The sequence below is a fragment of the Lissotriton helveticus genome, chromosome 1_1 (assembly GCF_964261635.1).
Source record: "Lissotriton helveticus chromosome 1_1, aLisHel1.1, whole genome shotgun sequence".
Taxonomy (NCBI): Eukaryota; Metazoa; Chordata; class Amphibia; order Caudata; family Salamandridae; genus Lissotriton; species Lissotriton helveticus.
This window is the reverse complement of record NC_136057.1, coordinates 1,332,870,445-1,332,942,533: the sequence shown is the minus strand read 5'-3', so window position 1 is coordinate 1,332,942,533 and position 72,089 is coordinate 1,332,870,445. Positions and strand designations below refer to the sequence as shown.

The 72,089-nt window shown below is 45.3% G+C and overlaps 1 protein-coding gene across 1 annotated transcript; it reads left to right on the top strand.

Moving 5' to 3' along the window:
* The first annotated feature begins 34,562 nt into the window (after positions 1–34,562).
* Positions 34,563–35,534, top strand: LOC144763983 (olfactory receptor 10A7-like). The gene has a single exon (XM_078650099.1). It carries the CDS (start codon positions 34,563–34,565, stop codon positions 35,532–35,534), a length of 972 nt encoding a protein of 323 aa, XP_078506225.1.
* Positions 35,535–72,089: the final 36,555 nt, after the last annotated feature.

The following is a 72,089-nucleotide window of genomic DNA, read 5'->3' as shown; positions in this document are numbered from 1 at the left end:
TCCTAGGGGTTGCGGTTGTAGATTGTAACACCATCCGCATACATGGAGACAACAAGAGCCTGGGCCGCAAACCCAAAAAACCCTTTGAATGTGGTGATGCCGAAGCCTGGCAGCGAGGGGTTCCATGGTGATGGCAAAAAGCATGGGGTAGAGGGGACACCCCTGCCTAGTACCTCTCATAATGGAAATTGGCTCGGTAATCTGTCTGTTTATTCTTATACGGGCAGTAGGGAAAGTGTATAAGAGCTATATTTTCCGCCTAAAGTCCAGGCTGAAGCCCAAGTGTGGGAGCAGGTAAAAAAAGAAAGGCCATTCGAGGGTGTCAAACGCTTTAGTGGCATCTAGAAGTACCACTACGGCGGGGAGGGATTAATTTGGTGGAGGACAGAAAAAATGGTCCGAAGGTTATGTGACGCGGTGCGCCCAGGAATGAAACCGGATTGTTCCGGACGTGCAATAAGGGGCTTAAGTGGGAGAAGACGTGTGGCTAGCAATTTAGCGTAGATTTTATAATCAGTATTTATGAGAGACAAGGGGCGATTGGAGTCACAATGTTCTGGGGATTTATCAGGCTTTAAGAGAAGGGTGAGCAGGGCTTCACGGAGAGATGGGGGAAAGCACCCTCGTTATAGTGAGTCGTTATACATGGCGGCAAAGTCCGGGACCAGGAGGGGCGCGAATTGTTTATAAAAGGCCAGGGAGAGGCCATCAGAGCAAGGAGCTTTATCCCCCTGGGAGCCCCGAACAAATGGTAACATTAAAGGTATCAAATTCAAGACAACAGGAGAACTTTGCTGTTTGCATCGGTCAAATGTTTGCAGGTTCTTTAGGCACAGATTTGAAATTATTCTTAAGGTACTCATGTGCTGATATGTACATGTATGATTATTGAATATAATTTTTCAAAATCTTATACTAATATATTGTTTTTAACACCTATTTTATTCCACATGTCCCACATTGGACTGCATTTCAAATCTGTTTTGCATATGGACAATGTATATGTTTTTTACATAACATGCTATGAATCAAAATAAAGTTGATTGATTGATTGATTGAAACTATGCTGTCCTTCATCTGCAACAAAAAAATCAACTTCTTGGAGAAATTACTGATTTCTTTTCACAAAAAGAGCACCAAGCAAGAGGTGCTCCTCATATTCATATGTTGTTGTGGGTGAAAGATGCACTTAAATTTGGAACAGACACAGATGAGTCTACATCAGCAAGTACTGCTTCCAATCACATAGATATGTGCTATCAGCAGAAATATTTAATTATTTCTGTAGCTCCCCGTTAAACTTTCATGTTTTTCACAGTCTAAGGGCCATTTCTGTCTTCCCAGTACTATTTAAAAAAACATAAAAAGTATCAATCTGTTATAAAAAGCTTCTTAAAAATGAACAGTACTTTTTACAAACATTTCAAAAGTACCTCACAAAATCCTCCCAGGACAGGTGGCACACGTTCTGGCTGCCCCTGTCTTTCAACCTATACTCCTCTGGGGTGAATTCATACTTATTGACAAGGGTCTCCTTCATGGTGGGATACCTTAAATTATTCCCCTTCTCTAGGGCCTGTAGGGCATCCCTTCCTCCATCAGAAATATGACTCCAAAGATCAGCTACCCAATCCTCCTCAGAAATCCTCGGTACCCCCTCCTTACCCTCAAGCACCAAGTATCTGAGTATATGGACTATTTCTTCTGCACTGGACATAGCAGTTTTGCTCTCACCATTTTGCGAGTCTCCTACAGTTATTTGGCTTTCAAGTCCACCTTCTTGACAGTCACTTCATGAGCCAACAAGATCCTTTTCTCCTCCAAGGCTCTCTTAGCCTCAGCGTTTCGCTCCTCTGCAGCCACCTGGGCCGGATGCTGACTTAAGACCCTCCTAGGCTGTCTGTCCTTGAGCTCCTCAGGGGACTGGGTTGGGGAGAAGACACTACGCCCTGCATCAAATCCACTAGGGAACTCTATCTATGCCGTGATCACATCTCTCTTCTGAAATCTCTGCCCAGCCATTTTCTACTCCTTTCCCTCATTCTCAGAGCCAGACCGCTTAGGGGGCCTGATTCTAAGGTCAACTGCAATTAGGGTTCACTCTTCTCAAATGTGCTGTGGTAATCCTTTCAAAACTCTGTCTGTCCTGTGGTGCAGATAGCATTCTGCAGATGTCCTTTTAGGCAGTAGGGCAAACTAGTAGGTCCAGGTGAGTAAATGGGTGTGTGAATGGTCTTATGGGTGTGTGAGTGAGTGTGGTAGTCACTGGTTATATGAATGATGGATACATAAGCACTTTTGTGGGAGTGTAACTGGGACTGTAAGTGCTTGCCTCACTGTATATGCGTGTGAAAATTACACAATATTAAAATGACATACTGTAAGAAAGCACCCACATCTAATTTCAAACATTCATTTATACTGGCATAATAAAATTAATGTTCACAGAGTATAGTCATTCTTCTGTCTCCTTTCCTTTTTTTTAAAAATATTTTTATTCAAAAAAAATGTACAACGTTTATTCCCCTAACTCCTCCCCCCTCCCGCCCCCGCACAGGACATGAAAAATGCAAAAAACAAATACAATCAAATTTTGTTTTTTCCACAACATTTCTATATCTCAGGTTACAAGAACTCTGCCTGGCAAATTATACTGGGTTAGCTAGAGCATCAATCAAAACAGCTGGAAAGAGAAAAAAACCAAAAAAAAAACCAAGTAGGGCGAACAACTAAACATAACCCCATGGATACAGCTTGATTAGTATTCCTGATTTTCATTACACACCCGACTTGAGGCCCTATGGAAATTCTATGTTTCCTGACACCCTATTCTTCCAATCTGTTATTGGTTTCCAGATCTGCAGACCGAGGGATCTGCCCTTCTTCCCTTTTCTGGCGCATAACGCTTTTTCCATGTTGTATATATGTAAAAGCCTGGCCAACCATTGCTGCATAGTGGGGGGGGTGCTTATCTCGCCATGCTGAAGCTATGCATAGACGAAATACTGCCATGGCTACAAACAAAAAGTTCTCAAACTGTGATTGCTCTCCAGTCCCGTCCAGTCCCATTAATATTACTTCGGATGTCATCGTTAACTTACAATTCAGCGATCGATCTAAAAACCCTTTGATTTCTTTTATCAGAGGGACCAGGTTGGGGCATTCCCCGAACATGTGGACTATGTCTCCCTCCTGGCTATCACATCTTGGGCATGTTATCCCTTGTGTGCCCCCCCACTGTGCAATTCTGGCTGGGGTGTAGTATAGCTTGTACAAGGTCTTGTAGTGCTGGGATTGCAATGAAGAAGAGCGGAGAACCTCCTGTCCCATCTGCAATGACTTCTCAAAGATGTGGAGAAGCGTGGCTCAGTGGTTAGAGGCGGCAGACCCAGAAGCTGAGATCGGCCGTGGACCAGGGTTCGATTCCCCGCCTCGGCGGGACTCGGGCTCAAAAATTCCACGGACTCGACAATTCTCGCTCCGGTGCCTACTCGACTCACGGGGTCACACTCTGCGACTCTGGGCAATAGCTTGCTTAATCTCCACTACGGCCCCTCGCGGCGGGATGCCTGGCTTTCACCTTGTGGATACCCTGCCGGGGTATCTCACAGGGGAATACCAGGACGGGTTCCCTAAGCAAGCGCCTTGATGCCTTCGGGTGATACGTGCGCTATATAAGTCGCAATACAAAGATCCCCTCAGTAATCCCTAGCGCATCAATCCATTTTGCTTCAAATTTACCTAGGTCATCTCCCCTGTGTGCTATAAGTTCAGCATAGAACCTTTTTATCGTGCAGCCGTGTCCCCCTTCTATTACTTGTAATATTGTATTGTCTCCAAATCCTAGAGGTCCTACTCTCTTTCCAGCCAATAAGCTTCTTATCTGTAAATATTTAAAAAACGTCCTTGTACTGAGCCCAAATTTTCTCTGTATCTCTGAGAATTGGCGCACTCCTAGCGGGCCTATCAAATCCCCCATTCTTTTCACTCCTAACCGTCCCCATTCCTTGAAAACAGTATCAGAAAAGATCTCTGGGGGTAATGTGGGGTCGTTCCCTAACCTAGTATATGCATGGTATCTACCCAGTCCAAAGCTCTTTTTAAACGCCTTCCACACCTTATAAGCTGCCTCCAGGGTCTTGAATCTGGTCCTCTTAAAGTAGCTCGGTTCAGTGTATCTCAGGAATACATTCTGTGCCTCCTCACCTAAAATCAAACCGTATATCTCTAACGAGCCGGTATAGAATTCTCCTTCCATCTCGGCAGCACCAATGAGGCCCGTTATTTGCTGCAGCACTGCTGCCCAGTAATAAAGTCGCAGATCCGGTAGTGCCCACCCCCCCCTCTCTCTTGGTAATGCCATAAATTTTAGTGCCCTTCTTGTTTTACCCTGTGACCAAATAAACCGGTTTATTATGAGCTCTATTCTACTAAACAAATGTGGGTTCAAAAATAGAGGTATAGTTCTAAATATATATAGAAATTTCGGGAGGAGATTCATTTTGATATAGTTTACCCTGCCAACTATGGACATATGCAGGTTATGTATCCTATCCAAATCCTTCTTCGCTTTCGCGATGATAGGGGAAGTATTTAAGTCCACTAAATTGCCCAGGTCAGCAGTGATAGTTATTCCTAAGTAAACCCCCTCAGCCACCACCCGTGAATCTGTGCATGTTGCGTATGTGTTCTTTATAATTTGTGTCTTAGTTTTATTTAGTGCGTACCCCGCGACCTGCCCAAATTGCTCCGCCTCCTGTTCTATTTTACTGATGGCCTCTGCTGGTGAGGGTGTGATAATCGCGATATCATCTGCGTATGCTAGTACCTTAATCAGTCCCATCTTAGTATCTAGCGGCCTAATTCCATCATTTAGCTCCAGTTTCTTAATTAGTGGGTCTATGTAAAGTGCAAAGAGCAAGGGTGAGCATGGGCACCCCTGTCGTGTGCCCCGTGTAATTCTAAATGGGGTAGTGCGGCTTGCATTCACCCTTACACACGCCGTTGGTCCTACATACAATGATTGTATCGATTTTATAAATCCTTCTCCAATTCTCCCTTTCCTTAGCACTGCCCACAGAAATTCCCATGCCACGCGGTCGAAGGCCTTTTCGGCATCTAGTAACATAGCTGCCATAGGTTTCTCCTCCGTCCCTTTTACATCAAATAGCGTGATCATTTTTCTAACATGGAGTGTAGTTCCTCTATGTGGAATAAAGCCATGCTGATTAATGCTTACTAATTGCTCTGTTACCCTAGCAAGTCTGTTCGCTAATGTTTTAGAGAAGATTTTTAGGTCAGCATTAATCAGTGTAATCGGGCGGTATGATCCGGGCTCTGCGGGGGGTTTCCCTTTTTTAAGGATTACAACAATATCTGCCCCTGCCCAGCTGGCTGGTATATAATGCCCCAACTGTGCCTCTCTAAGTGTCTTAACTAGCTCTGAGATAATTGATGCAAAAAACACTTTGTAGAATTCCCCGGGTATCAAATCCAGCCCGGCAGCCTTGCCGGAAGGCAAACTGAGCATAGCCTCCTTAATTTCTTCTGCCTCTAAGCAGGTCTCGAGAGAGTCCCTATCTATCTCCTGTAGGGTTTTAATTGGTAGGTCTTGCAGGTACCTCTGAATATCGGCAGGATCCCTGTCCTGGTCCTCCTCATAAAGCTTGCAATAGAACTCCCTAAAGACCTCGAGGATACCTTCCCTATCTGAAACCATATTACCCCCGCTGTCTCTTATCTCTTTAATTTCCCCTTTTGCCATCCTCTGTCTCGTGCGTGTTGCAAGTGTCCGCCCTACCCTTTCACTATATTCATAGCATTGCTCTCTCTTAGCATTGTAAATCTTAGCTGATTTTATTGCTATACTCTCTTCTGCTTCTGCTTTAGCCATCATGGTCTCCATTAGATATTGTTCCAGCTCCCGCCCCTCAGTAATAGCCTGTTCAAGTCTCTGCTCTGCTTTCAACAGGTCTCTATTTACCCGATCTACCTTGGCTTTCTCCTTTTTCTGATTGGCTAGACTAAAGCTCAGTGTTTCACCTCGCACCCCGGCTTTAAAGGTATCCCAATCATTTCCTGGATTAGTACTCCCTCTATTGATATCCCAGAAGCTCTTTATCCAAACGTGCATGTGTGTAATGTAGTCTATATCCGTCAGGAGTTCTCTTTCAAATGTCCATGATTTAACCTGTCTTTTAAGCCCACTGCCCGTTATTGTCAATAATAGAGGGTTGTGATCAGACAGAATACGGGGTAGCCTCACTATAGTGAGGATATTTGAGGGTAACCTGGAGGTGAAGAAGTAATCCAGACGGACGCACTTCCTATGGGGGGCCGAGTAGTAAGTGAAGCCGTCCTCGCCCGCTTTAAGCTCTTCCCAGACATCTATAAAGGCGTTGTTACTGGCCATACTTCGGTTTGCTCTACACACCCTCTTTTTCCTTCCTTGGTATAGGCCTCTATTATTCAGTCCCAAACCTGATGCCCCGTCGATGTTGAAGTCTCCTGCGAGGATCACTCTTGGTGCCCAGGTAGCCAGTTCTATATCTAGGAACTCGAATACTTCAGGGTCATCCTCCGTTGACCCATAGACGGACCCTAAAGTAATCCAGTCTTCTCCAATCATACACTCAATCAGGGCCCACCTGCCCCAAGGATCTTCTAATTTCTTCCTAGTGCTAACGTTAGGTAGTTTAGTTAGTATGGCCACTCCCCTGACCTTTGCCCCATGTTTTGAATATGCCAGCAAGCGCAGCCCCAATTGTTCCAACAAGAAAGGCTTATTGCCTTCTATGTGTGTCTCTTGTAAACATATAAATTCTGCCTGGGTGTTTTTAATTAATAGAGCTACCTTTTGCCTTTTCAGCCTATCATTCAGCCCGCATACATTCAATGTTAACACCTTAACTTTTGAGCTCATCCTTAATCTTTATTATTCCTGAGCCTTTTAAACCGAAGAGATAAAATTTCTTTTCTGCCCTCGATACCATCTTTGCTGCTAGTGCCATTGTCTTTGCCTTTAGGTTTCCAACTAGCTTTTGCCAGATCCAGCTGATTAGTCTAGCCAAAATTAACTCTTTAAACTTATATGCAGTCCTTCTTTCCCTTACATGTATCCTGAGTTCCTTTTGTGTAATTTCCTTGTTTGATATGTCCCAGTCCTTTTCCCTATATTCTGTCCTGTGCCCCCTCCCCCCCTCCCCTTGAGGCATCCTGGGTCCAGCCGGATCCAGGTGTGGGCGTCCGTTGACCAGTACGCCTCAGTGCGCTCCCCCCCCAGCCCCGCGTGAATATTATGGTTAGATTAGGAGAGAGTCTATGAGGAAAAAAAAAAAAAAAGGTTCTATACCCAGTATTGAAAAGAATTTAAACTTATTATCCAGTCCACATCCTAAGAGAAAATTTAGTTCTTGGTCATTTTCCGATATTATCTTTTGCAGTCTCTGAAATTTCTTTAAGGTAATTTTCGGCCTGTATTTCGCTGGTGAAACTGCGAGTTGCTCCCCTAAAAATTACTTTCAGTCGGGCAGGGTTCTGTAAAAAAACTTTAGCGCCAATTTGCTCAAAGGGAGAAAATAGCTGTCTCAGCCTCCATCTCCTTTCAACGGTAGCGTGGGCAAAATCTGGTCTCACTAAGAATGTGGAGCCGTTATATTCTCTCTTACTCGTGGGACGAGCTAAGTCGTAGATGGTATCACGAAGTAGAAAGTTTCCAAAGAACATCAGCATTGCCCTTGGAAATTTAGGTTGATTCTGTGGTTTCTTAGACTGAGTGAGGGGGAACCGATGGGAGCGTTGTACTTCTCTCTCTAGTTCCCAGGTTTGAAGTTCAGGGAAAGCTGATTTAAGAAGTTTAATTACATACCCCCTGGGGTTGTTTTCTTCAACGCCTTCTGCGAGCCCCAGGAGGCGCAGATTGTTTCGTCTTGATCTATTCTCTTGTTCCTCGACCTTTATCAGTAGATCCTGTATGATTCCTTCTTGTTTTTTTTCCTGCTTTTGAAGGTAAGTAACATCGTTCTCAAGATGGTTAGTTCGTGATTCAACTGACACCATTCTTTCAGATATCTCTATACATGTACTTCCCACCTTATTTACAGCGCCTTGCAATAGTTGTATGGCTGAATGCTGCTTTTGGGTTTCCATTTTAACGTCTTTATGCAGTCTTTTTATTGAGCTTAATATATCTTTTAGTGATGGCTCGGCCACTTCTCCTATTTCTTCATCATATTGAGAGATGTCCCCAGTTGGATCCTCCTCGCTTTCTTGAGCCAGTATTTTTTCCCCCTTTAATTTATTTTTGGGTTTTGGGATTTTTCGGGGATTGATGGATTCTGGGTTACTTCCTTGATCGGTTGTTTCTTCATAGGTACTTTTATTTAATCTTTTATTCCTTATTCTTCTTTTCTCTAGTTTTTTCCCCCTTGGTGTATTTCCTTGCCCATGATTGCTTATGTTCCTTGTGCCTGAACAACCTGATATTTCCTGGGTTGATACTTCTTGGTCTTGTTCCTTGTTTACATTGCTTGCCTCACTAGAAGTTGATATGCCAGTTTCGTATATATCTGCTTCAGATTCATCTGAGTGTGAATCAGTTTCTGGCACAGGCAGTTTGTCCGTTGGAGGATTCGATGTTACATGAGGGTTCATCCCCTGAGCAGGTTTTTGGGTTGTCCTGTTCTTTATCATTGAATCTAGAACCACTAGCCCTTGACTTGGCCCTTTATTTGCCCCAGCTTTGGGTAGTGGGCTAAAGATGTTTAATATACTAGGCTGCGAAGTAGTTAGTCTTCTGTCTCCTTTCCTGTTCACTGTATTTTTAGTTAATGTTCTCACCTAAGCACCCTATGATTTCCCCTTCTAGTATATTGTCTAGAAGCTACACCATTTCTTTCAGTTTACATACACTCACTAGCATTTTTCTCAATATTCTTTTATATACAACAACCTAATTAACAAACCTGCAAAATATCTTTGCTTTTCTCTCAGTTTTATTTCTATGTCTGGTAGCATCGGTTTTCATTCAAAATCTCTAGTCAGAACTCCTGCAAACCACCTCCTCTCTGAGTAGAAAAGCAGTTGAAATGGCTACCTTTCACCATGTGCTCTTACTTATGCTGCTCTAGTTAACAAATCACAGGTTTCTTTTCATCTTTCTTTTTTGTAATACTACTTTTAAATGGTCAGTACTTCTTTAACCCTTTCCATGTTTCCTGCGAGAAGCCCAATTTGTTTTTTTTCCACAAATCAGTGAATCCTCTGTGTTGCTCAGCTCAGCCTGTATAACTTCGCAGTAAATTTGTGGGTGTGCAAAGGGATCTATGACTGCATGTGTGAGTCTCTTAGTGGGTATGTGAATGGGTGCAAGAGTGTCTGAGTGACTCCGTCAGTAGGTGTGTGAGTATGTGAGTGTGTCTGTGAGTGGGTGTGTGAGTGTCTGAGTGGGTGTGTGAGTGTCTGAGTAGGTATGTGGGTGGGTATGAGAGTGTCTGTATGGACCAGTCAGTGGGTGTGTAAGTTTCTGTGCGGGTCTGTGAGTGAGTATGTGAGTTTCTATGAGGGTTTGTGAGTGTCTCTGTTGATCTGTGAGTGGGTGTGTGAGTGTCTCTCTGGGCCCGTGAGTGGTTGTGAGAGTGTCTCTCTGGACCTGTGAGTGGGTCTGTGAGTGGGTGTGTGAGTATATATATTATTAAGTCACAGTGAGATCCGTGAGTTTGCACAAAGCACCTTGAGGGCTCTGTGGATCTTGATTGAGGGAAAAAATACATTTTAGCTAACTTCTGACTCAATATAACTACTTTTACTACCTCTTTTACAGAAATACGGGGTCAGGGAATCTCCACCCTGAACCCTTCATCTGTTTTCCACACTACTTTTAAGCCCCAGGGACATAAAATGGTGTCCGCAACTTTTCTCTCAGGTTGAGGCCAGCCAATCAGGGCCATGCTGTGGGGTGAGGAGTTGCGGAAACGCCGCGTGTGGATCCTAGGAGGGTCTGCGTCCCTAGATATTGACATGTCTTTTTCCCTTAATATCTCGAAAACTACTGACCAAAATTTACACCAAATAACAAAGAGGTTTCCTTCTGAACCAAAACATACCTTTCTGCTAAACTTGGTGTAATATCCATCCAGCGGTTCGAAATGTAGTCATGTTCAAAATCCCTATGGGAAATTGCGTTGGAAAAAAATGTTTTGGGTCCCCTCTTTTTCTCAGCCCCAGCTATGACTAATCACCCCAAAATACAGCACAGCAGATCAACCAACTGTCATAACGATTTTGAAAATTTCATGAAGATTCGTCAAACAGCGGCAAAGTTATTGGCAAAACAAAAAATGCTTTTCATTTGGAAACTAGGTCCTAACTACAACTACCTACTGGCAACCGCCATTGGGTAATATGCATATGTAGGTAATTACCGAGTGGTAAGTTTGGCCCCATTTGACGAATCTTCATAAAACTTTCCAAAAGAAGGTTCATCCACCTCAGTACCTTTCCATAAAGTTTTGGGGTGATCTGTCAAGCAGGGGCGAGAAAAATAGAGGGGGTTCAAAAACACAAAATCCCCATTAATTTTCCATTGACTTCTTTAGACAAGGCTACAGCAAAAACTACTGAATTCAATTACTCTAAATTTGGCAGGAAGCTAGGTTTTGGTTCACAGATTGGGCTTTTTGTGATTTGGTGTAAAGCTTTTCAGTAGTTTTTAGAAATGAAGGGACTAAAATAATTGTCTATTTGGACGGTTGTGTCCAAGAGAGTCCCGCAAGAGTGAAAATTAAAAAATGGACCCCGGTGATTGGTCAAGAGGCCAGTTTTTCTTGTGAGCCTTCACATTTTCGCAGGAGCAAGAGACTACTGTGTGTCACATGAGAGCTCTGATTAGCTGGCTGTTGCAGGATTGGAAATTAAAAGCCTGCCATAACTGCTTGCTGAGACAAATTGCAGGTATTGTGGAAATTAAGCAAAATAAAAACTACATAAGGAGGCATTAGAAGGGCATCCCATCCCCCTAGATTTGATGAGGAGGTCTCCAAGGCATAACTACTTGTGTTGAAAATAAATGAATATTGTGTTTAAAAACAAATTGGGATCTTGCAGAATTCTCGCGCGATTGTGAATAGGAAGAAGGAGTAGGTGAGCTGTCAACACACTCTACTAGGAGAAATGGATATTGTGCCCCTCATCATTGAGAGGGGGTGTGCAAGACATAAGTACTGTGAAGATTAGAATGTTAACTCTTTTTTAAATAAATGTTACGATCTCACAAGACTCTTGAGGGATCATGAAAAATAGAAAGGAGTAGGTGTTCTTTGAATACACTAAGGTATACACACACTAACTGAACGCATGACAAAGAATTCTATATCAAACTTTTAAATGAAATGTATAACTCTACGATCTCCTGAGTGTGTAAAGAGCGACTCGCCAGCCTCTCTCAAGAGTAATAAAACACCTTAAAAAACATTAACATGGTGAAAACTATACTATACATTATTGCAAAAACTGATCACTCTTTTTCTAAATTGTAATTACCTTTTTAATGTAAAAAGACATACAAAGCCTATGAAAAGTTTGCCATTAGATTATTAATGAACTTGCTGGGAAGATCTATCAATGTGACAGTTATGAGAAATTAGGAGATGCACAACCTCAAATAAAATATTGTGTCATTACACCCTATTCTACTCAGACACAATTTTTTAGAAAGATTTTGCAAACTGTTCATCTGTTCTTGTTGTGTTACAATCCAAAGCCATTCCCGTTCAAAATTATGTGCGCACACACAATATCTTCTTCAGCTATTCTACCATACATTCACTCAGAAAATAATTCATAGTAGAGGAGCAAGTTAAAGTTAGTGCTGCTAACTATAGCTGGTAAATTTCAGTTTTTTTTTGTTTAAAATGTTAATGTTGTCATTGACAAATTCACCTAACTATAATATTACTTTAACTTTTGTTTTTTTCAGTGAATATATATATATATATACACACACACACACACACACACGTGTTACAGAGGCCCCCGCTCTACAAAGCGGCCCGGATGTCACTGGCTCTCTGGCTATGGCAGTTTCTGTTTTCCGAGTGATCGGATGGCCTGGACCCGCCTCGGTGTTGGGGAGAAGCAGGCGGTTGTGAGGTATTCCACCTCATGCACGGTGGCGAGCATTGTCTTTCTGCACCCGCTGGAAGGATTCCCGAACTGTGAGGCTGGAGTGGTTGGGGACCCGAGGAGGCCTTATTTACATGTATACAAGCAGGATAATTGGTGTTACCTTCGCGCTGTGTCCTGCACCCTGCGCAACCACTTGGCAGAATTACCCCCATGTGCAACTTACCTGGGATCTTCACAGTCTATTCTGGGTCTTGCAGTCCACGGGAGACCTGAGGACTGGCATCAGGTGTGCTCACATCTTTGGGGGCGGAGCTTGTTTGAATTTTCAAATAGGTGGCAGGACGTTTATTAGCGCGAAGGACTGCATCCTGACTACTTGGGCGCTGAAGAAGACTTATACATGCCGAAATGCATTTGCCACATCTTGTGAATAAATAGCTTCCTTGGTTTTCCCCTGCCGTGGCCTCTCCTTTCTTTAATGTGAAGGAGGTTCTTTGGGTATATATATATATATATATATATATATCTATATATCCAAAATTAACCACAAAGTGAGTGTCTTGCGCTCTCAGGCAAAAAGGCAAAAGGGATCCCAAGTGTCAATAAAGCAGTTTATTACACAACGCGTTTCAGCAATGAAGCCTTGTTCACGTATATATATATATATATATATATATATATATATATATATATATATATATATATATATATATATATATATATATATATTACCTACTGGCTGTCGCCAGTAGGTAGTTATAGTTAGGATTATTTTCCATAGGAAATCCGCAACATTCTATTGGGAATAACTTTGGCGCAGATTGAGGGATCTGCCTGTAATTTTCCTCAAATTTGCCTCGCTGCGCTCCGCTCCTTTCCTGAAAGTTTGTAGGGGATTCGTCAAGCGGGGGCTGAGATAAATGGGGGGGTCCCAAAACGTGCTTTCCCCATGTTAATTTCCATAGGGCGGTTGGACTCACTTTTAGCCCGAACGGCTGAATGGATTTCCACCAAACTTGGCAAAATTGTAGGGACTGCTAGCCCGATGTGCCTTTGCTATGTCTCAAGATATGTGCTCCAGTGGATTTTTGGTAATTTTGGTTAAAAATATATATATATCTATAAGCGCGCCCCGGTACGCGAACCGGGAAGCGCACCGGGCGCGCTACGCGAGTACGCGAGCGGAAAGCTGATTGGCTCTCGGGTGTCTGTCAACATTCCAAACAGTCCGGAGCGGCCGCCATCTTGTGTCTCGGTAGGATCGAGACACAAGAGGTGGGAAAAACAAAGGGGGAAATGACCATAAGGGGGCAGGGTAGACCCCCCCTGACCCCCTAGGTTTGATGTGGGGGCCATAAAAGGGCCCCGCGGGGCAAAAAAAAAAGTTTTTGCGATTTTCGCGGGGGGAGCGCCCGGTACGCGCACCGGGGAGCGTACCAGAGAGCGTACCAAGGGGAAAACCCAGTGAAACAGTAAAATAATAATTTAAAGTGCTTAGAGGTAGGGTAGCTTTGCATAGAGTTGTTGTGTTGTGTGGGTGATTTAAGTACCAGCATGTAGGTACCAATACAGAGTCTTAAATTCAATGTACACCGTCTCCTCTGTAGATATCTTGCATGTTGTTACAGAAGTTATTGTGGTATATGGAATCTATACCATAGTCTGTCAGGAAAGCAGAAACAACATGGAGGCAGGAGATGAAAAAGAGATGTCAAATACACATTGGAGATAATATAGTGGGAGAAAGGAAATAACTATGAGCAAAATTTCTATGTAACACAAAAAATTTGCACAGTATACTATAAGTCTCACTTTATATTATATTCATTTTGGTACTATTTCATGAATTACATATAAAAAAGAATAATGTCTAGAACAATTTTTAATTATTAAATAAAAATGTATTGCTCTGATTTTTCAAAATTTAATAACACTTCCAACATTATATCGTCAGGAATGTCCTCATTTTCAGTCCATGATTCCATTTCTTCCACACAATTAACTAACTCTTCGTCTAGAGACTGATCCATAAAGTTAAAGTCCTCCTCAGGATTGTTTTCAAGAACTATTTCGAAAGAAATATTTGCTTCTCCTTCCATTTTCTTGCTGTAAATTGCATTAAAAATAAATATATCAGTAGAGTTAGGGCAGTGTTGGGTTTAAGTTGAGACAGGAACTTCTGAGTTTTTAACAGTGAAGTTATCTTTGGGCAGTGTATGGTATCAGGCAGGAAGTAGAAATATCAAAAAAGTGTATGTGAAGAAGCCTGAGTAATTTCATAATTATACCAGAGAAGCCTAACTCAATCCATAACTATAACAGAGAAGCCTATCTCAATCTATAACTATAACAGAGGGACAGTAAATAACTATCAGAAAACGTTTTTACAAATTAACTTAAAGTGCCCCTTACAAATTAACAACTTACCTTATTAAAAGGTGATGAAGATAAATGGAGAAAATTCTTTCAAGATGTACCTCAGGTAGGTGTAGTCAAAATGGCCGTGTTTCCCTCTCATTTTTCATTTATATTCATGTACATAACCAATCAAATGTCTGGAAAAAATAGTAGAAAATGAAAGTAACATTTTAATTGGTTGTAAATCCTAACTCTTCATATGTGTTTTTGTCATGTAATTTACCTCAGGATATTTAGACAGGGCTACAGGGCAAATGGCTCAATGGAATTCCACCAAATCTGGGAAAATGGTAGGGACTGGTATGTAGTATGGCCTATTCTATATTTGGTGAACATCTCTACAGAGGTTTTTATGTAAATTAACTTTTTTTAAATTTTGGGAGCGCTTACCGGTGCGCGCCCCGGTACGCGTACCGGCAGCGCTACGGGAGTCCTCCATCTTGTGTTTCGGTAGATTTGAGACACAAGATGGAGGACAAACAACGTTGGGAATGGGTAAAAGGGGGCACAGTAGACACTCCCTGACCCCCTAGGTTTTCTGAGGGGGGCTTAGGAGGCCCATATAGGCCCAAAAAAAACATTTTGTTTTTTAATTTTAGCGGGGGGATGCGCCCGGTACGTGCACCGGTACACGTACCGGTACGCGTACCCTGGAGAAAAAAAGAAAGACAGAGTTTTTTAAAAATAAAGCATTTTTATATAAATTGGAGGTAGTTCTGAAAAGAACTGTTTTTTTTATTCTTTTTGGTGTTTTATATTTTTTTATTGTTTTTTTTAACAATATTTACTTTTTTGGGCTTTTCTGAACAATTTTATATTTTTTTTGTAGTTTTTCTGGGGTCAAACAAAACACAGGGAATTGCAAACAGCTCAACTGGAGCAACAAAAAATAGAAAAAAATTAAAGTTGCTTGCTGCAGTGATGGTTGTCTGCAGCTCGATTGAGTAAAGTGATGCTTTGCTCACCATATGAAATTGTTTTGTTGCAATATATGCAAACAAATTTAAATTTTGCAAACCTGGTTTGTACATTAGGGACCATCTCCCTAGCCTCTGCACCCGATGGAGTGGGTTCATTGGAGGCGCTTGAAGAAGAAGGATGGGGAGGGTTCCTGGCCAGTTCCCTGACCTCTGCTACCGAATAATTGTTCGGGTGCTTCCTCTGCATATGTCGATTCATAGCGTGGTTCCCAAAAGAGTACTTCTTCTTTGGGTTCCCTCTTGACAGTTCTTCGCCACAGATGAGGCAAGTCACCTTAGCTGCATTCACTTTTTTTGTACCCCTTGGCATCTTGTAAAAGTCCCAAATAAAATGTTCCTTGGGTCTGTATGGGGGATTGTTCTCAGGCAGAAAGTGCCTCTCCTCCTCCTCTTCGTCCTCCTCTTCTTGTTGACCACAAATGTGGTCTTGTGGTGGTCCTTGTGGTGGTGGTGGAGGTGGTGGTGGCGCAGATGCACCTGCAGCTGCTGCTAGTGAAGCCATTTCTCACAGAATGAATGCAGGTCTTCTTCACTCAAACAACTAAGTGAGAATGAGGAAAAAAGGTGGGGTCTTTCATCATTTGGAAAACAAAACTGTTGTGAACCAATCAAAAGTGTTATTTTCAGGTCTCATGACCTGGGCTTTCTCGTCATTTGGAAACGAAAAGTGTTCTGAACCAATCAAAAGTGTTATTTTCAGGTCACATGACCCGACACGCTTACGCTACGCGCCCCGGTGCGTGCCCGTGGGCGCGCCCCGAGGCGCGCCCGTAGTCGCGCCCCGGGGCACGCCCGGCGGCGCTTACGTTACGCAATCGTATGCGCTCGGGTGCTTCCGGGTGCGCTTACGCAGTGCGTCATATGACGCATCACGCGGCTACGCGATACGTCACGATGTTCTTTTCGTTCGCGGGAATAGCGCTAACGGGACGCTCACCGGTACGCTCCCCGGGGCGTGCCGTAGCACTGCGCTTACCGGTGAGTGCATCGGTACGCGCCCCGGGAGCGCTCCGGGGCAAAAAAATAAATAAATAAATAAATAAAGATAAAAAAAATACTATTACATAATTATACAATATAAAATTCGTTATAAAAAATATTACTTTTCATACCTATATAGATTTGCTATTAAAAAACCTTTGAAATTCACTGAAAAAACCATAGGTTTCACACCAGTTATAGTTAGGAATTAGCATTTAAAAAACCTATATAATTCACTGAAAAAACCATAGGTTTCACACCAGTTATAGTTAGCTGGAAATTTTACTCGCATAAAACCATTGAAATTCCCACGTTATAGTTAGTTGGACTCACTATAACTTGCGCGTGCAATGCACTGCTGATGACGTCACATATTACATCACTCATGACATGGTCAGTGACATCACTCATGACATCACTGATGACACCATCCTTGTGACAGACTGACAGACCTCCTTTCACTGAAATGTAACCCTTCAAACACATATTCAAAAATAGAAACTTAAATTTTCAAAAAAATGGAGATACCCATACCAGTTACAACAACCAATTCAATAATTCCACCATCTATATACACATCCACTCATTCACCAACAGTTCTATATAGTCACTCATACATATACTCACTCATCATATGTAGTGATACACCTATACATCCTGTTACACACCGACAGTCATCCAATAAATACTCTCACACATACTCACACATGTAAATAAACTATTGAACATCCATTTATTTGCATATACAGCTATACACACACAACCACCTTACTTCTAAGGAAACTTACACATACTTACTCTCTTAAACAATCACTTATAGAAACACATACTTATTTAAACAGGAACTCTTACAATTTCTTACTCTCACATATACTCACTTATATACATCAATACTCACATATATTAGATTAAAATATATGTAGTTACTGATAAAGACACTAGTGAGACAGTCATTCAGTCACTAACACACACATATATACACTCATCCACCCATACAGTCCTGCACATATGCTGTCTTCAAAACACATACAAACAGAGAGTCAGTCACTCATGCATCTATGTGCTAAGTAATACCCCCACCAAACCATACAAACACTCATACTGATACTAAGAAAAACATCTAATAACCCATATACCTACACATGTAGCTACTCACCAACCCATGCAGCCACTTATACACAAAGTGAAACACTAATCCATATATTTAAATACTTAAACATTACTCACTAGTATATGTATTCACTAAGATACACTTAATAAGCGAGTTAACCAATCAAATTTTTTTTTTTTAAAACATCCATGTAAAAAACACTTATTTAAACATTTATTCTTCCATCAACTTTTACATATAGATATATAACACAAAATTATTTTTCGGAAAGACACACATTCACTGGATGGTGTCATCAGTGATGTCATGAGTGATGTCACTGACCATGTCATGAGTGATGTAATATGTGACATCATCAGCAGTGCATTGCACGCGCAAGTTATAGTGAGTCCAACTAACTATAACGTGGGAATTTCAATGGTTTTATGCGAGTAAAATTTCCAGCTATCTATAACTGGTGTGAAATCTATGGTTTTTTCAGTGAATATATATATATATATATATACCACAGAGTTTGCCTGCTTGAAGGAGGACGCTTCACCACAGGTAAGTATCAATCCCATCTGTTTATTGCTGGAAATAGTAGCGCAAGTGCATCTCAGTCCACTTAAAATTACAGCCAGTCCCAACGCGTTTCGTAGTTTACTTCATCATGGGCTATGGCATTCAAGGCAGCAGCAGGACACGTTTGGCGGCACAGTTTATAGACTCCAAGCACCCCGCCTCAGTGGGCGTGGCCCTAACGAGGGCCTGCTGGTACTTGTAGTGCCCTCCATCATCCTCCAGTGAGTAGCCTGGTGTTACCTTCACAAATTAAATCTCGTATCATCCCAGTGGATCGTGGCACCAAGAGACAGTTCACTGCCACCGCTGAATCACTTTAATAAACGGTACCCGTGCCATATGCAAATCTGTAGATTGACAGGTTTGCTGGAACGCTGAAACAACGTCGGGTCGTCCTCCTCGGCTCAGGCCAGCCGCCACAAATACCACAGAGTTTGCCTGCTTGAAGGAGGACGCTTCACCACAGGTAAGTATCAATCCCATCTATTTATTGCTGGAAATAGTAGCGCAAGTGCATCTCAATCCACTTAAAATTACAGCCAGTCCCAACGCGTTTCGTAGTTTACTTCATCAGGGGCTATGGCATTGAAGGCAGCAGCAGGACACGTTTGGCGGCACAGTTTATAGATTCCAAGCACCCCGACTCAGTGGGCGTGGCCCTAACGAGGGCCTGCTGGTACTTGTAGTGCCCTCCGTCATCCTCCAGTGAGTAGCCTGGTGTTACCTTCACAAATTAAATCTCGTATCATCCCAGTGTATATATATACTAGCAGCCCGTCCCGACGTTGTCCGGGTATGAAATCGAATGTGTGTAATGTGTGTATTTGGCAAGGGCAATTTATTTTAAAATATCGCTGTAGACAACATTTTTTGTTTTATTAGAATCGGGACGGAGAAGGCCCAGCTGCAGCCCTGGTTGATGTTAGCAGGCGCGTGTAATTGGTGTAGTGATCCGCCGCCTGAGCCCAGCTACAGCCCTGGTTGATGTTAGCAGGCGCGTGTAATGTCGTTGAATGAGAGAGTTATCAGCCACAGGTAAATCCGTTTAATGAGAGAGTTGAGTGACAGCGAATAGGAGAGGCTGCAGTAATTGTCCCCGCAGACACACTCATTTGCGTGTTCCCCTACTTGAGGCCCAGATACAGGCCTGTTTGATGTTAGCAGGCGCGTGTTCCCCCGCTTGAGGCCCAGCGGCAGCCCTGGTTGATGTTATCAGGTACGTGTAATTAGTGTACTGATCTGCCGCCTAAGCCCGGCTAGAGCCCTGGTTGATGGTAGCAGGCGCGTGTAATTTCGTTGAATGAGAGAGTTCAGTAACAGTGCGCAGGAGAGGCTGCAGTAACGTTACTTACCACGCCTCCAGCTGAACACGTTTATCACCCCCCCTAAGCACACAGCCACAGCAGACGATCTTCTGATTAATATACGACCCACATGGCATGAAGGGCGGAACGTAGCACACGCCCCCAGCGTTTCTCACGCCCCCAGCGTGCCCCTTGATGCGGCGCAATTGCGTTCACATGGCATGAAGGCCGGACACTCTCCCCCAGCGTTTCTCACGCCCCCAGCGTGCCCCTTGATGCTGCGCAGCAACATAATTGGCGCTTGTATGTATGACTCACATGGCATGAAGGGCGGAGGTACGCCCCCAGCGTTTGTCACGCCCCCAGCGTTTGTCACTCCCCCATCACACGCCCACAGCCCACGATATGATGGCCGTACCACACACCCCCAGCATTAGTCACGCCCCCAGCCCACGCCCACAGCACAACGCAGACACGCCCACAAGGGACTACTTTGCTGGCACGGTTCTTTTACCTTTTAAATGTATATGGTGGCCGTCTGCATAGCCTATGTCCTTCAGCTGCAACTGCCCTTTCCAACGCTGTATTGGGTGTTGATATTGGTGCTGTGGTTACTGAAATTACCCGCCTCAAAGGTTTGGGCTCTCTCTTTATAATATTAGTATGGATATATATATATATATATATGAGTGGTTGCATAGTTCACAAACTAGGGGTGTTATTTACTATGGGTTTACAAAGGCCCTCTAGCTCAGTGCAAAATGACGCAGTGCCAAGTGAGCACATGTGCAAGCCTAGGTAAAACTAGGCCTAGGTCTTTCAATGGTTTGGATGATATTTTGTCGACTAAGGGCAAGCCACGCTTTTGATCGGTTGAGACTCAATGCTCTTCATAAATATTGTGACCTGTTCACCTCTTTTGCGTATACATTCACAGAAGTGTCAACTTCGGCTGCCTCATACAGACATATTTGGGAAGTAGTCGGTTTTCAAACAACTGTAACGATCCTGGTTCCCAGCAGACAACACCTCATTTGCCTTTGAACGCAAACAATTCCCTCTAAGAGGCCATTTGGTCTCATGGGTTTGCAACCTTGTTCAGAGAGTAAATTGGGCCTAGTGGGGCCGGTTCAGCTTCATGCGCTTTACTATAAAGTGAGCTAGGCAATATTCGTGTGTTGGGCAAATGGCACTGAATTCCACTCCTTCCCGGTTTTACGACTGCCTTACCTAGAATTCTTCAGCCTGCGCATGATGCATATATCCATGAAAGACAAGAGTAAGCAATAAAAATGCTGGCATTTATTGAGTAATTTCGTAGATCATGTGTTATGAGAATGGCAACTGGACTGGACTTTCTGTTTAGAAATGTTTAATAAAATTGATTTTATCACTCAGTTAATAATACCCATTTAGCTTATCTGCCTGGGTCCTTAATATTGACATCCGGCATGTAGATTATTTTTATATTTTATTGTATGCACTAAACTAAAGAATGTCAACATGCTCTTCAGTCATATGCACACAAGTCTGAACTTTCCTTAAACTTACAGATAAGTTTGATGTTTTGGAAGAGCAACCACATACCGATAAAGAAAGAATATATATATATATATATATATATATATATATATTCACTGAAAAAACCATAGGTTATACACCATATATAGTTAGGAATTAGCATTTAAAAAACCTTATTTTACTCACACAAAACCATTGAAATTCCATATATAGTTAGTTGCACTAACTATATATCGCGCACCCGCAATCCACTGCTGATCATGTCACATATTACATCATTCATGACATGGTCAGTGACATCACTGATGACATCACTGATGACATCTCAAATGACATCACTGATGACATCACTGATGACAACATCCAGTGACTGTATTTTTCTGTAAAGTTAAAATATGTCTTGAGTGGATGTATAAGTGTCTGGATGAAGGATTTAGTAGGTGCATGACTGACTGTATGAGTGAGTGATTAAATGTGTCTCACTGAATGCATGGGTTAGTGACTAAACTGTCTTAATTTGTGCATCATTATGTCTGTTGTTCTGTAAACTGCTGCATGTGTTGATCATTAGCTATACGAGAGGCTATATGTGTTATTAATTGGTTGCCCAAGTATTTCTATGGGAGATTGAGTTTGTGTGGGGGTGGCTGGAAGGTGTGTGACTCTATGCATAGATGTGTGAGCAGTTTATTCACTAGGTGTATGAGTTCAAGAGTGCATGTGGAAACAGCTACATGGGCAGTTGACTGTGTGCATGAGTGTATTGATGAGTGAATGGATATCTCAATGCTACATGTCATAGTAAGTACATATGTAAAACACAGTACATGTGAGAGTTGGCATATATAAATAACTGTGCATGAGAGCCACTGAATGAGTGAGTGGTTGTATCGATCATTGTGAACTTGTATCAGGGATTGTATAAGAGAGTAAATATGTGTTAGTATATGTTTCAATAAGTAAGGTGTGTTTAACTGTATAGTTGAAGAAATGGAGGTGAGATTGTTTCTTTGCATGACTGACTGGGTGTGTGAGTAACTCCATGGATGAGTGGCAGTGTGTGAGTGTCTGTTTACACTGAGTGTATCTAAGGTTATATTAGAGTCTGAAGAGGTTTATCGTATTAGCACAAGAATGATGTCAAATGAGATGTCATCAGTGATGTCATCAGTGATGTCATTTGAGATGTCATCAGTGATGTCATCAGTGATGTCACTGACCATGTCATGAATGATGTAATATGTGACATGATCAGCAGTGGATTGCGGGTGCGCGATATATAGTTAGTGCAACTAACTATATATGGAATTTCAATGGTTTTGTGTGAGTAAAATAAGGTTTTTTAAATGCTAATTCCTAACTATATATGGTGTATAACCTATGGTTTTTTCAGTGAATTTTCAAGGTTTTGTAAATGCTAATTCCAACTATATATGGTCTATAACCTATGGTTTTTTCAGTGAATTTCAATGGTTTTTTAATAGCAAATATCATAAGCTGTCGAATGTCAAGTACGTGGTAAGTAAAAACATTTTCGTGTTTATGCACACTGATCTGCTTTGAATACTGCCCCCCACCCCTCATTTCTATTAGGAGTACTCTCTCTTTGCAGATAGTGAAGGGTAGTTAACGCAGCCCTTTGCCCCCGTTGTAATCCGTCGTGCCTGCTTCTCTCTCCATTTGATTGATTGTTCTCTTTGGTTCATTCTCTATTTACAAACAAGCACAGAGTCGCAATACTCTGTTTAGTCTTTGCAGATAGCGAAAAATCGTGTAAAAAAACAAAAGGAATCGAGCAAAATCAGTAGGCCACTAATGGGATCTCTTTTTGACCTCGCTAAAATAGAAACATTAGGAACAACCTGTTGAAAATAGCAATGCGTATGTACATAAGCGGCGTTCATTTGTGTTCACAGTACCCCTTGTTGATTGTTTCAATCGAGCATTGAATTGTTCGAAGTTAATTCTCTTAAGGATCTTCTCTACCTGCAAACGAGGAAGAATAGGAATATTCTCTCTCCCTTTGCAGATAGTGAAGGGTAGGTAACGCAAGCCTTTAACACGTCGTACCTATTTCATTCCTCATTGATTGATTGATTGTCCGAACATTGACTGTTTGGGAATTAGTTCTTTTTGGAGGTATTCCCTGTTTGCAAATAAACGTAGGAAAATCTTTGCAAGTAGTGAAAGGGTACGTAATGCGGACCTTTCTCCCCCGTTGTAATCTGTCATGCCTATCTACTCCCCACTGATTGATGCACCTTTTTCACCCGGACCATTTACTAGAGATACGTCATCTGGCCCGACCAGAGAGCACCCCTAGTGAAAAGGACATATGCAATAATAACGAAGTGATCACTGTATCCTGTTAACAGAAACTTTACCATGAAACAACCTGGAAAGAAAAAAATAGGAAAACGAAAATCAGTAGGCCACTGATGAACATGAACTTTTATTAAACAACAAACAAAGAAACGATAACATAACGTAATGATAAAACCTATTAATGTCCTAGAAACAAGAAAACGTTAAAGTATGCCAGTGGTGAGAGACCAGAAAAACAGTCCGAGAAACCAAATCACCCCTCGCTGTCCCAACTCATGCACTCTGAAAGTTCAAAGTTTTGAGGAGTGCTTGTAACATTGTCTGAAGCCTATTTGCAATTGCTTCATCTTCACTATTCTTAAAGTAAGTGGGGGCTGTTGTGATGCGGTGTCACCCTGAACCGCTTGACGGAGGCCCCCGAGGGACGGTGTCATGTCGCGGACTCGGAGGGGGCGCTTGGCTCCGGCCCCCTCCCCAAGTCGTGTTGCCCTGGTGTGGCCTGAGATCGCCCCCGACATAGGTGGCCGGCTCCCGGGGTCAAGCGGAACTTTTTTCCTTTTGGTGACTCTTCCATTCTTCACCTTGTCCCACAATCCGTTTCACCTAAAGACACGCTGTAGTGGGGCACCCCTTTTCCGTTTCATTTGCCATTCAGCCCGCTTTTGCTACACTGTGCCTCTTCCGCTATTCAGCTGTTTACCGCCCGCTCTTTCGACTACAGCGTCTCGCTCACCATGTACTTGAGTTGCTCCCGCTCTTGCGGTGCAGCGATAGGCGGCTGCCACAGGACTCTCAAAATGGCGGCCATCTCTTCAGATTTGGGCGTGGTCCACTAAAATGGGCCTGCGACACCTTGGAACTCGGACGCTTGTCTGCTAGAGCTTGGGCTCCATTCTCGAAAGCGTCCCCTCATCCTTGAAGATTCTACAAAAGTCTTGGGGGCCCCCGACTCCCGCAGGCTTCTGGTGGGGAGCGCCTAGCATGATTGCTCGTGGAATGGCCACGACGGAGCTACGAAATGGTGGTGCTCTCATGCTAACGCCAGCTTCAGTCTGAAACATCCAGAAACACTGTAGACTACCAATTCGATCAGTTCCGGTAGCGCTCCAACGTGACCCGGTAGAGAAGAACTTGCCCTCCCCTCTTTGACTGATGGTTCTTGTTGCCTGTCCCTTCTGTTGTCATTTAACAGAACTATTTAGCCTGCTGAAAGGGGTTGTGTGCCGTCCGCTGGTTGGTGGAGACATTTTGACTATATTCTGGACCTGCGTTGTCGCGTAATGCGTCATATGACGCGCCGCGTTAGAAAGTTTAATAAATTATGAAACACAATAAACAATCCTTAAAAAATAAAAAAAAATAAAAAATAATCAACAAAACCAACAATCAATTAACATACAGTATTTGAAAAGTCTATCATTCATTTTTCATTGCAGTACGCTGCCCAGAAAGCTTCCCGGTTCCCGGACCGGGCGCTACCCACGCAAAAAAACAAAAAAAAATATATTTTTTTTGCCCCGCGGGGCCCTTTTAAAGCCTCCACATTAAACCTAGGGGGTCAGGGAGGATCTACTATGCCCCCTTATGGTTATTTGCCCCTTTGTTTTGGCCTCCTCTTGTCTCTCGATCCTACCGAGAGACAAGATGGCGGCCGCTACGGACTTTTTGGAATGTTGACAGACGCCAGAGAACCAATCAGCTTCGCTTCACAAAGCTCCGTTGCGCGAAAAGTACGCGTCCTGCGCCGCTGCCCGGTCCGCTGTTACAGATATATATCTTTTTTTAAACGTTAATTTCTCAAAATCCACTGGAGCACATATATTGAGACCTACAAAAGGCACATCGGGCTACCAGTCCCTACAATTTTGCCAAGTTTCGTGCAAATCTATTCAGCCGTTCGGGCTAAAAGTGAGGCTAACCGCCCTATGGAAAAATCAATGTTAAAAACACGTTTTTGGACCCCCCTTTTTTCTCGGCCCCCCCTTGACGAAACCCCCCCAAATTTTCAGGGGCTGCTCAGAAACAAAATGTGCCATCTTCCTCAAAATTTCAGCCAATTCCGTCCACAAACGCCAAAGTTATTAGACATAGAATTTTCAAAAAACCCATAGGGAAAAAATCCTAACTATATATACCTACTGGCGACCGCCAGTAGGTAATATATGTATATATATATATATATATATATATATATATATATATATATATATATATATATATATATATATATATATATATATATATGTGTTTTATATGTTTACATGCTTATATGTTTACATTGTTTTATACCGCAGGATCAACATACTCCAGTTGATGTTCGAAGTTTGCTACAAAAGTAAGGTCTAGGGAGTGTGAATTAGATTTCAGACTATGACGATGTTATAATTGATAACTCCTCATCTCTGAAATTCTATCAACAGTAAACTGCTTCATCTGTGGGCGGAATTTCATGTAAAAATCCTCACACATTTTTATCACAGATTTTCCCCACCAAACCCAGAGCAAAAATATGGCAAGGTATTCCATTTTTTTCTCCTACAAAAGCTACATTTTGAGGACTTCTCTACCCCTCTTTTCTTCAAATCTACTCCCACTTCAGATCTCTTTACTTAGCCGGCAGATTCATAAGTTATACGTTCGTCCCCACTGGGTTAAAAATAACTGGGCTCCTGTTAACGTGCGCTTCACAAATACACTCTATGTTATGTTAATTTAACCACATTTGCTCACTTTGGGCTAAATAGCAAATCAACGGTAAAATAAATTGGGATGTGTTTAAATAAGGGGTACAGCTATCTTTGGGTGCAAGATATAGCAGTTCCGAGGGTCACTGTGTGTTGCTGTAAAGGCGGGAAAACCACTAAGCAAGAAGCAATTTTTTACATTCATTGTTTCTTTTAAGTAAATGTTCTGAATTGATAAGTGGGACCACAAAACAATTCAACGCCACTACATAAAGCTGTGTAGACTCGGAAAAAAATGTGTACCTAGGAAATAAATCTAAAAAATACTACTCCTCGCTGAATAAATTACTACAAGCCAGACATTCTCTGAAACAAATATTACCAAAAGTATGGTCTATCCGTGACAGTGCTGCAGAGGCCTAAAGTTCGGTTCAGAAGCGCATGGACCATGCTGCTATATGTTGAGAGTGCCACATACCAAGGCTGCGATTTTTTTATTCCACCTAATGCCTCTTTAGTCCACCATCAGACACTGCCAGCCCCTGTATCTCACTGGCAGGTTCTTTTTCATTTCTGCTTCCTCACTTTGTCACTGTTCTTTTTTTTGTTTGTCACTTCCTCCTTCTTTCCCCATTTATTTTTTTCTCTCTGTTCCTCTGGATCAAAGTCTGTTGAGAAAAAATAAGTGCTGGTCCCTAAAATAAGTGTGGGTGGGCCCCACCTGCAATCACCAGCTCACATTAAGCACTGAGGGCCTCAGTTACGGCTTGTTACGCCTCACCTCGGGATGCGTACGGATTTGATGGTTCCCCTGGTTTACATCACTTTGTAAATATGGGGCAGTGTCTAATTCCATGAGTGTTACGTGGGAAATCCTACTGCAACGCCCATGGAACGCCACCTGGGGGAGAGTAAGCTATTTGTGCTGCGTCGCCTCACTCATGATTATGAAGTCACTTAAAGCCACGCTGGTTGGCTTTGCGTGGCTTAATACATCTTTATGAGAGGCCTGCATCAAGCATGTACCACTTTACTAGGTGAAAAAGTGATGCAGGGCTCTCATAGATAAGTCCCGGAGTCTGAAAGGTCATGGAGTGCTGAAGGGCCTTCTCTAGTTAAGGCTGCGTGAAGTTATGAATAGGGCACCCATGGTGTGTGGGTCCTTGTGTCAAGGCCAAGGTGCCAAAGAAAGCAATACTCAGCTCACAGGTACAAGTTGTATAGGTCTGACATTTCCAGCTTTAAGTTTGCAGGTTAAAGGCAGTGCTTAATTTGTTCCAGTGGTTGCAGGTTATTGCACAAGCATTTGGTTTTGGGGACCAGGGCTTCATTTTCATCATCAGACTTTGATACAGTGTGAGAAAGCAAAAGTCAGAAAGGGGGAGAAAGATCAATTAAAACACAAGAACACAATGACAAGCGACAAAGAGAATATTCAAGAGGAAGTGGAAGAAGCATGAGGTAGAAGCAAGACAAGGCACTTTCGTTTTCAATACTACTGGTTTTAGACAGCACCAGCGTAACACTTTGTGCTGCTTTGTGTTACTTTCAGGAAACCTTCCAAAATAAGTCGCTCTGGAAAGAAAATGAAAAGAAAAACATTTTGCGCTGGTTTGTGTCACTTTTGTGAAGAAAACCCAGAGCAAAAATGTAAATCTGCCCCTTGGGATGTTGACTCAACCGTTGCTCCTGCGGTCAGGCTGAAATTTGGCTTAATTCAAGTCTGAAAACAATGATGAAAGCCCAGTCCCACTAGTAAAATTACACACTGCTGTAGTGCCTTACTGTGAAATTGCGGAAACACTACAGCAGCATGCACCTTAAAAAAAAGCACTAAAGCATTATTATTAAAACATTGTATTAAATATTTGTTTTTAACTAGTTGCTGTTCCTAAGTTTTTAGTTTTTTTTACGGTTAGAATATATGGGGAAACATGCTTAAATGTAAATTATTATTTGTGTTCGTAATTTGGATCAGAGCTCCAATGTTTCTGTACTTGGAATGATAACAGTTTCTTAGGTATTTAGTGCATTTTTGCACCCATGAATCTCCGTCTAATGTCTAGGGAGAGAATACAAAATAAGAGAACTGTGGGGCATATTATCAAGACAGGCGATAAAATTAGCGGCAGTTTTCTGCCGCTAAAGCGGCGATAATGGGCTTGATAATATGCTCTATGGAATTCCAATTGAAGCCCATGTTAGATGTCCTTCACATTTAACATGGGCTTCAATTGGAATTCCATAGAGCATATTATAAGCCCATTATCGCCGTTTTAGCGGCAGAAAACTGCCGCTAAAGTGGCGATAATTTTATCGCCTTTCTTGATAATATGCCTCTCTGTCCTGCAGAGAATAAGTGGTCGTTCAATTGATGTTCGCCATGTTGTACGATTTGCCGCCATCCTTTTTAACCCCCAGGGAATAAAACGAAAAACTACTGCAATTTTTGGGATAAAATTCATTTTGCAAGAAAAAACAATTGCCCTCTAAATGAGGAACACGTGATGGTCATGCTTCCCTCACATTGCCATTAAGAGACACAATCGAGTCCTATACATAGGTTACGCTCACAAAAGATCCAAATGGCAATTTTCAAGTGGCTTGTGGATCTTGGCTTCATTCATAGCCTTCTGTAAGAGACCACCAGGGCTAACTGGATAACACCTCTATGTTACCGATCAACCCAGTCTTCAAATACACCAGTGGAAAGCAACAAACCCACTCCAGGGAATACAAAACACAAGCACGCTTTCTCTACAGCAGTCCCCACATGAGACAAGAAAATAAGTGAAATATTCACATCTCATGTGTTCACACAAGCGAGATTATATTTTAAAGCAGCTCCTTTAGTTACCCTTGTAACTAGACATGCGTGGCCAACAACCTCCGCGGATATCATGGTACACATTGCAGGCATACTTCATGCTGTACGACTTGGCAGCAAACATCGAACTCTAGAGGAACTCGGGAGACGAAAGGCTGAATGTCTACCTTACACTGTGAGACTTCACGGAACAGCATCAACTGTGCGCACCTTCTTCAGTCTCTCCAGGTCTATCCCACCTCCTGTTCCCATCATCTGGAAAACTAGCTGTCCCAGCAGAGCACGACTCCCTCTACATCCCTTATCCTGATATGAAAGGTAAAGATAGAGCTGGCATCATCTTGTCGCACCAGTAACCCCTCCACTACACTACTACTCTCTCTGCTGGGTAAGTAGCCCAGCTCTCTTTGCAGATTCTGATCCATCACATTTTAAGCATCGTTCCACCAGAACTCGGCCCACTTAAACTGAAGGCAATGACCTCCCTCTCTCTTCATTGAGAAGGTCCTCTATTACATCTCAAGATACAAGAAAACCTTAATCGATGACTCTAGTCCCCCATTTTGTAACGCTTGAAATTAGTAACAGCCTAAGCAGCCCTGGGCTTCCAAAGCTGCATCTAGATGGTGTCTTTGATGCTGTAGAAAGACCATGCCAGTTATCAATCTCCACTCAACCCCCCCTCCTTGGTTTGTGGAATGGGCATCTTCTTTCATACTATACAGTGGTTTCCCTTCTAAAGTAGAGCGGGGGCCAGCCAGGTGAGCAGGAAGTTTTACAAAGATGAGAATCACCTGCGGCACTTGACGGTAAGCCTTTTCCACACTTTTTTTTTTGATCTGGCCTTCGAGACAGTTTTACTTTCTAACTACACTATCGTTTTTTCCCAAAATCATACACAATATACATAAAGGGTTTTTTGGTCAGCATATCAAATAAGCAACAGAGGAGTGACTCAAAAGAGTAATAATAAAAAGTGAGACACAAAAAGGCAAAGGGTGTGTAGTGGGGAAAAAATATCGAAATGATTTTTATAAAACCCTCACTCCCCCGTCTATTGGGTGACATGCTTCATCATTGGGTTATGTTCACCGGGCAGGCCAAATGCGTGCCCGGTGTGCTACTACACCTGCAACTGCAGTGGAGCTGGTTACTAATTTAAAAGCAGTGCAAAAAGTGATAGTGAATTAAGGTGTAAGAATAAAAAGGTGCATGTTCCAACCTGAACTCAATTTTAATAAAGGTTGAAGCGAGCACGACGTTAAAAAGAATTGGTGGACAGGCTTGACTTTAAATTTGAGTCAAACAGTCCTGCTTAGTACATCAAATGGTCGACATGTTTCTGCTCATGCTGGCACACTTAGCCGAGCTTTCATCAGAACCAAACTGCGACACTGGGCGGTGTACGCACGCTAAGGCGTACCCTAACCTCAGTGTAGTAGAAAAGAGAAAGACTCACGGTTTTTTACCGGATCACCCTGGTATTTCCAGGATTTTATAATGTGAAAGAACAGTTTTCTTCACTTCTTAGGTCGGTGGAGAGGGTAATCTTCACACCGGAATAGTCTTCATTCCGGTGGCTCCCCGCATTTACACCTACGTAGTGCACTTCCACCGCCATCATTCGGGCGGTGGAAGTGCACTATGTAGGTGTAAATGCGGGGAAACATGTCGACCATTTGATGTACTAAGCAGGACTGTTTGACTCAAATTTAAAGTCAAGCCTGTCCACCAATTCTTTTTAACGTCGTGCTCGCTTCAACCTTTATTAAAATTGAGTTCAGGTTGGAACGTGCACCTTTTTATTCTTACACCTTAATTCACTATCACTTTTTGCACTGCTTTTAAATTAGTAACCAGCTCCACTGCAGTTGCAGGTGTAGTAGCACACCGGGCACGCATTTGGCCTGCCCGGTGAACATAACCCAATGATGAAGCATGCCACCCAATAGACGGGTGAGTGAGGGTTTTATAAAAATCATTTCGATATTTTTTCCCCACTACACACCCTTTGCCTTTTTGTGTCTCACTTTTTATTATTACTCTTTTGAGTCACTCCTCTGTTGCTTATTTGATATTTTGACTGGGGTATAGGAGTGTCCTTGAACCCTTCCTCTCTTGTTGTTTCTACATATTTTTTGGTCAGCAGACTTCATCCATTGGTGTGTTAAATTGTCATTCAAATTTTGCTCAGCCCACTGCAGCTGGCAGCATGCGACAGAGGGTCAGTCCACTTTTCAACTGGCTCCCATCACTGTTGAGTGACTACACAAAACCTGTGTGTATTTTTCACACCTAATAATAGCCCCTTTCTCATCAGCTGTAAAGCTGGTTCAAAATGCACACTTATTTTGTTTATGTTTATATTAACTTTAAACAGCTGCTATTTATTTTGCCTGCACCCCATTTAAATTTAATTTTGGAAAGCTTTTAATTGATATTGCAACATTGTAGCTGCCTTGGTAATGCTAGGTAAGGAGGTGTTTTTTTCTTATCTCCTCGACAAAACATAAGTACAAATGTAGGGAGCCGTTGTTTGCTTGGTGCTGATGGGACTTAAAATAAATATTCAGTTTATGGTATAAATCTTACCAACTCATCCGTAAACATAAAGTCCCCACTCTGCACTGGTTACATAGAGTTGAACCTTTGAGGCAAGTCGGAATTAATCAGAAACTGCAAAACAAAACAATCTATTTATCATTATAAATTGATGACATTTTCATGGGAGTCGATAATAAAAAAAAATATGATAGTCCTTTAGTGAGTATTTCTTAATTGATACCTTTTCAGTATGTTAACTAAAGAATCAGTACAATACAGAACAAAGCATAAAGCGTGTTTCATAAAAATAATTCCCTATCCTAAGTAAGAGGAAAATATCAGTTGGAACTCATACAAAGCTCCAGGTTTAAGACGGAAAAGCATACAACTTAAAGCAATTCTAATTATAATTTAGTCAGAACTTCTGATACAGAGAGGTTCAAGAAACCCAGTAGAGTCTTAGAGCAGCATAGGTTCAGGCAGGGGTAAATTAACCTCTTCCTTGCTCCGTCATGAGTCACGATGGGTGTGTGCTGATGACAGCCGGGAGCCGCCATGACCACGCCCGCGATCGGAATGTTCAGCACTGCGGCGGAATTCGCGCTGCAGTGATGAGGTTAATGGGTTTCTTAGAATAACTTTGAGAAGTGTCTCAGATAAGGGCTCTGTAGAGAGTCTGGAAAAAGGTCTGCAAGTGGAAGATCATCCTGCAGGGAAAATCGTCTGAGCCTACTCTAGAAACACACACTATTATAACATCTCAGATCCATCACTCGTTACACATTGTTTCCAACATCGGGGCACATTATCAAGGACGGTGTTAAAATTATCGCCGGTTTAGCAGAAAACTGCTGCTAAAACAGCGTTAATGGGCTTGATAATATGCCCTGGAGAATTCCAATAGAAGCCCATGTTCACACCAGAACATGGACTTCTATTGGAATTATCAAGGGCATATTATCGAGCCCATTATCGCCGCTTTAGCGACAGTTTTCTGCTGCTAAACCGGCGATAATTGTTAACGCCGTTCCTTGATAATATGCCTCTTTGTTTGGCTCATTCAATCAACACACAACATTGTCATGGGAAAAGGAAAGCTTCCATCTTCTAAACAAAGACCACTAAACATTTAATACAATTATGTATTACAAATTGTAATACAACTATCAACTTTGTACTGGTTCTCACCTTCGATTTTTAGTACAAGACAAAAAGCTCAGGGTTTGATCTTCTATTTCACAAATGCAGTCAGTCCTTTCGCCCACATTCTGAATAACAAAATACTTTTCATGAAGGAACATTCACCGGAAATTAAACTAAACATTTTAATACATTATTATGTTCGATGAACTTACGTATGTGTGAAGGCTAAAATATATCAACTATTGGTTCCTTTATGCTCCTCTCAGCATATTTCTATAATGGAAAGTTAACGTTTAAAATTCACGACTTAGGCCAGGGTAAAGAAAATAGTGAAAAATGCTTGCTAATGTCTTATGACTGAATGCACGCTAATAGGGAAGAATTGTGCTCCCCTTTGTCTTTAAAATGTGGTTTCTCGATTCAGGCCTAGACGTTATTTCTATACGTTAATTTCAATCATTTTTGTTTTAAATGAAGCACTTCTGCATGCTGATTCATAAAAGCTATGGATAGACATTGCCAGTGAGGCACATCTGCTGCTGAGGTTTGAGTTTTTTGTGTCACCACAAAGAGTAGCTTGTCTCTGATATATATATATATTTTATGTGTGGTGTGGCTATAGATGCTCTTCGCATTTTACATTATGACTCTAGCCCACACCTTATATGTGGAAGAGTGTTTGGTCACTGTGGCCATGTCAATGATTACCAAAGCCAAAGGGTCTGATGTTTCCTAAAACAGAATAGCTATTGTTGCTCCAGAGTAAAATCTCCAAGTTTGATGAGAAAGGTAAATTGATCTCGGCGTTTTGTGTTTTTTTAACTTTTGAAAAGGGGAGATTTTTTGCAATGCCTGTGATTATAGTGAACTTGGCCACCATTGAATTCTGTTTCCTTCTCACTTGGTGGATCTTTCTAGATCTGTCCATGCAGCGGTTATCCTGCCAACTGATCTGTTTGTAATACATCTGATATAATTTTCCATGGACATGTTCTTGGAAAGGTCTTTTAAAACTTTAAGCATGTTGAAAGAATCTTTAACACCTGATTGTAAAGAGATGTGACTTATGTGCTTAATTTACTAATGGGAGTGGTTATGAAAGTTTGTAAATGTGTAGCTCTGGAGACGAGGACACAAAAAAAGAAAACACCATCTATTCCTCTAATACGCCATATAGAGTACATATCAAATTCAAGTAATGGAGTCACGGTAGAGACCATCAAAATTTCTCCCATTCTGATTGCTGCATTGAAGTGTATTGGGACCTTCGTGCTCCACCTTGTCTTTCTTCTGAATTTGGCTTCCTAGGCGTTTGAAAGCGTGTGGGGGAGACTGACCCATCAGTTGAGGATTAAGGACGTGTCCCCAGCTGTTAGATACCGATGTTTGCCACTGGTACAAGAAATGGGCAGCACCATTTCTGCACCGGAGTGGCAGATCCCAGTGCCTGCATTGTCTGTCGGCACAACTCATTACTTGTGCTTTCAAGCACCGCCTCTACTTGACATGAATTGTATGATCTCAGGGCTGGCATTTTACCCCAAATCCCTGGGAGGAAGTTTGTGGGAGTCAGAGGGTGGCCACTGTCCCCATGTGTCAGATCTCAACAGCAAGGTACATCATCTGCTGCCATTCTTTCCATATGCTTGTGCCCAAGAAATATAATGAAACATGTCAATGGTTGAACACCTTAACTATGGAGGAGAGTTCTTGGAGTGAGCCACTCAAGAAAAATGACACTCATGGAGACGGGGTAAGGTTGAAGACGCACGGGCTGGGAACAACAAAGTCAGTGAGACATCTCTTCGGGAACATTTGCCTCACCTAAACCGTATTTTATTTTTTTCTCCTACCCTTCTCACTTCTGACATGAGTTTTTAAGGCATTACAGACAAGCCTAGAGCTAGAGCTATCCATGGGGCATCCATGTTTATTATTGTCATGACAGGATATATGACTACCGTAATTCGTTATCTGTAGTATGAGTTCTTCCAATCCAATGTCATTGTTTTTGTACAGATCCTGGAAATAAACTGCATGGCTCTGGAAGAAGGCTCAGCTTCTGTGAACTTTTCTTCAGTTACCGGATTCATCATCCAAGGGTTCTCAGTCACCCCTCAGCTTCAGCGTTTCCTCTTCTCAGTGTTTTTCCTCATCTACCTCTTTGCTGTGATTGGTAATCTCCTCCTCATCTTCCTCATCACCCTGGACCGCTGTCTCATCCAGACACCTATGTACCTGTTTCTTAGAATCTTTTGCCTGACAGAGATTGCCTTCATATCTGTAACTCTGCCAAAGATGTTGACTATTCTGTTGGTGGGTGATACCTGGGTATCCCTTGCTGAATGTGCTACACAGATGTACTCTTTCCTATCTATAGGAACCACAGAATGCTTCCTTCTGACTGTCATGGCCTATGACCGGTATGTAGCCATCTGTTTACCACTACACTATGCCACTGCCATGACTATTCCAAGATGTCATTGGCTGTCATTTGGCTGTTGGATGGGTGGTCTTGCCTTTCCTGTGGGGCAAGTGACCTTTACCTTCAGTCTGCCATACTGTGGGTCCAATGTGATTGACCACTTCTTCTGTGACATCTCACCGGTCTTGGCTCTGGCTTGTGAACGTCCCATCATGAATCAAGTATTAATCTGGGTCAATAGTATTTTAATTCTCCTCTTTCCCTTCCAGCTGGTGCTTGTTTCCTATGCCCACATCCTCACAGCTATCCTGCACATGCATTCCACTGCAGGTAGGCGCAAAGCTTTCTCTACCTGTGGTTCTCACCTCCTGTCAGTCACCCTGTTCTATGGCACGTGTTCTGCTACCTACTTCAGGACCAGCCTGGGACAATCAGGGGAAAGTGATAAATCAATGGCTCTGCTCTACTGCGTTGTAACGCCGATGCTGAATCCAATGATCTACGGCTTGAGGAACAAAGAAGTAAAGAGAGCCCTTATGAGATTGGTAGATAGAGGGTCAGTAGGAGGGAGGGGGAGACCATGAGTGTTTATTATTGTATAAATCAGCAGCAGAATAATATTCTGTTTACACTTACTAATAAATCGGAAACTGACCCTTGACCATCATCTGTATCATTTAGTTCTCTTCCCCTTTACCCTTATTCTCAATAAAGTCTAGTATCGCTAGCCTGATCAACCATCTCTATCTTTTCAACTACTTATTCTAGTTAGACCCATTGTCTCTCATACCTCAATTTAGATCTTATGTAAACGCTCATGGATCCGAGATTCTTACCCAAAGTAAGACACAACAGATCAGAGCTGATCGCATGGCCTTATGTCTCCTTATTCATACTCATTCTGGCTTCAAGAAACTGAGTTATTGAAACTGGAATAAAGTCATGCAGCTCTACAGGGAAAGCCTCCACCAATCAAAGATGAGAACCTGCCAAGTCATGAGTGAAGACATCCTGGTTCCTCTGCATCTTTGTCTTCACCTATCTGAGCCCTTTAGCATACAGGGAGCCTGATGCCCTCACTGTGTTTATAATACACTGTTCAAACAGAAGGGTATGGAACAGCATTACTTAAGCTGCACCCCTTATGTCATGCATATACAATACTCATATACAGCATTTATACTAGGGGTGGTCAGACCTTGCAGATTTTTAATACGTGGAATTGCGTGGAGATACATAAAAACTCCATGGAATTCCACGAGCGGTAGAATTTTGACCCATTGCACTGCTAATGCTGATTTTTAGCACTGGGATTTTGTTTTGCAATCGGCAAGCATGGCATCATGTGCCACGTCAGTGGGCACTGCTTCTTTCTGGCACTGAAGCTGATTTTCTAATCGAGTTGCAGCTTTCTCAATACAAACAGTAGGCCCACGCTGAAATATTGTGTCGGGAATCATCCTAGCGCTTGATTTTCTCGCTCGCACTCACCAACTTAATGTAACAAGCTTCCATTTTGATTTTGAATGAGCTTAAATTGACATAATCTTTGGTTCGAAAAGCTGTCTTTAAATTGCCAGTGTGTTCACTTTTCCTTCTGCAGATGCATTATCGTCATTCTTGTTAAGTAGAGAAAGGCCCTTTGTTTGTATTAGACCACTGATAGTGAGCCTGCGGGGAGGAATTTGACAATGAACTTGGACATAGGAGGTCTTCTGTTTATGGCGTACCAGGAGGATGACCTGTCCAAGGTTGTCAGCTGCAGATCTAATTTCAAGGAAATGGGAACTTAGGGAGTATGTTGACTACTTCACATTCAGCACTTCGGCTGGCTCTTGGTGGTTTTTTAAGCTACTGCTATATTTAATTGGTGTTTCCATAGCTAGTTAGACAGACTTTCCCCTGACTGTGAGCAGGACAGATCTCTCTCCTGGGCTTTCCCTGAGTGTAAAGCTTCATGTTGAACACTTCTTTAATTTCCGTGAGCTTCCACAGAAGTTCGATTCTATGATGACATTTTCTATGCTCCTTGGATCAAAATCACCGTTGGTTAATCTTGGTTCTCAACCTATGTTTAGAATAGAAAAGAGAAGTTTCTTCATGGAACACCTTATTGCAACAATTTGCTTTATTTGCATTGTGGCGGTTACTATTCTGTCTCTCATCTTATTACAATTCAACGTCCTGGCACATTTTAGCCTTTAAACTATATTTATGTAGCCTTTGAATTCATTTCTACTTGGCATATACTGGATGGATTAATATCCTAAAATAAACCCCTTTAATCGAAATCATTGAATCTTGGTCTTTATCACGAAGTCACATTGGCTACACAAGTTGGAAATGTATTTAAATTTTAACTCCCTTACAGTGCTTCAAGCCTTCTAACAAAAGTCCAAACGACCAATGGGGAAATATATTTGATGATTTTACAAAGAGATTGAGGAGCAGACATCAGCATGCCCACAGGTGTTTTATTTCAGTAATTTCTATGTGCCATAAAACATCACAGTTCTTTAAAAGATAAGTGCTAGGAAGAGAAAATACATTCTGAGGTAAGGGAACAAGGCAGGAAGTTGTACAGAACAATTAGGCAAGTTGTAGATTGGGCAGGACTGTTAATAAACACACTAGAGTTAACAGTAGTAGAAATAACTTTAACCTTGTTGTAGGGAGAGATAGAATGATATGCGGTACTGAGAAAATTTGGTTTATGTTATATAGGGTAATAATTAAGAGTTTGGCAGGATGGGTACTCCATCTTAAATGTGACGGATATCCCATTGTAACAAGTGCATTAGTATGTAAGACCCTTATAATAGAGTGGATGAAATATCCATCACTGTTGTGACGGAGGACATGGCTGCCACACTCTAAATCAGAACCCTAACTCATGGATGCGGAAAGGAGTCACTGAGCCTGTCACAGTTTATGGGTAAGGTGGAGTGACCACTGATAAGTTGGCACTCGGTTAGGCATTGTAAGAGACTTCAATTATTAAAGTGTTTGGCCCGTTGATGCGCCCTTTGCTCTTGAGTGAAGACTGAGAAGGATTCAGTTTACCTAATTTCATTATGTTGGTCATTCTAGATGTTTGCTGAAGAGTCCTGCTTTAAGTCTGAGGGCTGATTTAGATTTGAGATTGTTTTTACTATGCAGGAACCTCCTCGGGTACACTCCTGAAGAGACTCCTGCGCATACATAACGCCTCCGTACGCCAACTGCGCTCCACCAACCTTGCCCTCGCCACCGTCCCACGCATCCGCCAAATGACCACCGGTGGCAAATCCTTCTCTCACCTCGCTGCTAAGACGTGGAAAACCCTCCCCCCTCATCTACATATGACCCAGGACCTGCTGACCTTCAAGAGACGCCTCAAGACATGGCTGTTCGACCAGTAGCTGCCTACCCCCCCTCCCCCCTCCCTCCATTAGAGCCTTGAGACCCTCACGGGTGAGGAGCACGCTCTACAAATAATTGATTGATTTACTTTCTGATATAGTCTGTGATGGAGTTTGGGTCTTAAGGCCTGGCAAATAAGGGAAGCAGTTATGAATGCATTTCTGTTGCATAGAGGTTGCCAGCAGAGTGATTTTAGGAATAGGGTGATGAGTTCATTCATTTTGCTGTTGATATCAGTCTTGCATCCGTCTGCAGTTTAGCATTTAGGAGACTGGGCATCATGCTGGAAGACCAGGGAGTAGTGAGTTCTTGTACTCCAGCGTGACATGATCAGAGTTCACAGAGCTTGTGTACAGAATAGAAAGACTGCACACCCCTCCTACATCCTTTAGGCGTTTCCACTTATTACAGTCGTTTTTTGCAAAGACTATGGACACGGGAAAGTAAGATAGCTCATGGATTAGGGCATCTGATGTTCAGATTAACATAACCCATGAGTAACAGGTTCAAATCCTGGCAAGGCCTTCTCTGTCATGTCCTATGTCATAATTCATCATGTCACCACTTCTTTGCAGAATGCTGGAATCTAAATTTTGCTCAGAGGGTTGCACCTTCGAGAGGCGAGTTTCCAGGGAGTACCGTGGTAGCCTGTATATGGAATTCTTCTTTCACTGAGCCGCTGTCTGATGCATGTGACAAGTGTAGAGTGTGGAACCTCGGTGTGGTTGTCTGAGGGAGTGAGATAGAAGTGGGCCATGATTTTGTTCAATGTAATATGGATTAGTGTTCTGTGCCCCATGGAGGTTGGTGGCTATTGGAGTGAGTACCAGTACCTTAAGTGAGACAAGAATAACTACAGGCTTGTTCTAAAGATGGCACTGCCCCCCTAGTCAGTGAAGCTCAAAAAGACAAAATGCATCTTGGATTAGTGTGAGCAGAGATAGGATCTAGTGTCTGATATATGGGTCAAGAATGATTTTACCATAAAGTTGGTTTATGCTGTAGTGCCACAGACAACCTAAAACAATGGAATGGAATGCTATCCTGACACATTGCATAAGGAGGATTCAATAATACTCCTTTTCTCCCAAGAATGTGGACCTGCTTTGTTTTGAACTTGTGACCATGAGGTCAAACACAGGTCCCTGCAGTTGATGCATTAAGTCGCTGAGCCAACAGCTGAGAAGTAGGTTACGTATACCTTCTCATACAGCCTGCTTCTGAGACCCATCCCCTTGGGAATCACTTAGTACAATCTTAAACTAGAGATATGAAGCAGCGATATTTTCCCACTGCTCTAATTAAACCTGCTGGGTGGAGAGGAACTGTTGCCCCCTGAGGACACATTACCTGGTTTTAAATGGTCTGTTGGGGTGTTATTGTTGTTATCTTTTATAAGTTCAAAGATTAAATATGTCTCATTGAGGGGAACAACAATTGCCACAATGCCTTGAGGAAATAACCGGGATTCAATAACAAGAAAGAAAAGAAAAGCAAATTCAGCATGTGGCTCAAGCGCTGGATGAGCTAAACCGGGCTTTAAGACATGCACAATTATTGAAAATAAAAACGTGGGACAAAGATCATGTTGATAAGGATTTAATGACTCTTGACTTCCAGGGTGGGACTGTCCTCCAGTGCCCGATGGGCTGGTCTGACAGGTCAGTGTGTGCGACGGTCGGTTTTTTGGCTGTTTGTGGGTCTGTTTTATGGTCTGGTGGGTGATATTAAAACACACACTGCCTGTAGCTTTGCTAGTTGTTTGTAACCCCAGCTCCAGACATCCAAGTGCCTACTACACCCCTATACTCAGGGAGTTGAATGTAGCACTTAAATCCAACCCCATTATTTTGCTCAACAACTTCTGCCAGCCTGGGACTGCGAAACGCATGAACTATCCAGCGCTGTGATGTGACTGCAAGGCGCTTTATATATTTGTATACATACCTTGATATCCTTGCAAAGGTACTAGCTGCACTGTGCTTTGTTACATCTGCTAGGCACGAGCTGCACCCTGAGCTCTATCCTCTAGGTATATGAGCTTTTTGCTGCATCCACATGGCCACAAGCTACACCATAACTTTTCAAAGCAGTATGGATTAGCCTTAGTCTCTTCATCAGACCCTAAGAGAGTCGAATGAATGAATGAAAGATTTTATTGCGTGATTACTTCAAATCATTACAATTGTTTCCAATTAATACAATGGCAATGTTAAAAGAGAAAGATAGGAGAAGAGCCAATCGAAATGCAGCATTTTCATGCATTTTTTCCCAATTACTAAGATCACTGCTTAAAAATCCGGGGGCAGATTTATGATAACTGACGCATCCCCAGGGATGCGCCAGTTATTTTGCGCCGCTGCTCCGCTACCCATGGTGCGCCGCATTTACAATGCGGCGCACCATGGGGCAAAAACGGCACAGATGCGTGACGCATCTGTGCCGTAAAGGTGGCGCATTGCTGGAGTTGCGTCGCAAGCGTGACGCAGCTCCAGCAATGCTCGGGGGGCCCTATTATTCCAATGCTGCATCAAGACCTATCCCTGCTTCAAGCAGGCGCGGGGTTTTGACGCAGCATTGGCCTGAAAGTGACTGAGTGAAATCTTATAGATTTCACTCAGCCACTTTTGCGAGGCGCACCTGGACCGGAACGCCCACCCTGCGCCGGAACGCCCACAAGTGGCGCAGGGCTTTACAACGTGACGCATCTGCCTAGATGCGTCACGTTGTAAATGGGTCATAGGGATGCGCCACGTTTACGCCGCAGTTGCGTGACGCAAATGTGGCGCATTCCCAACATAAATCTGCCCCCCGTTATATACCATCAGGGGATGTGCAAATTCGCAAAGTGAGGTGCAAGGTCTCTCTCAAGCAGCACCAGGGAAGTTATGATTGTACAAATCTCTGACTTTTAAAGTGCTCGGTCGGTGTACGGTAAAGCATTATGAACAGATTTTCTCAGTAAAGTGCATTATTTAAAAAAAAAAAAAATAGGAACAGCTGCCTTCCTTGCGGTGATGTGCATATTGGCAAAGTTGAGTAAGGGATAACCCTCGTGCAGTGTTGCAATTTATTGGGAACAGCTGCATTCTCTTGGACGGTGTGCAAGTTAACAGGGTTCAGTGCGGTGTATCCCTCATGCAATGTTACAATATGTTTTCGTAAGCCCCTGTGTAAGCTAATTGTTACAAACTAACGTGCTTATTAGCAGGTAAGGTGCAGAGTCACCCTCGTGGGGTTATACCATGTATTACATAGGCCATGAGGTTATGTAGTGCAGTAAGCATAGAAGGCATAATCAAATAATGTAGAAGTGAACATTATAGTTGTTCGGTCTACATGCGCCATCACAGTTTAAGCAGCGGAGTTATCTGGGTGACATAAACTAGTATTTGACTTTTGAATTTCTTGTCTCCTTGCACTTTGGCTTGGCATCGTGGCTGCGTGCAATGTCAAGTTGGGGCAGTCTGTGCATTCTAACTGCATTAGGCGGGCAATTCGATTTTTTATTTATGATCGCCTAGGCGTGTGGTTTCACTCAGCAGAGATCTTGCCTCCCACATAAATTTTCCAAATTTGGCTAAGTCCAAGGGGACAGTGCTGGAAAATAGAACTGTTACTGCCTCTACGTATGACTGTACCCCTGAGGACAGAAAGATCAGTTTTAATTTGATATGGTAGATCATACTCTTCTTGTACAGCGACCAAAAACAATAGGGATAGGAGGAGCAGCCCTCTCTCTACTGACGCCATTCCTATCAGAAAGAACGCAAACAGTTCAGACAGGTAAATTTAAATCAGCCCCTTTTACTCTGCCGTGCAAAGTCCCCCAAGGCTCCTCGTTGAGTCATACGCTTTTTAACATTTATGTGGCTGAACTGGCACCACTGATTAGAAGTTTTAATTTGATTCCTACCTCCTACGCCGATGATACCCAACTGGTTATCTCGACAGTGGATAAGGATGCCAATCAATCTCAAAAGCTGCATGATTGCATGATTAAACTAAGCGACTGGATGACAATCATTGCCTGAAACTGAACTTTAGCAAAACGGAAGTGATCATGTTTGGCAATCTCCTTCCGCCTTGGTCCCCAGAGTGGTGGCCAGATAATCTTGGCCCCCCTCCCATACTGGTAACCAGAGCCAAGAATCATGGCGTTATCATTGATGACAAACTGATTCTGAAGCCCCAAGTATCCAAGGTGGTATCATCCTCGTATTTTATGATCCAAATTTTCGAAAAATACTCCCTTTTATTCCTTTAAAATCCAGAAAGACGGTTGTGACCTCTTTGGTTTTATCGAAACTTGATTATTGCAATGGCCTATGCAATGGCCTATATATCAACATCTAATCTACTCTTCTCAGAAAGCTGCAAATGGTACAAAATGCCGCGGCAAGGTTGGTACTAGCCATTCCCAAATACCAATCTGTTAGATCAGGCATTTGTGACCTGCACTGGCTGCCAGTTGGTCAGCAGGTAAAATTCAAGGTGCTCTGCATCGCTGACAAGGCGATTCACAAAGAAGGCCCGAAATTTCTATGCGACCTTTTCGGATGGTACACACCTAACAGACCTCTAAGATCAGCCAACACCAATTTCATACCGACTATCAGAATCAAAAAAATGAATTGGGTTGGGAGGAGTTTCAGCAACAATACCACAAAAGAATGGTACTCTCATCCATTATATCTTAGAAGGATTCCCTTTCTCCTCGAATTTAGAAAGCAACTAAAGACATGGCTCTTTTAGCAATAGTAGAAACCACCGCAATGGATAGCACACCGCTAGCCCCTCCTCCGGATCGCTCCTAGGCACTCTGGTACATGAAGTGCGTGAAGTTCGAAGAATGACTGTAAAGTTCGTGAGTGGTTCACCTGAGTAGGTGCAAGTATGTACTTGTTGTTCCCAAGAATCTCTAGACCCGAAACATGGCCCGGGTTTCGGGATATCTTCCCTCATCAGTAGAGAACGTATCTGGGGTGGATAAGAAGGCCGCCAAGTAACCGTCACAGGCCTCGTTGCCTAACAGGCTTCGCAGGTGCGTCTCCAGAAGCTCGTCAGCTTAAAAGGCCCAAGAGAGCCCGAATAGAAGAAACCACCGCAATGGATCGCATACCGCTAGCCCCTCCTCCGGATCGCCCCTAGGCACTCTGGTACATGAAGTGCATGAAGTTCGAAGAATGACTGTAAAGTTCGTGAGTGGTTCACCTGAGTAGGTGCAAGTATGTACTTGTTGTTCCCAAGAATCTCTAGACCCGAGACATGGCCCGGGTTTCGGGATATCTTCCCTCATCAGTAGAGAACGTATCTGGGGAGGAGAAGAAGGCCGCCAAGTAACCGTCACAGGCCTCGTTGCCTAACAGGCTTCGCAGGTGCGTCTCCAGAAGCTCGTCAGCTTAAATGGCTCAAGAGAGCACGAATAGAAGAAACCACCGCAATGGATCGCACACCGCAAGCACCTCCGCGCCCGAGAGGCAACAAAGCCTGGATTGTTTGACAGCCTCTTAGCCACCCCAAACTGATCTCTACTGATGAAGGATACTATCCAGAAACACGAGCCATGTCTCGTGTCTAGAGATAACTTATACCAAGCACCGACTTGCACCAACCTTGGTGAAACACTTACAATCTTTGTCCTGAATCAAACGAACTGCATGTACCAGAATGCGAAGCGGCAACCCAGCTGAGAGGTCAGGAGTGTGCTCCCTCCCTGTTTCCTGTTTAGGGCTCCCGTGAGCCTCCGTAGCTGACGAGCTACAGGCGAAGCAACTCTGCGCCTGAGAGGCAACGAAGCCTGGATTGTTTGGCAGCCTCTTAGCCACCCCAAACTGATCTCTACTGATGAAGGATACTATCCAGAAACACGAGCCCATGTCTCGTGTCTAGAGATACCTTATACCAAGCACTGACTTGCACCAACCTTGGTGAAACACTTACAAACTTTGTCCTGAATCAAACGAACTGCATGTACCAGAATGCGAAGGGGCGACCCAGCTGAGAGGTCAGGAGTGTGCTCCCTCCCTGTTTCCTCTTTTAGCAATAGTAGCCCACAACTACAGTTTGGAGAACCGGAAGCACCAAGACACTCAAGGGTATACGTTGTGCTATACAAATTGAAATAACATAAAATAACGTAATAATTTGCGTTGTAGTTGTAGCAGGGTTAGGCAGTAGCATATGAGATGCCGCAAGGACTCCTCTTGATAGTTACAAAGTCTGTATCCGTCAATGTGTGACAGTGATATCCAGTCTGGATTTAAATCTTTTATCAGCATGGGCACCAACCTGGCCCACTGGATCTCTTTCAGACATTTCTTTCCAAGAACCTGGCTCAGATATGCTGAATGTTGTGGGCCTTGTAGGTTGCTAGAAGGGCTGACAGATCTTTTCTTCCTTTGTGGATGTGTCTGCTTCCCACAATAGCTGGTGGACTTTTTTTTAGTAGCACTCTCTATGGCCATATAGCTTATGCATTGTGTTGTCCAGTTTTTGATTGCCAGGTTTATGGTCTCCGCCTCTTTTATAGGTAGCTGTTCAAGGACTTATTCTTGGTTGTGTAAATTGGTTTGAGCATTTCCTTCATGAATCCTACAGTGGCATTCAGGACCCAATAGAAATATTTTGCCGCCGTGCCCAGCCATTCATATTTTTGCTGTGTGAGGCCAAACTCCAGTTGCATCAGGGTGTTGTGTGCATATTGTGGAAGCCTGAAAATATGGTTATACCCCTGCCACTGGCCTTTCTTTAATAACACAAATCGATTTGGCCTGGAAAGGTTTGCTGTGCGTACCCCACAGTAGCCAATAGTTTTCTTTAATGACGCTCCTAATTGCTAAGCTTGTTGTCCTATATATATTCCTGTAGAGCTTGCACAGAGTATAGATGGTCTCTTGGGCTCTTGATTTTATCTTATATTGGTGTGTTGTTGACTTCCCTGTGTCACTAAACCATGCCCGAGGTAGCTATGGGTCCTCGCAGATGCTATGGATTGGTATCCCGTTCTCCATCTGTGTGAGGGCTTTTTTGTGTAGCGAGTGAAAATCACCACTTTGGTCTTGTTTGGGTTTGCCACCAAGTCATTGCATTCATTGTAATTATATGTCTAGTCCCTTCTGGAGGCCTGTTTTTGTGTGGTTGAAAATTACTAGGTGATCTGCGCTTTCCAGTAGATACACCATTTTCTTAACTATCTTCGGAGTGGCTAGTATGCTCTGTGTAGCTCATTGCCCAAAGCGACGGTTTATAAATTGAAAAGTGTTGATGTGAGGACAAAACCCTGATTTAGTCCTTGGTCTGTAGGGCGTTTTGATGATACTGTGTCCCCAGCCAGTTTTCTTCTCACCCATGTCTTGCTGTTCAGGAAGATGATGGCATTCAGGAGATTATCTGGGATTTTCCATTTTTTTAGTTTACTCCATAGCTTGTTGTGCGTGACCCCGTCGAATGTGGTGGTGTATTCTACAACGCAAATGAACACTGGCATAATGTTTTTTTCTGGGGACTTGCTGTGCAATATAGGATATGGCAACAATGTTATCTGTTGTTGATGCGCCCTTACAGAATCTGTTTACAACAAGGGGTGGTGATGGACAGAGTCTCTGAATTAAGCAGAGTACTCTCACCCAGTCAAGAGATCAGGGCTAGATCCAACACCGTTTTTTAGCTCATTGCACCATCCCAGTTTCAGAACCTGGCTGTATGCAAATTAGTCTGTCCCTGGCCCAGTGCATCATGGGAACAGGGCAGACCAGACTACAAAAGCCAATTCTTACACTGGGAAGGAAACAAGCTTCCGGGGACCGGTTTCTGGCATTTCAGCCGTCTTCGGCCCGGCTTGCTTGAATCCTGATGGTGCAATGAGCAAGGGACTCACATCTGAGTATACCCTTCCACGCTTAGGGTGGACAAAATTATTTACAACAAGGGGTGGTGATGGACAGAGTCTCTGAATTAAGCAGAGTACTCTCACCCAGTCAAGAGATCAGGGCTAGATCCAACACCGTTTTTTAGCTCATTGCACCATCCCAGTTTCAGAACCTGGCTGTATGCAAATTAGTCTGTCCCTGGCCCAGTGCATCATGGGAACAGGGCAGACCAGACTACAAAAGCCAATTCTTACACTGGGAAGGAAACAAGCTTCCGGGGACCGGTTTCTGGCATTTCAGCCGTCTTCGGCCCGGCTTGCTTGAATCCTGATGGTGCAATGAGCAAGGGACTCACATCTGAGTATACCCTTCCACGCTTAGGGTGGACAAAATTATTTACAACAAGGGGTGGTGATGGACAGAGTCTCTGAATTAAGCAGAGTACTCTCACCCAGTCAAGAGATCAGGGCTAGATCCAACACCGTTTTTTAGCTCATTGCACCATCCCAGTTTCAGAACCTGGCTGTATGCAAATTAGTCTGTCCCTGGCCCAGTGCATCATGGGAACAGGGCAGACCAGACTACAAAAGCCAATTCTTACACTGGGAAGGAAACAAGCTTCCGGGGACCGGTTTCTGGCATTTCAGCCGTCTTCGGCCCGGCTTGCTTGAATCCTGATGGTGCAATGAGCAAGGGACTCACATCTGAGTATACCCTTCCACGCTTAGGGTGGACAAAATTATTTACAACAAGGGGTGGTGATGGACAGAGTCTCTGAATTAAGCAGAGTACTCTCACCCAGTCAAGAGATCAGGGCTAGATCCAACACCGTTTTTTAGCTCATTGCACCATCCCAGTTTCAGAACCTGGCTGTATGCAAATTAGTCTGTCCCTGGCCCAGTGCATCATGGGAACAGGGCAGACCAGACTACAAAAGCCAATTCTTACACTGGGAAGGAAACAAGCTTCCGGGGACCGGTTTCTGGCATTTCAGCCGTCTTCGGCCCGGCTTGCTTGAATCCTGATGGTGCAATGAGCAAGGGACTCACATCTGAGTATACCCTTCCACGCTTAGGGTGGACAAAATTATTTACAACAAGGGGTGGTGATGGACAGAGTCTCTGAATTAAGCAGAGTACTCTCACCCAGTCAAGAGATCAGGGCTAGATCCAACACCGTTTTTTAGCTCATTGCACCATCCCAGTTTCAGAACCTGGCTGTATGCAAATTAGTCTGTCCCTGGCCCAGTGCATCATGGGAACAGGGCAGACCAGACTACAAAAGCCAATTCTTACACTGGGAAGGAAACAAGCTTCCGGGGACCGGTTTCTGGCATTTCAGCCGTCTTAGGCCCGGCTTGCTTGAATCCTGATGGTGCAATGAGCAAGGGACTCACATCTGAGTATACCCTTCCACGCTTAGGGTGGACAAAATTATTTACAACAAGGGGTGGTGATGGACAGAGTCTCTGAATTAAGCAGAGTACTCTCACCCAGTCAAGAGATCAGGGCTAGATCCAACACCGTTTTTTAGCTCATTGCACCATCCCAGTTTCAGAACCTGGCTGTATGCAAATTAGTCTGTCCCTGGCCCAGTGCATCATGGGAACAGGGCAGACCAGACTACAAAAGCCAATTCTTACACTGGGAAGGAAACAAGCTTCCGGGGACCGGTTTCTGGCATTTCAGCCGTCTTCGGCCCGGCTTGCTTGAATCCTGATGGTGCAATGAGCAAGGGACTCACATCTGAGTATACCCTTCCACGCTTACGGTGGACAAAATTATTTACAACAAGGGGTGGTGATGGACAGAGTCTCCGAATTAAGCAGAGTACTCTCACCCAGTCAAGAGATCAGGGCTAGATCCAACACCGTTTTTTAGCTCATTGCACCATCCCAGTTTCAGAACCTGGCTGTATGCAAATTAGTCTGTCCCTGGCCCAGTGCATCATGGGAACAGGGCAGACCAGACTACAAAAGCCAATTCTTACACTGGGAAGGAAACAAGCTTCCGGGGACCGGTTTCTGGCATTTCAGCCGTCTTCGGCCCGGCTTGCTTGAATCCTGATGGTGCAATGAGCAAGGGACTCACATCTGAGTATACCCTTCCACGCTTAGGGTGGACAAAATTATTTACAACAAGGGGTGGTGATGGACAGAGTCTCTGAATTAAGCAGAGTACTCTCACCCAGTCAAGAGATCAGGGCTAGATCCAACACCGTTTTTTAGCTCATTGCACCATCCCAGTTTCAGAACCTGGCTGTATGCAAATTAGTCTGTCCCTGGCCCAGTGCATCATGGGAACAGGGCAGACCAGACTACAAAAGCCAATTCTTACACTGGGAAGGGAACACGCTTCCGGGGACCGGTTTCTGGCATTTCAGCCGTCTTCGGCCCGGCTTGCTTGAATCCTGATGGTGCAATGAGCAAGGGACTCACATCTGAGTATACCCTTCCACGCTTAGGGTGGACAAAATTATTTACAACAAGGGGTGGTGATGGACAGAGTCTCTGAATTAAGCAGAGTACTCTCACCCAGTCAAGAGATCAGGGCTAGATCCAACACCGTTTTTTAGCTCATTGCACCATCCCAGTTTCAGAACCTGGCTGTATGCAAATTAGTCTGTCCCTGGCCCAGTGCATCATGGGAACAGGGCAGACCAGACTACAAAAGCCAATTCTTACACTGGGAAGGAAACAAGCTTCCGGGGACCGGTTTCTGGCATTTCAGCCGTCTTCTGCCCGGCTTGCTTGAATCCTGATGGTGCAATGAGCAAGGGACTCACATCTGAGTATACCCTTCCACGCTTAGGGTGGACAAAATTATTTACAACAAGGGGTGGTGATGGACAGAGTCTCTGAATTAAGCAGAGTACTCTCACCCAGTCAAGAGATCAGGGCTAGATCCAACACCGTTTTTTAGCTCATTGCACCATCCCAGTTTCAGAACCTGGCTGTATGCAAATTAGTCTGTCCCTGGCCCAGTGCATCATGGGAACAGGGCAGACCAGACTACAAAAGCCAATTCTTACACTGGGAAGGAAACAAGCTTCCGGGGACCGGTTTCTGGCATTTCAGCCGTCTTCGGCCCGGCTTGCTTGAATCCTGATGGTGCAATGAGCAAGGGACTCACATCTGAGTATACCCTTCCACGCTTAGGGTGGACAAAATTATTTACAACAAGGGGTGGTGATGGACAGAGTCTCTGAATTAAGCAGAGTACCCTCACCCAGTCAAGAGATCAGGGCTAGATCCAACACCGTTTTTTAGCTCATTGCACCATCCCAGTTTCAGAACCTGGCTGTATGCAAATTAGTCTGTCCCTGGCCCAGTGCATCATGGGAACAGGGCAGACCAGACTACAAAAGCCAATTCTTACACTGGGAAGGAAACAAGCTTCCGGGGACCGGTTTCTGGCATTTCAGCCGTCTTCGGCCCGGCTTGCTTGAATCCTGATGGTGCAATGAGCAAGGGACTCACATCTGAGTATACCCTTCCACGCTTAGGGTGGACAAAATTATTTACAACAAGGGGTGGTGATGGACAGAGTCTCTGAATTAAGCAGAGTACTCTCACCCAGTCAAGAGATCAGGGCTAGATCCAACACCGTTTTTTAGCTCATTGCACCATCCCAGTTTCAGAACCTGGCTGTATGCAAATTAGTCTGTCCCTGGCCCAGTGCATCATGGGAACAGGGCAGACCAGACTACAAAAGCCAATTCTTACACTGGGAAGGAAACAAGCTTCCGGGGACCGGTTTCTGGCATTTCAGCCGTCTTCGGCCCGGCTTGCTTGAATCCTGATGGTGCAATGAGCAAGGGACTCACATCTGAGTATACCCTTCCACGCTTAGGGTGGACAAAATTATTTACAACAAGGGGTGGTGATGGACAGAGTCTCTGAATTAAGCAGAGTACTCTCACCCAGTCAAGAGATCAGGGCTAGATCCAACACCGTTTTTTAGCTCATTGCACCATCCCAGTTTCAGAACCTGGCTGTATGCAAATTAGTCTGTCCCTGGCCCAGTGCATCATGGGAACAGGGCAGACCAGACTACAAAAGCCAATTCTTACACTGGGAAGGAAACAAGCTTCCGGGGACCGGTTTCTGGCATTTCAGCCGTCTTCGGCCCGGCTTGCTTGAATCCTGATGGTGCAATGAGCAAGGGACTCACATCTGAGTATACCCTTCCACGCTTAGGGTGGACAAAATTATTTACAACAAGGGGTGGTGATGGACAGAGTCTCTGAATTAAGCAGAGTACTCTCACCCAGTCAAGAGATCAGGGCTAGATCCAACACCGTTTTTTAGCTCATTGCACCATCCCAGTTTCAGAACCTGGCTGTATGCAAATTAGTCTGTCCCTGGCCCAGTGCATCATGGGAACAGGGCAGACCAGACTACAAAAGCCAATTCTTACACTGGGAAGGAAACAAGCTTCCGGGGACCGGTTTCTGGCATTTCAGCCGTCTTCGGCCCGGCTTGCTTGAATCCTGATGGTGCAATGAGCAAGGGACTCACATCTGAGTATACCCTTCCACGCTTAGGGTGGACAAAATTATTTACAACAAGGGGTGGTGATGGACAGAGTCTCTGAATTAAGCAGAGTACTCTCACCCAGTCAAGAGATCAGGGCTGGATCCAACACCGTTTTTTAGCTCATTGCACCATCCCAGTTTCAGAACCTGGCTGTATGCAAATTAGTCTGTCCCTGGCCCAGTGCATCATGGGAACAGGGCAGACCAGACTACAAAAGCCAATTCTTACACTGGGAAGGAAACAAGCTTCCGGGGACCGGTTTCTGGCATTTCAGCCGTCTTCGGCCCGGCTTGCTTGAATCCTGATGGTGCAATGAGCAAGGGACTCACATCTGAGTATACCCTTCCACGCTTAGGGTGGACAAAATTATTTACAACAAGGGGTGGTGATGGACAGAGTCTCTGAATTAAGCAGAGTACTCTCACCCAGTCAAGAGATCAGGGCTGGATCCAACACCGTTTTTTAGCTCATTGCACCATCCCAGTTTCAGAACCTGGCTGTATGCAAATTAGTCTGTCCCTGGCCCAGTGCATCATGGGAACAGGGCAGACCAGACTACAAAAGCCAATTCTTACACTGGGAAGGAAACAAGCTTCCGGGGACCGGTTTCTGGCATTTCAGCCGTCTTCGGCCCGGCTTGCTTGAATCCTGATGGTGCAATGAGCAAGGGACTCACATCTGAGTATACCCTTCCACGCTTAGGGTGGACAAAATTATTTACAACAAGGGGTGGTGATGGACAGAGTCTCTGAATTAAGCAGAGTACTCTCACCCAGTCAAGAGATCAGGGCTAGATCCAACACCGTTTTTTAGCTCATTGCACCATCCCAGTTTCAGAACCTGGCTGTATGCAAATTAGTCTGTCCCTGGCCCAGTGCATCATGGGAACAGGGCAGACCAGACTACAAAAGCCAATTCTTACACTGGGAAGGAAACAAGCTTCCGGGGACCGGTTTCTGGCATTTCAGCCGTCTTCGGCCCGGCTTGCTTGAATCCTGATGGTGCAATGAGCAAGGGACTCACATCTGAGTATACCCTTCCACGCTTAGGGTGGACAAAATTATTTACAACAAGGGGTGGTGATGGACAGAGTCTCTGAATTAAGCAGAGTACTCTCACCCAGTCAAGAGATCAGGGCTAGATCCAACACCGTTTTTTAGCTCATTGCACCATCCCAGTTTCAGAACCTGGCTGTATGCAAATTAGTCTGTCCCTGGCCCAGTGCATCATGGGAACAGGGCAGACCAGACTACAAAAGCGAATTCTTACACTGGGAAGGAAACAAGCTTCCGGGGACCGGTTTCTGGCATTTCAGCCGTCTTCGGCCCGGCTTGCTTGAATCCTGATGGTGCAATGAGCAAGGGACTCACATCTGAGTATACCCTTCCACGCTTAGGGTGGACAAAATTATTTACAACAAGGGGTGGTGATGGACAGAGTCTCTGAATTAAGCAGAGTACTCTCACCCAGTCAAGAGATCAGGGCTAGATCCAACACCGTTTTTTAGCTCATTGCACCATCCCAGTTTCAGAACCTGGCTGTATGCAAATTAGTCTGTCCCTGGCCCAGTGCATCATGGGAACAGGGCAGACCAGACTACAAAAGCCAATTCTTACACTGGGAAGGAAACAAGCTTCCGGGGACCGGTTTCTGGCATTTCAGCCGTCTTCGGCCCGGCTTGCTTGAATCCTGATGGTGCAATGAGCAAGGGACTCACATCTGAGTATACCCTTCCACGCTTACGGTGGACAAAATTATTTACAACAAGGGGTGGTGATGGACAGAGTCTCCGAATTAAGCAGAGTACTCTCACCCAGTCAAGAGATCAGGGCTAGATCCAACACCGTTTTTTAGCTCATTGCACCATCCCAGTTTCAGAACCTGGCTGTATGCAAATTAGTCTGTCCCTGGCCCAGTGCATCATGGGAACAGGGCAGACCAGACTACAAAAGCCAATTCTTACACTGGGAAGGAAACAAGCTTCCGGGGACCGGTTTCTGGCATTTCAGCCGTCTTCGGCCCGGCTTGCTTGAATCCTGATGGTGCAATGAGCAAGGGACTCACATCTGAGTATACCCTTCCACGCTTAGGGTGGACAAAATTATTTACAACAAGGGGTGGTGATGGACAGAGTCTCTGAATTAAGCAGAGTACTCTCACCCAGTCAAGAGATCAGGGCTAGATCCAACACCGTTTTTTAGCTCATTGCACCATCCCAGTTTCAGAACCTGGCTGTATGCAAATTAGTCTGTCCCTGGCCCAGTGCATCATGGGAACAGGGCAGACCAGACTACAAAAGCCAATTCTTACACTGGGAAGGAAACACGCTTCCGGGGACTGGTTTCTGGCATTTCAGCCGTCTTCGGCCCGGCTTGCTTGAATCCTGATGGTGCAATGAGCAAGGGACTCACATCTGAGTATACCCTTCCACGCTTAGGGTGGACAAAATTATTTACAACAAGGGGTGGTGATGGACAGAGTCTCTGAATTAAGCAGAGTACTCTCACCCAGTCAAGAGATCAGGGCTAGATCCAACACCGTTTTTTAGCTCATTGCACCATCCCAGTTTCAGAACCTGGCTGTATGCAAATTAGTCTGTCCCTGGCCCAGTGCATCATGGGAACAGGGCAGACCAGACTACAAAAGCCAATTCTTACACTGGGAAGGAAACAAGCTTCCGGGGACCGGTTTCTGGCATTTCAGCCGTCTTCTGCCCGGCTTGCTTGAATCCTGATGGTGCAATGAGCAAGGGACTCACATCTGAGTATACCCTTCCACGCTTAGGGTGGACAAAATTATTTACAACAAGGGGTGGTGATGGACAGAGTCTCTGAATTAAGCAGAGTACTCTCACCCAGTCAAGAGATCAGGGCTAGATCCAACACCGTTTTTTAGCTCATTGCACCATCCCAGTTTCAGAACCTGGCTGTATGCAAATTAGTCTGTCCCTGGCCCAGTGCATCATGGGAACAGGGCAGACCAGACTACAAAAGCCAATTCTTACACTGGGAAGGAAACAAGCTTCCGGGGACCGGTTTCTGGCATTTCAGCCGTCTTCGGCCCGGCTTGCTTGAATCCTGATGGTGCAATGAGCAAGGGACTCACATCTGAGTATACCCTTCCACGCTTAGGGTGGACAAAATTATTTACAACAAGGGGTGGTGATGGACAGAGTCTCTGAATTAAGCAGAGTACTCTCACCCAGTCAAGAGATCAGGGCTAGATCCAACACCGTTTTTTAGCTCATTGCACCATCCCAGTTTCAGAACCTGGCTGTATGCAAATTAGTCTGTCCCTGGCCCAGTGCATCATGGGAACAGGGCAGACCAGACTACAAAAGCCAATTCTTACACTGGGAAGGAAACAAGCTTCCGGGGACCGGTTTCTGGCATTTCAGCCGTCTTCGGCCCGGCTTGCTTGAATCCTGATGGTGCAATGAGCAAGGGACTCACATCTGAGTATACCCTTCCACGCTTAGGGTGGACAAAATTATTTACAACAAGGGGTGGTGATGGACAGAGTCTCTGAATTAAGCAGAGTACTCTCACCCAGTCAAGAGATCAGGGCTAGATCCAACACCGTTTTTTAGCTCATTGCACCATCCCAGTTTCAGAACCTGGCTGTATGCAAATTAGTCTGTCCCTGGCCCAGTGCATCATGGGAACAGGGCAGACCAGACTACAAAAGCCAATTCTTACACTGGGAAGGAAACAAGCTTCCGGGGACCGGTTTCTGGCATTTCAGCCGTCTTCGGCCCGGCTTGCTTGAATCCTGATGGTGCAATGAGCAAGGGACTCACATCTGAGTATACCCTTCCACGCTTAGGGTGGACAAAATTATTTACAACAAGGGGTGGTGATGGACAGAGTCTCTGAATTAAGCAGAGTACTCTCACCCAGTCAAGAGATCAGGGCTAGATCCAACACCGTTTTTTAGCTCATTGCACCATCCCAGTTTCAGAACCTGGCTGTATGCAAATTAGTCTGTCCCTGGCCCAGTGCATCATGGGAACAGGGCAGACCAGACTACAAAAGCCAATTCTTACACTGGGAAGGAAACAAGCTTCCGGGGACCGGTTTCTGGCATTTCAGCCGTCTTCGGCCCGGCTTGCTTGAATCCTGATGGTGCAATGAGCAAGGGACTCACATCTGAGTATACCCTTCCACGCTTAGGGTGGACAAAATTATTTACAACAAGGGGTGGTGATGGACAGAGTCTCTGAATTAAGCAGAGTACTCTCACCCAGTCAAGAGATCAGGGCTAGATCCAACACCGTTTTTTAGCTCATTGCACCATCCCAGTTTCAGAACCTGGCTGTATGCAAATTAGTCTGTCCCTGGCCCAGTGCATCATGGGAACAGGGCAGACCAGACTACAAAAGCCAATTCTTACACTGGGAAGGAAACAAGCTTCCGGGGACCGGTTTCTGGCATTTCAGCCGTCTTCGGCCCGGCTTGCTTGAATCCTGATGGTGCAATGAGCAAGGGACTCACATCTGAGTATACCCTTCCACGCTTACGGTGGACAAAATTATTTACAACAAGGGGTGGTGATGGACAGAGTCTCCGAATTAAGCAGAGTACTCTCACCCAGTCAAGAGATCAGGGCTAGATCCAACACCGTTTTTTAGCTCATTGCACCATCCCAGTTTCAGAACCTGGCTGTATGCAAATTAGTCTGTCCCTGGCCCACTGCATCATGGGAACAGGGCAGACCAGACTACAAAAGCCAATTCTTACACTGGGAAGGAAACAAGCTTCCGGGGACCGGTTTCTGGCATTTCAGCCGTCTTCGGCCCGGCTTGCTTGAATCCTGATGGTGCAATGAGCAAGGGACTCACATCTGAGTATACCCTTCCACGCTTAGGGTGGACAAAATTATTTACAACAAGGGGTGGTGATGGACAGAGTCTCTGAATTAAGCAGAGTACTCTCACCCAGTCAAGAGATCAGGGCTAGATCCAACACCGTTTTTTAGCTCATTGCACCATCCCAGTTTCAGAACCTGGCTGTATGCAAATTAGTCTGTCCCTGGCCCAGTGCATCATGGGAACAGGGCAGACCAGACTACAAAAGCCAATTCTTACACTGGGAAGGGAACACGCTTCCGGGGACCGGTTTCTGGCATTTCAGCCGTCTTCGGCCCGGCTTGCTTGAATCCTGATGGTGCAATGAGCAAGGGACTCACATCTGAGTATACCCTTCCACGCTTAGGGTGGACAAAATTATTTACAACAAGGGGTGGTGATGGACAGAGTCTCTGAATTAAGCAGAGTACTCTCACCCAGTCAAGAGATCAGGGCTAGATCCAACACCGTTTTTTAGCTCATTGCACCATCCCAGTTTCAGAACCTGGCTGTATGCAAATTAGTCTGTCCCTGGCCCAGTGCATCATGGGAACAGGGCAGACCAGACTACAAAAGCCAATTCTTACACTGGGAAGGAAACAAGCTTCCGGGGACCGGTTTCTGGCATTTCAGCCGTCTTCTGCCCGGCTTGCTTGAATCCTGATGGTGCAATGAGCAAGGGACTCACATCTGAGTATACCCTTCCACGCTTAGGGTGGACAAAATTATTTACAACAAGGGGTGGTGATGGACAGAGTCTCTGAATTAAGCAGAGTACTCTCACCCAGTCAAGAGATCAGGGCTAGATCCAACACCGTTTTTTAGCTCATTGCACCATCCCAGTTTCAGAACCTGGCTGTATGCAAATTAGTCTGTCCCTGGCCCAGTGCATCATGGGAACAGGGCAGACCAGACTACAAAAGCCAATTCTTACACTGGGAAGGAAACAAGCTTCCGGGGACCGGTTTCTGGCATTTCAGCCGTCTTCGGCCCGGCTTGCTTGAATCCTGATGGTGCAATGAGCAAGGGACTCACATCTGAGTATACCCTTCCACGCTTAGGGTGGACAAAATTATTTACAACAAGGGGTGGTGATGGACAGAGTCTCTGAATTAAGCAGAGTACTCTCACCCAGTCAAGAGATCAGGGCTAGATCCAACACCGTTTTTTAGCTCATTGCACCATCCCAGTTTCAGAACCTGGCTGTATGCAAATTAGTCTGTCCCTGGCCCAGTGCATCATGGGAACAGGGCAGACCAGACTACAAAAGCCAATTCTTACACTGGGAAGGAAACAAGCTTCCGGGGACCGGTTTCTGGCATTTCAGCCGTCTTCGGCCCGGCTTGCTTGAATCCTGATGGTGCAATGAGCAAGGGACTCACATCTGAGTATACCCTTCCACGCTTAGGGTGGACAAAATTATTTACAACAAGGGGTGGTGATGGACAGAGTCTCTGAATTAAGCAGAGTACTCTCACCCAGTCAAGAGATCAGGGCTAGATCCAACACCGTTTTTTAGCTCATTGCACCATCCCAGTTTCAGAACCTGGCTGTATGCAAATTAGTCTGTCCCTGGCCCAGTGCATCATGGGAACAGGGCAGACCAGACTACAAAAGCCAATTCTTACACTGGGAAGGAAACAAGCTTCCGGGGACCGGTTTCTGGCATTTCAGCCGTCTTCGGCCCGGCTTGCTTGAATCCTGATGGTGCAATGAGCAAGGGACTCACATCTGAGTATACCCTTCCACGCTTAGGGTGGACAAAATTATTTACAACAAGGGGTGGTGATGGACAGAGTCTCTGAATTAAGCAGAGTACTCTCACCCAGTCAAGAGATCAGGGCTAGATCCAACACCGTTTTTTAGCTCATTGCACCATCCCAGTTTCAGAACCTGGCTGTATGCAAATTAGTCTGTCCCTGGCCCAGTGCATCATGGGAACAGGGCAGACCAGACTACAAAAGCCAATTCTTACACTGGGAAGGAAACAAGCTTCCGGGGACCGGTTTCTGGCATTTCAGCCGTCTTCGGCCCGGCTTGCTTGAATCCTGATGGTGCAATGAGCAAGGGACTCACATCTGAGTATACCCTTCCACGCTTAGGGTGGACAAAATTATTTACAACAAGGGGTGGTGATGGACAGAGTCTCTGAATTAAGCAGAGTACTCTCACCCAGTCAAGAGATCAGGGCTGGATCCAACACCGTTTTTTAGCTCATTGCACCATCCCAGTTTCAGAACCTGGCTGTATGCAAATTAGTCTGTCCCTGGCCCAGTGCATCATGGGAACAGGGCAGACCAGACTACAAAAGCCAATTCTTACACTGGGAAGGAAACAAGCTTCCGGGGACCGGTTTCTGGCATTTCAGCCGTCTTCGGCCCGGCTTGCTTGAATCCTGATGGTGCAATGAGCAAGGGACTCACATCTGAGTATACCCTTCCACGCTTAGGGTGGACAAAATTATTTACAACAAGGGGTGGTGATGGACAGAGTCTCTGAATTAAGCAGAGTACTCTCACCCAGTCAAGAGATCAGGGCTGGATCCAACACCGTTTTTTAGCTCATTGCACCATCCCAGTTTCAGAACCTGGCTGTATGCAAATTAGTCTGTCCCTGGCCCAGTGCATCATGGGAACAGGGCAGACCAGACTACAAAAGCCAATTCTTACACTGGGAAGGAAACAAGCTTCCGGGGACCGGTTTCTGGCATTTCAGCCGTCTTCGGCCCGGCTTGCTTGAATCCTGATGGTGCAATGAGCAAGGGACTCACATCTGAGTATACCCTTCCACGCTTAGGGTGGACAAAATTATTTACAACAAGGGGTGGTGATGGACAGAGTCTCTGAATTAAGCAGAGTACTCTCACCCAGTCAAGAGATCAGGGCTAGATCCAACACCGTTTTTTAGCTCATTGCACCATCCCAGTTTCAGAACCTGGCTGTATGCAAATTAGTCTGTCCCTGGCCCAGTGCATCATGGGAACAGGGCAGACCAGACTACAAAAGCCAATTCTTACACTGGGAAGGAAACAAGCTTCCGGGGACCGGTTTCTGGCATTTCAGCCGTCTTCGGCCCGGCTTGCTTGAATCCTGATGGTGCAATGAGCAAGGGACTCACATCTGAGTATACCCTTCCACGCTTAGGGTGGACAAAATTATTTACAACAAGGGGTGGTGATGGACAGAGTCTCTGAATTAAGCAGAGTACTCTCACCCAGTCAAGAGATCAGGGCTAGATCCAACACCGTTTTTTAGCTCATTGCACCATCCCAGTTTCAGAACCTGGCTGTATGCAAATTAGTCTGTCCCTGGCCCAGTGCATCATGGGAACAGGGCAGACCAGACTACAAAAGCCAATTCTTACACTGGGAAGGAAACAAGCTTCCGGGGACCGGTTTCTGGCATTTCAGCCGTCTTCGGCCCGGCTTGCTTGAATCCTGATGGTGCAATGAGCAAGGGACTCACATCTGAGTATACCCTTCCACGCTTACGGTGGACAAAATTATTTACAACAAGGGGTGGTGATGGACAGAGTCTCCGAATTAAGCAGAGTACTCTCACCCAGTCAAGAGATCAGGGCTAGATCCAACACCGTTTTTTAGCTCATTGCACCATCCCAGTTTCAGAACCTGGCTGTATGCAAATTAGTCTGTCCCTGGCCCAGTGCATCATGGGAACAGGGCAGACCAGACTACAAAAGCCAATTCTTACACTGGGAAGGAAACAAGCTTCCGGGGACCGGTTTCTGGCATTTCAGCCGTCTTCGGCCCGGCTTGCTTGAATCCTGATGGTGCAATGAGCAAGGGACTCACATCTGAGTATACCCTTCCACGCTTAGGGTGGACAAAATTATTTACAACAAGGGGTGGTGATGGACAGAGTCTCTGAATTAAGCAGAGTACTCTCACCCAGTCAAGAGATCAGGGCTAGATCCAACACCGTTTTTTAGCTCATTGCACCATCCCAGTTTCAGAACCTGGCTGTATGCAAATTAGTCTGTCCCTGGCCCAGTGCATCATGGGAACAGGGCAGACCAGACTACAAAAGCCAATTCTTACACTGGGAAGGAAACACGCTTCCGGGGACCGGTTTCTGGCATTTCAGCCGTCTTCGGCCCGGCTTGCTTGAATCCTGATGGTGCAATGAGCAAGGGACTCACATCTGAGTATACCCTTCCACGCTTAGGGTGGACAAAATTATTTACAACAAGGGGTGGTGATGGACAGAGTCTCTGAATTAAGCAGAGTACTCTCACCCAGTCAAGAGATCAGGGCTAGATCCAACACCGTTTTTTAGCTCATTGCACCATCCCAGTTTCAGAACCTGGCTGTATGCAAATTAGTCTGTCCCTGGCCCAGTGCATCATGGGAACAGGGCAGACCAGACTACAAAAGCCAATTCTTACACTGGGAAGGAAACAAGCTTCCGGGGACCGGTTTCTGGCATTTCAGCCGTCTTCTGCCCGGCTTGCTTGAATCCTGATGGTGCAATGAGCAAGGGACTCACATCTGAGTATACCCTTCCACGCTTAGGGTGGACAAAATTATTTACAACAAGGGGTGGTGATGGACAGAGTCTCTGAATTAAGCAGAGTACTCTCACCCAGTCAAGAGATCAGGGCTAGATCCAACACCGTTTTTTAGCTCATTGCACCATCCCAGTTTCAGAACCTGGCTGTATGCAAATTAGTCTGTCCCTGGCCCAGTGCATCATGGGAACAGGGCAGACCAGACTACAAAAGCCAATTCTTACACTGGGAAGGAAACAAGCTTCCGGGGACCGGTTTCTGGCATTTCAGCCGTCTTCGGCCCGGCTTGCTTGAATCCTGATGGTGCAATGAGCAAGGGACTCACATCTGAGTATACCCTTCCACGCTTACGGTGGACAAAATTATTTACAACAAGGGGTGGTGATGGACAGAGTCTCCGAATTAAGCAGAGTACTCTCACCCAGTCAAGAGATCAGGGCTAGATCCAACACCGTTTTTTAGCTCATTGCACCATCCCAGTTTCAGAACCTGGCTGTATGCAAATTAGTCTGTCCCTGGCCCAGTGCATCATGGGAACAGGGCAGACCAGACTACAAAAGCCAATTCTTACACTGGGAAGGAAACAAGCTTCCGGGGACCGGTTTCTGGCATTTCAGCCGTCTTCGGCCCGGCTTGCTTGAATCCTGATGGTGCAATGAGCAAGGGACTCACATCTGAGTATACCCTTCCACGCTTAGGGTGGACAAAATTATTTACAACAAGGGGTGGTGATGGACAGAGTCTCTGAATTAAGCAGAGTACTCTCACCCAGTCAAGAGATCAGGGCTAGATCCAACACCGTTTTTTAGCTCATTGCACCATCCCAGTTTCAGAACCTGGCTGTATGCAAATTAGTCTGTCCCTGGCCCAGTGCATCATGGGAACAGGGCAGACCAGACTACAAAAGCCAATTCTTACACTGGGAAGGAAACACGCTTCCGGGGACCGGTTTCTGGCATTTCAGCCGTCTTCGGCCCGGCTTGCTTGAATCCTGATGGTGCAATGAGCAAGGGACTCACATCTGAGTATACCCTTCCACGCTTAGGGTGGACAAAATTATTTACAACAAGGGGTGGTGATGGACAGAGTCTCTGAATTAAGCAGAGTACTCTCACCCAGTCAAGAGATCAGGGCTAGATCCAACACCGTTTTTTAGCTCATTGCACCATCCCAGTTTCAGAACCTGGCTGTATGCAAATTAGTCTGTCCCTGGCCCAGTGCATCATGGGAACAGGGCAGACCAGACTACAAAAGCCAATTCTTACACTGGGAAGGAAACAAGCTTCCGGGGACCGGTTTCTGGCATTTCAGCCGTCTTCTGCCCGGCTTGCTTGAATCCTGATGGTGCAATGAGCAAGGGACTCACATCTGAGTATACCCTTCCACGCTTAGGGTGGACAAAATTATTTACAACAAGGGGTGGTGATGGACAGAGTCTCTGAATTAAGCAGAGTACTCTCACCCAGTCAAGAGATCAGGGCTAGATCCAACACCGTTTTTTAGCTCATTGCACCATCCCAGTTTCAGAACCTGGCTGTATGCAAATTAGTCTGTCCCTGGCCCAGTGCATCATGGGAACAGGGCAGACCAGACTACAAAAGCCAATTCTTACACTGGGAAGGAAACAAGCTTCCGGGGACCGGTTTCTGGCATTTCAGCCGTCTTCGGCCCGGCTTGCTTGAATCCTGATGGTGCAATGAGCAAGGGACTCACATCTGAGTATACCCTTCCACGCTTAGGGTGGACAAAATTATTTACAACAAGGGGTGGTGATGGACAGAGTCTCTGAATTAAGCAGAGTACTCTCACCCAGTCAAGAGATCAGGGCTAGATCCAACACCGTTTTTTAGCTCATTGCACCATCCCAGTTTCAGAACCTGGCTGTATGCAAATTAGTCTGTCCCTGGCCCAGTGCATCATGGGAACAGGGCAGACCAGACTACAAAAGCCAATTCTTACACTGGGAAGGAAACAAGCTTCCGGGGACCGGTTTCTGGCATTTCAGCCGTCTTCGGCCCGGCTTGCTTGAATCCTGATGGTGCAATGAGCAAGGGACTCACATCTGAGTATACCCTTCCACGCTTAGGGTGGACAAAATTATTTACAACAAGGGGTGGTGATGGACAGAGTCTCTGAATTAAGCAGAGTACTCTCACCCAGTCAAGAGATCAGGGCTAGATCCAACACCGTTTTTTAGCTCATTGCACCATCCCAGTTTCAGAACCTGGCTGTATGCAAATTAGTCTGTCCCTGGCCCAGTGCATCATGGGAACAGGGCAGACCAGACTACAAAAGCCAATTCTTACACTGGGAAGGAAACAAGCTTCCGGGGACCGGTTTCTGGCATTTCAGCCGTCTTCGGCCCGGCTTGCTTGAATCCTGATGGTGCAATGAGCAAGGGACTCACATCTGAGTATACCCTTCCACGCTTAGGGTGGACAAAATTATTTACAACAAGGGGTGGTGATGGACAGAGTCTCTGAATTAAGCAGAGTACTCTCACCCAGTCAAGAGATCAGGGCTAGATCCAACACCGTTTTTTAGCTCATTGCACCATCCCAGTTTCAGAACCTGGCTGTATGCAAATTAGTCTGTCCCTGGCCCAGTGCATCATGGGAACAGGGCAGACCAGACTACAAAAGCCAATTCTTACACTGGGAAGGAAACAAGCTTCCGGGGACCGGTTTCTGGCATTTCAGCCGTCTTCGGCCCGGCTTGCTTGAATCCTGATGGTGCAATGAGCAAGGGACTCACATCTGAGTATACCCTTCCACGCTTAGGGTGGACAAAATTATTTACAACAAGGGGTGGTGATGGACAGAGTCTCTGAATTAAGCAGAGTACTCTCACCCAGTCAAGAGATCAGGGCTAGATCCAACACCGTTTTTTAGCTCATTGCACCATCCCAGTTTCAGAACCTGGCTGTATGCAAATTAGTCTGTCCCTGGCCCAGTGCATCATGGGAACAGGGCAGACCAGACTACAAAAGCCAATTCTTACACTGGGAAGGAAACAAGCTTCCGGGGACCGGTTTCTGGCATTTCAGCCGTCTTCGGCCCGGCTTGCTTGAATCCTGATGGTGCAATGAGCAAGGGACTCACATCTGAGTATACCCTTCCACGCTTAGGGTGGACAAAATTATTTACAACAAGGGGTGGTGATGGACAGAGTCTCTGAATTAAGCAGAGTACTCTCACCCAGTCAAGAGATCAGGGCTGGATCCAACACCGTTTTTTAGCTCATTGCACCATCCCAGTTTCAGAACCTGGCTGTATGCAAATTAGTCTGTCCCTGGCCCAGTGCATCATGGGAACAGGGCAGACCAGACTACAAAAGCCAATTCTTACACTGGGAAGGAAACAAGCTTCCGGGGACCGGTTTCTGGCATTTCAGCCGTCTTCGGCCCGGCTTGCTTGAATCCTGATGGTGCAATGAGCAAGGGACTCACATCTGAGTATACCCTTCCACGCTTAGGGTGGACAAAATTATTTACAACAAGGGGTGGTGATGGACAGAGTCTCTGAATTAAGCAGAGTACTCTCACCCAGTCAAGAGATCAGGGCTGGATCCAACACCGTTTTTTAGCTCATTGCACCATCCCAGTTTCAGAACCTGGCTGTATGCAAATTAGTCTGTCCCTGGCCCAGTGCATCATGGGAACAGGGCAGACCAGACTACAAAAGCCAATTCTTACACTGGGAAGGAAACAAGCTTCCGGGGACCGGTTTCTGGCATTTCAGCCGTCTTCGGCCCGGCTTGCTTGAATCCTGATGGTGCAATGAGCAAGGGACTCACATCTGAGTATACCCTTCCACGCTTAGGGTGGACAAAATTATTTACAACAAGGGGTGGTGATGGACAGAGTCTCTGAATTAAGCAGAGTACTCTCACCCAGTCAAGAGATCAGGGCTAGATCCAACACCGTTTTTTAGCTCATTGCACCATCCCAGTTTCAGAACCTGGCTGTATGCAAATTAGTCTGTCCCTGGCCCAGTGCATCATGGGAACAGGGCAGACCAGACTACAAAAGCCAATTCTTACACTGGGAAGGAAACAAGCTTCCGGGGACCGGTTTCTGGCATTTCAGCCGTCTTCGGCCCGGCTTGCTTGAATCCTGATGGTGCAATGAGCAAGGGACTCACATCTGAGTATACCCTTCCACGCTTAGGGTGGACAAAATTATTTACAACAAGGGGTGGTGATGGACAGAGTCTCTGAATTAAGCAGAGTACTCTCACCCAGTCAAGAGATCAGGGCTAGATCCAACACCGTTTTTTAGCTCATTGCACCATCCCAGTTTCAGAACCTGGCTGTATGCAAATTAGTCTGTCCCTGGCCCAGTGCATCATGGGAACAGGGCAGACCAGACTACAAAAGCCAATTCTTACACTGGGAAGGAAACAAGCTTCCGGGGACCGGTTTCTGGCATTTCAGCCGTCTTCGGCCCGGCTTGCTTGAATCCTGATGGTGCAATGAGCAAGGGACTCACATCTGAGTATACCCTTCCACGCTTAGGGTGGACAAAATTATTTCCAACAAGGGGTGGTGATGGACAGAGTCTCTGAATTAAGCAGAGTACTCTCACCCAGTCAAGAGATCAGGGCTAGATCCAACACCGTTTTTTAGCTCATTGCACCATCCCAGTTTCAGAACCTGGCTGTATGCAAATTAGTCTGTCCCTGGCCCAGTGCATCATGGGAACAGGGCAGACCAGACTACAAAAGCCAATTCTTACACTGGGAAGGAAACAAGCTTCCGGGGACCGGTTTCTGGCATTTCAGCCGTCTTCGGCCCGGCTTGCTTGAATCCTGATGGTGCAATGAGCAAGGGACTCACATCTGAGTATACCCTTCCACGCTTACGGTGGACAAAATTATTTACAACAAGGGGTGGTGATGGACAGAGTCTCCGAATTAAGCAGAGTACTCTCACCCAGTCAAGAGATCAGGGCTAGATCCAACACCGTTTTTTAGCTCATTGCACCGTCCCAGTTTCAGAACCTGGCTGTATGCAAATTAGTCTGTCCCTGGCCCAGTGCATCATGGGAACAGGGCAGACCAGACTACAAAAGCCAATTCTTACACTGGGAAGGAAACAAGCTTCCGGGGACCGGTTTCTGGCATTTCAGCCGTCTTCGGCCCGGCTTGCTTGAATCCTGATGGTGCAATGAGCAAGGGACTCACATCTGAGTATACCCTTCCACGCTTAGGGTGGACAAAATTATTTACAACAAGGGGTGGTGATGGACAGAGTCTCTGAATTAAGCAGAGTACTCTCACCCAGTCAAGAGATCAGGGCTAGATCCAACACCGTTTTTTAGCTCATTGCACCATCCCAGTTTCAGAACCTGGCTGTATGCAAATTAGTCTGTCCCTGGCCCAGTGCATCATGGGAACAGGGCAGACCAGACTACAAAAGCCAATTCTTACACTGGGAAGGAAACACGATTCCGGGGACCGGTTTCTGGCATTTCAGCCGTCTTCGGCCCGGCTTGCTTGAATCCTGATGGTGCAATGAGCAAGGGACTCACATCTGAGTATACCCTTCCACGCTTAGGGTGGACAAAATTATTTACAACAAGGGGTGGTGATGGACAGAGTCTCTGAATTAAGCAGAGTACTCTCACCCAGTCAAGAGATCAGGGCTAGATCCAACACCGTTTTTTAGCTCATTGCACCATCCCAGTTTCAGAACCTGGCTGTATGCAAATTAGTCTGTCCCTGGCCCAGTGCATCATGGGAACAGGGCAGACCAGACTACAAAAGCCAATTCTTACACTGGGAAGGAAACAAGCTTCCGGGGACCGGTTTCTGGCATTTCAGCCGTCTTCGGCCCGGCTTGCTTGAATCCTGATGGTGCAATGAGCAAGGGACTCACATCTGAGTATACCCTTCCACGCTTAGGGTGGACAAAATTATTTACAACAAGGGGTGGTGATGGACAGAGTCTCTGAATTAAGCAGAGTACTCTCACCCAGTCAAGAGATCAGGGCTAGATCCAACACCGTTTTTTAGCTCATTGCACCATCCCAGTTTCAGAACCTGGCTGTATGCAAATTAGTCTGTCCCTGGCCCAGTGCATCATGGGAACAGGGCAGACCAGACTACAAAAGCCAATTCTTACACTGGGAAGGAAACAAGCTTCCGGGGACCGGTTTCTGGCATTTCAGCCGTCTTCGGCCCGGCTTGCTTGAATCCTGATGGTGCAATGAGCAAGGGACTCACATCTGAGTATACCCTTCCACGCTTAGGGTGGACAAAATTATTTACAACAAGGGGTGGTGATGGACAGAGTCTCTGAATTAAGCAGAGTACTCTCACCCAGTCAAGAGATCAGGGCTAGATCCAACACCGTTTTTTAGCTCATTGCACCATCCCAGTTTCAGAACCTGGCTGTATGCAAATTAGTCTGTCCCTGGCCCAGTGCATCATGGGAACAGGGCAGACCAGACTACAAAAGCCAATTCTTACACTGGGAAGGAAACAAGCTTCCGGGGACCGGTTTCTGGCATTTCAGCCGTCTTCGGCCCGGCTTGCTTGAATCCTGATGGTGCAATGAGCAAGGGACTCACATCTGAGTATACCCTTCCACGCTTAGGGTGGACAAAATTATTTCCAACAAGGGGTGGTGATGGACAGAGTCTCTGAATTAAGCAGAGTACTCTCACCCAGTCAAGAGATCAGGGCTAGATCCAACACCGTTTTTTAGCTCATTGCACCATCCCAGTTTCAGAACCTGGCTGTATGCAAATTAGTCTGTCCCTGGCCCAGTGCATCATGGGAACAGGGCAGACCAGACTACAAAAGCCAATTCTTACACTGGGAAGGAAACAAGCTTCCGGGGACCGGTTTCTGGCATTTCAGCCGTCTTCGGCCCGGCTTGCTTGAATCCTGATGGTGCAATGAGCAAGGGACTCACATCTGAGTATACCCTTCCACGCTTACGGTGGACAAAATTATTTACAACAAGGGGTGGTGATGGACAGAGTCTCCGAATTAAGCAGAGTACTCTCACCCAGTCAAGAGATCAGGGCTAGATCCAACACCGTTTTTTAGCTCATTGCACCATCCCAGTTTCAGAACCTGGCTGTATGCAAATTAGTCTGTCCCTGGCCCAGTGCATCATGGGAACAGGGCAGACCAGACTACAAAAGCCAATTCTTACACTGGGAAGGAAACAAGCTTCCGGGGACCGGTTTCTGGCATTTCAGCCGTCTTCGGCCCGGCTTGCTTGAATCCTGATGGTGCAATGAGCAAGGGACTCACATCTGAGTATACCCTTCCACGCTTAGGGTGGACAAAATTATTTACAACAAGGGGTGGTGATGGACAGAGTCTCTGAATTAAGCAGAGTACTCTCACCCAGTCAAGAGATCAGGGCTAGATCCAACACCGTTTTTTAGCTCATTGCACCATCCCAGTTTCAGAACCTGGCTGTATGCAAATTAGTCTGTCCCTGGCCCAGTGCATCATGGGAACAGGGCAGACCAGACTACAAAAGCCAATTCTTACACTGGGAAGGAAACACGATTCCGGGGACCGGTTTCTGGCATTTCAGCCGTCTTCGGCCCGGCTTGCTTGAATCCTGATGGTGCAATGAGCAAGGGACTCACATCTGAGTATACCCTTCCACGCTTAGGGTGGACAAAATTATTTACAACAAGGGGTGGTGATGGACAGAGTCTCTGAATTAAGCAGAGTACTCTCACCCAGTCAAGAGATCAGGGCTAGATCCAACACCGTTTTTTAGCTCATTGCACCATCCCAGTTTCAGAACCTGACTGTATGCAAATTAGTCTGTCCCTGGCCCAGTGCATCATGGGAACAGGGCAGACCAGACTACAAAAGCCAATTCTTACACTGGGAAGGAAACAAGCTTCCGGGGACCGGTTTCTGGCATTTCAGCCGTCTTCTGCCCGGCTTGCTTGAATCCTGATGGTGCAATGAGCAAGGGACTCACATCTGAGTATACCCTTCCACGCTTAGGGTGGACAAAATTATTTACAACAAGGGGTGGTGATGGACAGAGTCTCTGAATTAAGCAGAGTACTCTCACCCAGTCAAGAGATCAGGGCTAGATCCAACACCGTTTTTTAGCTCATTGCACCATCCCAGTTTCAGAACCTGGCTGTATGCAAATTAGTCTGTCCCTGGCCCAGTGCATCATGGGAACAGGGCAGACCAGACTACAAAAGCCAATTCTTACACTGGGAAGGAAACAAGCTTCCGGGGACCGGTTTCTGGCATTTCAGCCGTCTTCGGCCCGGCTTGCTTGAATCCTGATGGTGCAATGAGCAAGGGACTCACATCTGAGTATACCCTTCCACGCTTAGGGTGGACAAAATTATTTACAACAAGGGGTGGTGATGGACAGAGTCTCTGAATTAAGCAGAGTACTCTCACCCAGTCAAGAGATCAGGGCTAGATCCAACACCGTTTTTTAGCTCATTGCACCATCCCAGTTTCAGAACCTGGCTGTATGCAAATTAGTCTGTCCCTGGCCCAGTGCATCATGGGAACAGGGCAGACCAGACTACAAAAGCCAATTCTTACACTGGGAAGGAAACAAGCTTCCGGGGACCGGTTTCTGGCATTTCAGCCGTCTTCGGCCCGGCTTGCTTGAATCCTGATGGTGCAATGAGCAAGGGACTCACATCTGAGTATACCCTTCCACGCTTAGGGTGGACAAAATTATTTACAACAAGGGGTGGTGATGGACAGAGTCTCTGAATTAAGCAGAGTACTCTCACCCAGTCAAGAGATCAGGGCTAGATCCAACACCGTTTTTTAGCTCATTGCACCATCCCAGTTTCAGAACCTGGCTGTATGCAAATTAGTCTGTCCCTGGCCCAGTGCATCATGGGAACAGGGCAGACCAGACTACAAAAGCCAATTCTTACACTGGGAAGGAAACAAGCTTCCGGGGACCGGTTTCTGGCATTTCAGCCGTCTTCGGCCCGGCTTGCTTGAATCCTGATGGTGCAATGAGCAAGGGACTCACATCTGAGTATACCCTTCCACGCTTAGGGTGGACAAAATTATTTACAACAAGGGGTGGTGATGGACAGAGTCTCTGAATTAAGCAGAGTACTCTCACCCAGTCAAGAGATCAGGGCTAGATCCAACACCGTTTTTTAGCTCATTGCACCATCCCAGTTTCAGAACCTGGCTGTATGCAAATTAGTCTGTCCCTGGCCCAGTGCATCATGGGAACAGGGCAGACCAGACTACAAAAGCCAATTCTTACACTGGGAAGGAAACAAGCTTCCGGGGACCGGTTTCTGGCATTTCAGCCGTCTTCGGCCCGGCTTGCTTGAATCCTGATGGTGCAATGAGCAAGGGACTCACATCTGAGTATACCCTTCCACGCTTAGGGTGGACAAAATTATTTACAACAAGGGGTGGTGATGGACAGAGTCTCTGAATTAAGCAGAGTACTCTCACCCAGTCAAGAGATCAGGGCTAGATCCAACACCGTTTTTTAGCTCATTGCACCATCCCAGTTTCAGAACCTGGCTGTATGCAAATTAGTCTGTCCCTGGCCCAGTGCATCATGGGAACAGGGCAGACCAGACTACAAAAGCCAATTCTTACACTGGGAAGGAAACAAGCTTCCGGGGACCGGTTTCTGGCATTTCAGCCGTCTTCGGCCCGGCTTGCTTGAATCCTGATGGTGCAATGAGCAAGGGACTCACATCTGAGTATACCCTTCCACGCTTAGGGTGGACAAAATTATTTACAACAAGGGGTGGTGATGGACAGAGTCTCTGAATTAAGCAGAGTACTCTCACCCAGTCAAGAGATCAGGGCTGGATCCAACACCGTTTTTTAGCTCATTGCACCATCCCAGTTTCAGAACCTGGCTGTATGCAAATTAGTCTGTGCCTGGCCCAGTGCATCATGGGAACAGGGCAGACCAGACTACAAAAGCCAATTCTTACACTGGGAAGGAAACAAGCTTCCGGGGACCGGTTTCTGGCATTTCAGCCGTCTTCGGCCCGGCTTGCTTGAATCCTGATGGTGCAATGAGCAAGGGACTCACATCTGAGTATACCCTTCCACGCTTAGGGTGGACAAAATTATTTACAACAAGGGGTGGTGATGGACAGAGTCTCTGAATTAAGCAGAGTACTCTCACCCAGTCAAGAGATCAGGGCTGGATCCAACACCGTTTTTTAGCTCATTGCACCATCCCAGTTTCAGAACCTGGCTGTATGCAAATTAGTCTGTCCCTGGCCCAGTGCATCATGGGAACAGGGCAGACCAGACTACAAAAGCCAATTCTTACACTGGGAAGGAAACAAGCTTCCGGGGACCGGTTTCTGGCATTTCAGCCGTCTTCGGCCCGGCTTGCTTGAATCCTGATGGTGCAATGAGCAAGGGACTCACATCTGAGTATACCCTTCCACGCTTAGGGTGGACAAAATTATTTACAACAAGGGGTGGTGATGGACAGAGTCTCTGAATTAAGCAGAGTACTCTCACCCAGTCAAGAGATCAGGGCTAGATCCAACACCGTTTTTTAGCTCATTGCACCATCCCAGTTTCAGAACCTGGCTGTATGCAAATTAGGCTGTCCCTGGCCCAGTGCATCATGGGAACAGGGCAGACCAGACTACAAAAGCCAATTCTTACACTGGGAAGGAAACAAGCTTCCGGGGACCGGTTTCTGGCATTTCAGCCGTCTTCGGCCCGGCTTGCTTGAATCCTGATGGTGCAATGAGCAAGGGACTCACATCTGAGTATACCCTTCCACGCTTAGGGTGGACAAAATTATTTACAACAAGGGGTGGTGATGGACAGAGTCTCTGAATTAAGCAGAGTACTCTCACCCAGTCAAGAGATCAGGGCTAGATCCAACACCGTTTTTTAGCTCATTGCACCATCCCAGTTTCAGAACCTGGCTGTATGCAAATTAGTCTGTCCCTGGCCCAGTGCATCATGGGAACAGGGCAGACCAGACTACAAAAGCCAATTCTTACACTGGGAAGGAAACAAGCTTCCGGGGACCGGTTTCTGGCATTTCAGCCGTCTTCGGCCCGGCTTGCTTGAATCCTGATGGTGCAATGAGCAAGGGACTCACATCTGAGTATACCCTTCCACGCTTAGGGTGGACAAAATTATTTACAACAAGGGGTGGTGATGGACAGAGTCTCTGAATTAAGCAGAGTACTCTCACCCAGTCAAGAGATCAGGGCTAGATCCAACACCGTTTTTTAGCTCATTGCACCATCCCAGTTTCAGAACCTGGCTGTATGCAAATTAGTCTGTCCCTGGCCCAGTGCATCATGGGAACAGGGCAGACCAGACTACAAAAGCCAATTCTTACACTGGGAAGGAAACAAGCTTCCGGGGACCGGTTTCTGGCATTTCAGCCGTCTTCGGCCCGGCTTGCTTGAATCCTGATGGTGCAATGAGCAAGGGACTCACATCTGAGTATACCCTTCCACGCTTAGGGTGGACAAAATTATTTACAACAAGGGGTGGTGATGGACAGAGTCTCTGAATTAAGCAGAGTACTCTCACCCAGTCAAGAGATCAGGGCTAGATCCAACACCGTTTTTTAGCTCATTGCACCATCCCAGTTTCAGAACCTGGCTGTATGCAAATTAGTCTGTCCCTGGCCCAGTGCATCATGGGAACAGGGCAGACCAGACTACAAAAGCCAATTCTTACACTGGGAAGGAAACAAGCTTCCGGGGACCGGTTTCTGGCATTTCAGCCGTGTTCGGCCCGGCTTGCTTGAATCCTGATGGTGCAATGAGCAAGGGACTCACATCTGAGTATACCCTTCCACGCTTAGGGTGGACAAAATTATTTACAACAAGGGGTGGTGATGGACAGAGTCTCTGAATTAAGCAGAGTACTCTCACCCAGTCAAGAGATCAGGGCTAGATCCAACACCGTTTTTTAGCTCATTGCACCATCCCAGTTTCAGAACCTGGCTGTATGCAAAT

Bases quoted from the DNA above. Each gene is read 5' to 3' on its own strand.
- LOC144763983 (XM_078650099.1), top strand. From the start codon at position 34,563: ATGGCTCTGGAAGAAGGCTCAGCTTCTGTGAACTTTTCTTCAGTTACC.